Source organism: Lactuca saligna, chromosome 3 (assembly GCF_052625555.1).
Source record: "Lactuca saligna cultivar CGN05327 chromosome 3, ASM5262555v1, whole genome shotgun sequence".
In the NCBI taxonomy this organism is placed as follows: Eukaryota; Viridiplantae; Streptophyta; class Magnoliopsida; order Asterales; family Asteraceae; genus Lactuca; species Lactuca saligna.
The window spans coordinates 38,131,172-38,203,260 of record NC_136419.1 but is presented as its reverse complement, the minus strand read 5'-3'; the positions used below and the strand labels follow the sequence as shown (position 1 = coordinate 38,203,260).

At 39.9% G+C, this 72,089-nt stretch overlaps 3 protein-coding genes across 3 annotated transcripts; all 3 read left to right on the top strand.

Moving 5' to 3' along the window:
- The first annotated feature begins 33,969 nt into the window (after positions 1-33,969).
- LOC145033566 (tetraspanin-19-like) lies at positions 33,970-35,752 on the top strand. Its single transcript, XM_078982155.1, has 5 exons — positions 33,970-34,359; positions 34,507-34,606; positions 34,709-34,789; positions 34,872-34,976; positions 35,074-35,752. The coding sequence occupies exons 1-5, from the start codon at positions 34,208-34,210 to the stop codon at positions 35,242-35,244; spliced, it is 609 nt and encodes a 202-aa protein (XP_078838281.1). The 5' UTR covers positions 33,970-34,207; the 3' UTR covers positions 35,245-35,752.
- Positions 35,753-42,499: 6,747 nt separating this feature from the next.
- LOC145033565 (lanC-like protein GCL2) lies at positions 42,500-44,571 on the top strand. The gene is made up of 6 exons (XM_078982154.1): positions 42,500-42,909; positions 43,077-43,258; positions 43,326-43,437; positions 43,503-43,619; positions 43,698-44,012; positions 44,095-44,571. Exons 1-6 carry the CDS (start codon positions 42,721-42,723, stop codon positions 44,431-44,433), a joined length of 1,254 nt encoding a protein of 417 aa, XP_078838280.1. The 5' UTR covers positions 42,500-42,720; the 3' UTR covers positions 44,434-44,571.
- A 21,426-nt stretch (positions 44,572-65,997) lies between these two features.
- LOC145033563 (lanC-like protein GCL2) lies at positions 65,998-68,122 on the top strand. The gene is made up of 6 exons (XM_078982153.1): positions 65,998-66,399; positions 66,576-66,757; positions 66,850-66,961; positions 67,044-67,160; positions 67,261-67,575; positions 67,669-68,122. The coding sequence occupies exons 1-6, from the start codon at positions 66,211-66,213 to the stop codon at positions 68,005-68,007; spliced, it is 1,254 nt and encodes a 417-aa protein (XP_078838279.1). The 5' UTR covers positions 65,998-66,210; the 3' UTR covers positions 68,008-68,122.
- The last annotated feature ends 3,967 nt before the right edge of the window (positions 68,123-72,089 follow it).

Below are 72,089 nucleotides of genomic sequence, written 5' to 3'. Positions count from 1 at the left end.
AACGCAAACCCTCCGATATAGGGTCTATAACCCACGACTGTCATATCAAATGAGGCCACCCTGCCTACGATTCGCTCACATTTCTAGGCTCTTCCTTCATACCCTCACCATGAACCTCTCGGATACGCTCCGACAATAGGGAAATCACTATCATCCTCAGACATATGTCCCTGATCGGGGCCACGAATGCTTTCCGGATAAGTTCATTGGCCACAACGTTGGCCTTCCTCGGGTGGTTGAGGATCTCCCAATCGTAATTCTTCACCACTTCCAACCATCGATGTTGCCTCATATTTAGACTTGGCTGGTCCATCAAGTATCTCAAACTCTTCTGATCCATGTAAATTGTACAACTGACCCTATAAAGGTAGTGTCGCAAAATCTTGAGACCGAAAACGACTGCTCCCAACTCCAGGCTATGCGTCGGGTAATTCGCCTCATGAGGCTTCAACTGCCTTGAGGCATAAGTGATAACATGCCCCTTTTGCATGAACACTGCGCCCAAACCCGAGATAGACCCAATGCATTATACTACAAAATCTTCGACGCCCTATGTTAGGGCTAAGATCGGTGCCTCGTTCAACCTCTGGCTAAACGTCTTGAGTACTACCTGCTGGTCAGGCCCCCAGTGAAATACAACAGCCTTCTTCGTCAGTCGGGTCAGGGGTACCGCTATCTTGTAGAAATCCTGAATGAATCTCCGATAATCGCCTACTAAACCGAGGAAACTCCGAATATCGGATGGAGACTTCGGAACCTCCCTCTCATCACAGCCTCCACCTTATCTGGGTCGACCAAAATATCATTTTGGTTGAGAAGGCACCCCAGAAACTGCACCTCGTGCAACCAGAACTTGCACTTGGAGAACTTGGCATACAAGCTCTCCCTCATCATAGTACCCAACACCGCTCTCAAATTCTCCTCGTGCTGCTCCTGCACCTTGTAATAAACCAATGCGTCATCAATAAAAAATATCACAGAGTGATCCATCTTCGGTCTGCATACACGTTTCATGAGATCCATGAATGTGGCCGGAGTATTGGTGAGCCCAAATGGCATCACCACGAACTCATAATAGCAATAGAGTCTAAAACGTTGTCTTCTGTACAACCTCATCTCTGACTCTCATCTGATGGTAGATAGACCGTAAATAAATCTTGAAAAACGAAGATACTCCCTAAAGTTGGTCAAAGAGATCGTCAATCCTCAGGAGTGGGTAACGGTTCTTCAACATTACCTTATTCAGCTCCCAATAATCTATGCACATCCGATGCGACCTGCACTGCTTTCTCACATGTAGGATCGACGATCCCCAAGGTAAACTGCTTGTCCTAATAAATCCCTTATCTAACAACTCTTGCAGCTACGTAGATAACTCCTGCATCTCAGGAGGAGACAACTGATATGATGCATTGGATATCGGAGCCACAACTGGAACTAGGTCAATCCTAAACTCCAACTGTCTCTCCGGAGGTATCCCAGGCAACTCCTCCGAGAACACATTCGGGTACTCTCGCATGAATGGTACATCACTCACGATCGCCTTACCCTTCTCCCAGGTATCCATAACATAGGCAACATAACCTGCACAAATCTGTTGAAGGTAGCGCCTAGGCCTCGCTACTGAACACAAAGTTGGCCCACGCTGCGGCCTCTCGCCCGGAATCACCAACTCTCCCCCTTGGGGTCCTGACATAACCCAACTACTTCTCACAGTCGATCACCACCCCATTATGGCTCAACCAATCCATGCCTATAATGACCTTTTCCTTAGGCAAAGGACTGGGAACTAAATCCACACGGTAATGCTCGTCATACATCCTCTGGACACAATCTCTGTAAACCTCTGATGACTGGACGGATCGGTCATCCGCAATCTTGACCTCTAAAGGACAATCCAACATGCATGAAGACTCAACAAACATCTTTTTGAGTGCAACAGATATGAATGATCGGATAGCCCTGAGTTAAATAACACCTGAACTGGGATGTCATTCACATCGAACGATCCTAAACAAACCACATAGAGTATAAATATCAAACCGACATGTAATAAAAGTTAGAGAGAATAAACATACCCATCACCACATCCGGTGTGACAAACGCCTCCTCGACGGTCAGCTAGAAGGGTTGGATCCTCACCACTAGAATATCTGTCTTTCCTTGTCATCCATCCGTAATCCGCAGGGTCACTGGAGCCGGCACCACCACTGGCGCTGTTGATACCAATCTCGGGTAGTTGGCCTTTTTATGGCCCTTTTAATTACAATGGAAGAAAATTAGGTCTGATGTTTGGAGGGTAGGGTAGGGGCAGTACAATCCCAAACAAAGTGCCCAAGCTTGTCACACTTATAGCACCCCGATCCACCTAAATTACATACTCCCTGATGCGCCTTGCCACATTTCCCATAGCACTTCCAGCCCTATTGGACCTTAGACCTAGAGTTGAATCCCTTGGGTTTCTTCCCAGAAACCCCCATCGTCTGCAATTCTTCGCCTTCCTCTTCCTGATGTGTTTTATATCAATCTCCCTCTCCATCGCCCTCGCTATCATGTCATCCAAAGTCAGGCATGCCAAGTAGCTGACCTATTTTCGAATGTCATCTCTCAACATGTTATGATCCTAGTTTTCTTCATCTCCTCATTACCCACATACCGAGGCACTAGTAAGGCCCTCTCCCTAAATTTGGCGGTAATCTCCGCCACTGACTCGGTAGTTTTTCTCATATCCAAGAACTCCCTGGCTAGCTATTGGATCATCATAACTAGCACAAGCTCTGATCCAAATATGGTAATAAAATCCAACCAGGCAATAGTCTGAAGGCCTAGAGCTCCCAAAGAATCACTGACTGCCTCCCATTAGTCTCTAGCATGCTCTCTCAGACAACCAGCCGCAAACCTGACATTCGACCCCTCATGGAAGAAGTTCTTCACCTGTGGAGACTCAATATCTGCGATCCATCGTCTCGCCACAATGGGGTCCTTCACCGCGCTGAATTTTGGCGCTCCGCATCCCTTGAAATCCTTGAAGGAGAGCATGCGAGTCCGTGAATGGCCAGCTGTCGTGTCACTACTGAATACCCTAAGGTGATCCTCAATTAGCTCGATAATACCCTCCTTAATCGACCCAAAAATCAATGGGGTTGACTCAAGGATGCCTCTTGTAATCTCAGATGCAATGAACTCGCGCAATCTGTCATGAACTAGCTTAGAACCTATACCTAAACCTGACCCAGACCCTGAACCTCGTGCTCCGTGACGTGTCACCACCATTCTGAATAAAAAAACACACAATCCTCAGGGTCATACACAATATCAAGAGACCTCATACTAACCACAAGTTCCCTAGTTTAATCTAAACTTTACTTGATTCGAGTACAGATCCTCTAATTTCAGTAGTACGGGCTTACACTACCTTCAAAATCTATCCATACTTTCGTCAAGAATTACCTTGTCTCCACCAAGTGCCCTTCACTACTACTGATATCCATGCATATCTCATCCTAGGTTTATCCTTGGGTAATCTCCGATCCACTCTCCGCCATCATATGTATAAGAATCCCTTGCTATACCTCCCTAATGAGCTCGCGAATACCATAACATATTACCAAGACCAGATAATTCTTCGAATGAGAGGTCCATCCCTACAATAGTTGGACTCAGTCAAGAGCTGCGAAATACGGCTAGACCTAACCTTCTGAAATTATTTAGTCCTTATAATATATAATTTAACGTATTCATTTACTTGTTAATTAAAGATAACTAGGACTCCTAAAAGAATAAAGAAAGCAGCGTTCGGGCATTAAGTAACCTAAACAAAGCAAATCCCAATCAGGCTATCATATCACAAACTTGTCGGTACTATCATTCAATCAATAAGCACATATAGTAGGCACATAAGGCATCTACCTAGATACTTAGTTGTAATCTGGCATTTAGTTCTCATACACATATAGTAGGCATACAAGGCATCCTTCCTAAATCCTTTGCACTTATCTAGCATGCAAATCTCATAATAATATCATATATCATAGCAAACATGTATCGGTATCCTTGGGAAAAATTACTTAAGCTCAGTTGATTGCACGCATCACACTCCTCGTTATTTCTTAGAACTCTTAATTTTAAAGTTAAGAAAAATTATTTTCATTGTAAAAAATTCTCAAACCCTCGATTTGAGTTCAGACACCCCCCCCCCAAAGTGTACAGGAATAACTCAAATCAAGGCTCTGATACCAACTTGTAACATCCCAAAATTTACGACAAAAAAATTCCATTTTTAGTATAACAATTATAAAACCATTTGTCTAAAAATAGCCATAATATCAACTCATATTAAAACCAGAGCATCTATAGTCAAAAAAACATATCATGATAAACAACATCAGAATGTAAATCCCAAGATCTCATTCGTGGAAAATGTAGTGTGATGCGTTGCGATGATGCCGGCTCCTTTCCCCTCGAAGAGGTAGTACCTGAAAACAAAAACTGAAAACCATAAGCACAAAGCTTAGCGAGTTCCCCCATCATACCACATACAATACAATACATATAGCACCTAGCATATCTGGGAGCTGGCCTACCCATTCGATCTCATTCAACCGGTCACCGCCTAGCATATATGGGTGTTGGTCTACCCCTTCGGTCTCTTTCAACCGGTAACTGCCTACCATAACTGGGTGCTAGTCTACCCTTTCAGCCTCTTTCAACTGGTAACGGGGACTATTTCACCCCTACCACTACAATAGATCATCCCAGCACATAAACATATAAGTCGCATACTATCTAGCATATCTGGTTGCTGGCTTACCCCTTAGGTCTCTTTCAACCGGTAATGGGGATTATTTCACCCCTCCTACCACTATTACATAATATCATAGCATAATAGCACATAAAGCATCACAGATAGTGGCATACCAGGCAATTATCACAAATACAATCATCTTAACTAAAATCAACTACTAGTGAGCCGGCATTAGTGCCTTCAACCCACTTCTACTGGAAGGTAACTCACCTCAAATGATGTGAAGTAGCTGAACTATCCTCGGATCTGAAATCAATCCCCACTTAAACTCCACCACATAAAATATTTCCTTTAATTACCCTTTTCATGCTCAAAACCCCTTAAGGGTCAAGTTTGGTCAAAGTCAAAGTCAAGGTCAACAGCTTGGTCAAAGTCAACAATCTGGTCAAAGTCAACATTATAGGTTGACTCAACTCGCTGAGTTGACCCATCAACTCATCGAGATCCATAAATCAGAAAAATCTAAAATCGTGATTCGACTCGTTGAGTTCTTTCATGAACTCATCGAGTTCCACCTATCCACAGAATCGGGACTTTCCTACTCAGCTCGTCGAGTATGTCCTTGTACTCATCGTGTCTTTCCTTTTATAGAGTCGTGACACTTCAACCAAACTCATTGAGTTCATGTATGAACTCATCGATTTCTTCATTCTGTTAAGCTATCTTAATATATTAAGCTCCTATTCTTCAGATATAAGCTCCATGCTTCATGTACATGTAGAAAATGTCCTTTTAAGGGTAAAGTTTCCACCTTTACTCGTTAATACTCTTCCTTAATGGATTTAGCTCAAACACTAAATCTTTAAGACCTAGATGTTTATCCAAAACCCATTAATACTTCAAGCTAAGGCATACAACTGAGATCTAGACCTAGACACTACTTAAGCACGTAAAGTCTTTGCCTTTCTCTCCATGCATGGCCTTTTGGGGCTTAAATGGCCAAAATGACATCCTAGAGCTTGCATGGGGCTTCAATGGCCATAAAGTTTGTACCTATATGCCATGAAAGCCCATTAAGGCCATGGATCTTGAAGTATACTCACTTAGGATGTCCATTTCCCAATGGCCATGTTAATTAGACCAAAACTCAATAAAAGTGACAATGAAGAGATCTAAGTAAACATTAAGAAAATTTGAGACTTGCTTACCAGAAAATGATGCAAATGGAATGAAGTATCTTGATCGCTTCCTCTTGTGCCCTCAAGCTTCTCCTTCTTCCACAAGCTTGAAAACATAAGTTTTCTTCTAAAAAAGACTCACAGACTCATACAAGGTATTAGGGTTTCGAGCTATAGTGTTTTAGGACTTGGCGACGATAGATGAGGCCAACCTATGAAACCTAAGTTGTTTAAATAGGGTGTAAAACCCTGAAAATTAGGGTTTCATTATGCATGTCCTACTCGTCGGGTTGAGGCTTCTCAACTCGTCGAGGAGGATTCACCACCTGTGTCCAAATCCATATCTACTCGACGATTTTAGGGCCTCCAACTCGTCGAGTTTCTATACAAAAATGATTAAAATAAGAATTAAATACATACCAGGAACCGGGTGTTACATATTTCTCCAAGTTTATTGTTCCCCTCACCATGTTGCCTAGGAAGGATGTTGCCTTTAGTTGGGGGCCTGAGCAGTAGGCATCATTTGAGACTCTACGTTAGAGGTTGTGTGAGGGCCCAGTGTTTTCCCTCCCGGAGGGAGTTGAGGATTTCATAGTCTATTGTGATGCATCCATTGCAAGTATGGGTACCATATTGATGCAGAGAGGGTATATGATAGCCTACGCTTCGAGGCAGCTGAAGCCTCACAAGATGAGGTACCGCACTCATGATTTGGAGTTAGGGGCAGTGGTTTTTTCCCTCAAGATTTGGCGTCACTATCTCTATGGTGTTCGGTGTACCATCTACACATACCATAAGAGTCTGAGATACCTTATGGATTAGCCTAATTTGAATATGAGAGAAGGGAGGTGGTTGGATGTAGTGAAGTAATACGATTGTGAGATCTTGTACCATCCAGTCAAGGCCAATGTGGTGGCCGATGCCTTAAGCCAAAGCACAGCGAGTACCCAGATGCAAGATGTATGTATGACGATGACGGTGATGACTCTAGTTTTGGAGATCGTTAAGGAAGCACTGTCTGATGCCATAAAAGAAGAAAACCATAAGAGTGAGAGGGTGATCAGTCAGGTTTTGGCATTCAATATGGACAGTAGAGGGATTTTGACTCTCCATTGGTGGGTATGTGTGCCATATACGGGTTGGGCCCGACGAATTTTGATGGAAGAGGCCAAAAAGTTGAGATTTTCTATCCAACCGGGGGCCACCAAGATGTAGCTTGATCTGAAGCGTAATTGTTGGTAGCCATGTATGAAGAAAGATGTGGCATGGTTTGTGGAGATATTTTTGACATGCCAACAGTTCAAAGGGGAGGACCAGTACCCTCATGGCAAGTTACAGCCTCTGGAGGTTCCCATATGGAAATCGGAACATATTACTATGGATTTCACTACTAAGTTGCTGAGGACTGCGAGGGGTGTTGACACTATCTGTGTGATAGTGTATCGTTTGACAAAGAGTGCTCACTTCTTAGCTATAAGTGGTAACTCTACTATAGAGAAGTTGGCCTAGATTTATGTTTGTAAGGTGGTGGCTCAGCATGGGGTACCGAGATCTATTGTGTCTGACGAGGATGTATGTTTTACTTCCAGATTCTGGAAAAGGTTCCATGAGGAGTTCAATACCCGGCAACATTATAGCATCACGTACCATCTGCAGATGGACGGGCAGAGCCAACAGACGATATAGACACTCGAGGATATGTTGCGCACGTGCGTTATTGATTTTTTTGGGACTTACGACTCCTATCTTCCTTTGGTTTAGTTCTCTTACAATAACAACCATCATGCTAGTATCAGTATGCCCCCGTTCGAGCTCCTTTATGGTCGGAGGTACCAAACTCCTATTTGTTAGGGCGAAGTGGGGCAGAGGGTTATTAGGGGCACAGAAGTTGTGCTCAAGAAGACAGAGCTTATACATCAAGTTCGGCAAAGGATTTTGACTGCGTAGAGTCGTCGAAAGAGTTATGTTGATCAGAGTCTCTCTGAGTTAAAGTTTCAGGTGGGGGATTTTATACTCCGACAGGTGTCACCCTAGAAGGGTGTTATCCGCTTCAGCAAGCGGGGAAAGTTGGGCCCTAGATTCATTGGTCCTTTTCGAGTGTTGGCCCGTGTGGCCAAGGTGGCTTACTGATTGGAGCTACCAAAGGAGTTAAGTCAAATCTATGATACCTTCCATGTATCCCAGCTATGGAAATGTATAGTCGATAAGGCGGTTGTGGTTCCCTTGGAGAAAATTCAGCTCGATGATTATCTAAATTATATGGAGAAGCCTGTGTCCATCTTGGATCGTAAAGTGAAAACCATGAGGAACAAGGTAGTGAACATGGTTAAAGTTCAGTGGCAGCACTGTAGAGGGTCTGCGTAAACATGGGAATCAGATTCCAAGATGCCTGAGTGGTATCTGGTGCAGTTTCCGAAGGATGACTTCGAGGGCGATGTCTGATTCTAGTGGGGGAGAGTTGTAACATCCCGAGATGAGGTACAATTATCATTCTTGAATCTTTCCTTTTTATGTCAAAATCAGTCCCTAAATATGATAAGCTGGCAAGTCAGCACGCGGGGCGTACGCATGAGTACGCGCAACATACTCATGTACCATGAAAATTGTCGAGGTTACCAAAGGGTACGCTAGGCGTACTAGGCTCGGGTGCAAAACACTAATATTTTCTTTTGTCCCTATATAAAGAGCATTATGGACTGATTTCTAGCCACCCTTATCAGCCACCAACCCACTCTAAAACCCTAATTTCATGTATGTCTCTTGAGTGTGTGTTATTGCAAGATTTTGAGTCCTTCTTGACTCTTGTAGAAGAAGAAGGTTATAGAAGAAGAAGCAGGTGTCATCTAACTTTGAGATCCAAAAACTGCCCACCTTTGTGCATCATTTTCAGGTATAAAGCTTATAGTTTGGCTAGTGTTCTTATGAATCTATTTAGGGTAAGATATATGAGTTTAAGTCCCCAAGTTTGGACCTTTTGAGTATTGAGACTCTCCAGAGAGTTTAAGCTATCCTTTCATGTATCTTAAGGCACCTATGTTGATAAAAATGCTTGCTTTATCTTTCTTTTTACCTCATGCATGTGTAAAGTACTTTACAATGGGTGAAATGGTGTTTTAACCTCTCCTAGCCATGCAACGACTTAAAGCCCATGACTTTATGGATTAAGAGGTCTTAAATTAGTCAGATTTATATATGGAATGGTTATCTTATCGGATTAAGACCCCAATAGTTAGAAAATAGAAGTATGTGGAGTACACTGTGCGTACTCATAGCTATGCACAAAATAGTCTAGAGGATCCCCATTGAATGCTTAGTCTGATGGTAAGCTCAACTTTAGGGGTTATATGTCGAACATACTCACTGAGTGTTGACTTTCTACTGACTTTTGCTGACTTTGAATTTTGGTCAAAGTTTACGGTTTTAGACCTTGGGAGGAGCAACATGGTCTATTTTGCCCATAGAAGAATTAATTGTGGACCATGGACTCATGAGTGGTTTGGACCTTAATTTTAATTAAGGTTAATTATTTTTTATCTAGGCGGAGTCTAGATCCGTCAGTTCGAGTGCTAGGTTTTCGTGTCCTCGCTTACTCTTACCTGTGTGGTAGAATAGTTGTAATATTATTACCAGCTGGTTCTAGCTGTTATGTTATGCTATGCTATGCTATGTTATGTTATGTTATGTTATGTTATGTTATGTTATGTTATGTTATGTTATGTTATGTTATGTGCTTATATGATTTTTTTTTGTAATTGGGGATGCTGTTAGCCAACTGTAGGTTCTGGATAACCTTTCATGCATGCTTTTAGCTCACCGAGACTACTGATAGTCTCAGGGTTGCTGATAACCCATGGTTGTTTATTTTATTTTGTGTTCAATGTGGTATCTTGGGGAACTCACTAAGCTTTGTGCTTACAATTATTGATTTGTATATGGCAGGTACTTCGCAGGACCACAGGAAGGCAAAGGTTTGATTGTACACACGCACTGGGAATTTAGTACTAGGACATGGTCTTTTGTACTCTAATAACTATGAAACTTGCTTTTTGAATGATTTGTAACTGATCTGGTTGTAAAACTCTGTGTTTGAAGGTTTTAAAATTTGAAAAAAAAAAATCGGTGTCAAATTTGAGGTGCTACACCTTTAGTATATGTCTAAATTAATTATAATAAGACTTGCACAAGGTGTTTAGTTCCCAATATTTTGGACATTATTTAGGCCTCATTTTGGGGTAGATTGTAAGATTAGAGAGGAGTGTAGTAGTCCTCCTCTTTCTTTGATGACTAGAAATGGTGGTTCCAGATCAAAAAACTGGCAAGTATGTTTGGGTCATCGACCAGAGTAGATGACAACACTTGAGTATTCTAGGAGGTCTAGTGAATTATGTTGCTAGTGTGGAGTTATAACCCACAAATGTAGATAAGATATTTATTAATAAATCTAAACATTGGTTGCCTTTATATGAATTACACAGGCCATGGAATCTCCTAGTTGTGTACTAAACTAGATATTCAAAAGGTTTACTAGGTAGCGTGATTTCTCTAGATAGTTGTTGACTTAGGATTCGTGAGAATCAGTTGGTCTTTCTAGAATGTCTTTTAGGATATTTATGTCAGATTTTATATACCTACATTATCTTTCAATGATTGTTTTGTAGTAATGATATTATGATTTATTATCATTACCTTATTATGGGCTTGATAACCCTATGCATCTCACCAGGTTTCCCTAACCTAGCCTGTAATGCCCCGATTCTTGAATACCAATTTATGGTCATAAATTCTCGTGAATTCAAGATCTACTCGACGAGTTGGTTGTCTGACTCGTCGAGTAGAAGCGAGTTTGGGCCACGTGTTTAAGTGACCAACTCGCCGAGTTGGAAGAGTGACTCGAGGACTTGGAGTTGGAGGGTGAAACCCTAATTTCCGGGGTTTTGCACCCTATTTAAGGGATCATTAGCCTCCCTTAGTTCCTTTGCAGCCTCTTGGGAGTCCAGAAAACCTAATTCGTAAGAGTGTGCTTCATTTGTGTCTTTTAAAGCTATGGAAGGTGTATACTTGTAAGAAGAACTTGAAGAGCAAGTGACTAGGAGCAAAGGACTTGTGGGGATCTAACATCTACCTCAGATGAAATCTCTTGAAAGGTATCAAGTCATTACCTTGACCTCATTTCATTCTAGATCTCATTGGTTAAAGTTTTGGTCTTTTCTAGCATATTGTGAAGCTATTGTGGGTGTGAGCTCAGATCTGAAGTTGTAACTTGAGATCTCAACTCTCCTTGGTCTCTAAATCCATAAAGCTATCAGCTTTGGCAAATATAAACCCCTCCATAACTGTAAAACCCCATTTCAAGCTTGGTTTTGGCATTTTAATTCATTAGATCCTTGCATGCACGTGAAGTTTGCAACTTTACGTGATAAGGATGCCTTGGGAAGTTAGATCTGTAGTATGGAGCCTTAGTATGGCATAAAAAGCATCTGTATGGATGAGGGACTGAAGGGACTCGACGAGTCGCACGGTAGACTAGGCGAGTCACATGAAGATGATCATGAACTCGACGAGTTGGATGAATAACTCGGCGAGTCGGATGAACATTGCTTTGGGTTGACGAGTGGCATGGTGACTCGGAGAGTTGGCAAGTTATGAAAGGAACTCGACGAGTAGCTGAGGGTACTCGACGAGTTGAGGTCAACATGGACTGTTGACTTTGATAGTTGACTTTGACCTTGACCAAGGGTTGACCGTTTTGACTTTTGAGGATAATTGGTATGTAGATATTTATGAATTGGGTTATTGATGGTTATAGGTGTTGGAGTTTGGGGCTGTGTTTCACGAGCGTGATCTCGTGGTTCAATCCGACATTGCAAGGTGAGTTATTCTCATTATACTAAGGGGTCTAAGGCACCAAGGCCGGCCCATTGGATTTGATATTCGAGTAGTTATTGATATGTTGGGTTGAGTTAGTGATGTATGCCAATTGATATGCTAATTGGGTAGATCTGTGGGATTACATGTGATACTGTATGATTATATGTTTGTGCATTAGTTATGTTATATGTGGACATGTTATGTGGGGTGGGTTGACGTTGTACTACTCCGTGCGGTAGCCAACAAACCCTATAGTATTCTAGATATGAGCTGAGGGCTGAGCAAGGCATGCCAAACTCATATTGAGGAATCGGGAGCATTCTAGATACGGGATGAGGGCCGGGTAGGGCATGTCGGACACGTATTGTGGGCTCGTTGGCGATCTAGATGTGTGTTGTGGGCCCAAAAGGCAATCCAGACTCACACTGTGAGCCCAGGGAGTAATCCAGTCTGTAAAGTTGTGGACCCATTGCATGTTATTCTGTTCAGTTTGTTATGTTATGATATTGCTGATATTGTTGTGGACAGTATGTAGATCGTTATTTAGGGGTAACTCACTAGGATTTTAGGCTTACAGTTTCAATTTATTGTTTCAGGTTCAGCGGATGTCCGTGGGTAGGTGAAGGCGTGACCGTACACTTCCTCGATTGACTTTTATGATTTCTGGGAACTCTAATCTATAAACTATTTTGAAAAAACATTGTAATAATTGAATGGTTCCAAATGATTTAAAAAGTTTTAAATTGGCTGGAATTTTATGGGTGTTACATGACCCACTCATTTTATGTGCGTCACATGTAATGGAAGTAAGGTTGCTGAAGCTTAGTTAGCTTTCCGAGGGAAATAATAGATGTGCATGTTATAATATTTTAGGACCTTGTATATATTTATGGTGTAATGTATGTTTCAATAAGAACGATGACATCCACGGAATTTAATATAACGAAATAACTTTAGTTATCTCAATATGTTTTAATTAATTAGGAATTTCTACATCTCAATTTAATAAAGGTTAAATAAAAAAGTTTTAATTGGTTCTAAAAATCGGGTGATTTCACATCTTATGCGAATGTTCTCACATTTACTGATGCGACCTTGCTCCGGTGCTCTGGCATGGTGCTTGGAAGTATATGCAGGGTCACAAGAGGAAATCGCCGTCAGCTGCTTCCCGATAGGAGACTCTAGGAAGAACGCTCTGATGGTCAAGTTACATGGTGTTTAGGGTATATCTGAAAGGAATATCTTGGTGAAGAGTGCTTACCTTTAGGGGCTCCTGATAGCGCCCTTTTATACCTAGCGACCCTACTCATCCGTACGGGACAAGAACGCTTTTAGGGGACAAGGTTAGAGGCGCTGATTGGAGGATTGTGTGCCTCTTTCTATCAGATTACTGCCATTGGCTCCGGCGGTAATGCTTTGATCCTTTTCCTTTTCACTTAACCGTACCCTTTGGCTCGGCCAGGGCGCCAGGTTTTTCGGCCGAGCGTGACTCTTTCATGCCGGCTTAGGCACGTCATTAAGTCCCCCAGTCCAGTAGTCGTAGCGTTGTACTACTAGATACGGCGTCTTGGCCTCATAGCCTTGCACGTGTTGTTTCCCCGTTCGCTCGTCTTTCCAGTTTTAATGGTGACGTGACCGCTCATAATGGCCAGTAGTTTCGTCATCTTGTCAGCCATTTCTAACATCCCGCACCTTCCGTTTTCTTATAAAGGTGTTCATCATAGCTTCTTATCTACGTTTCCTTTCCTTTCTATTTTTCTTCTTCAACTCCATTTTCTTTTCTCTCTTTCCATGGCGAGTCCCCCAGGCCTTGTGCCTTCTGCTTCTGAGTACACATATCTTGAGACCACTTATGGACTCACTTCTCTTGATGGTGTGGAGTTTCCTTCACCAGGTTCGTCGATCCTCTCCCCTCCTCCGAGAAAACTTGGGATCTACCAAAAATACCCTAGATGCCGGCCTCCCTTTCCCTTTAACTGATTTCCAGGAGGAGGTGCTTCAATGAGACTGTTGCAGTGTTCAAATGCTAATGCCAAATGCTATGAACAAGGTTTTTGCTTTTGAGATGATCTGTTGGGCTAATGGGTAACTTCCTGACTACTTTGTCTTTAAGTACTTCTTCCACTTTTGTTGTACCAATGATAAATACACGTTTTTCGTTTGACGGGGGGTGGGGGGGGGATACTTTGGTGCCTAACGGTTGGACGCCCAAAAACTGGGAAGACAAATGGTTTTGGGTTAATCTGGTTTTGGTGGGTAGTGGTCGCTACCGTGCTTATGCTTTTGATGATACTATCCCCAAACTTTTTCCCCATAACCAGGGCGTGACCGATCTTCTTAAGAATATCCAGGTGTCTCCCGAAGATTACTCGGAAGCCCTTCTCTCCGGTGTGGGGATGAGCCCGTCTTGGAGGCATCGTGGCAAAATGGTTGTTTTCTTCATCGTTGTTGATGGTATGTGTCTGTGTTTTTCTTTTGTTTATCAATGCTAAGGATTTATTGTCTGGCGGTCCCCCTTCTGAGTTTTCTTTGATGTCTTGACATTTCCAGGTCATGAGTCTCCTTTGTTTATAAATGAAGTGCTCCGGAAGCGCTATAAGGGTAAACTAGAGCATCGGGAAGTGGATCTGGTTGAATGCCTACCTCCTCCCCGCCGCTTGGATCAGCTTGCTCTGATTGCTTCTATGCCTATTCCTCCATCGATGAATGAGAACCTGTCATCTGCTGAAGTGGACCCCCTTGTGGTTCGTCACTTTTCTTCCATCATGCCTTTGGGTGGTGCTCACCATACTTCGTCTGAGGGTGATGAGGATAGCAAGGATAATGTGATCGATGATGTTTGGCGGTTGTAATCCAAGCGGAAATCCATTCTTGCCATGGAGGAGTCGGTTGTCAGTGCAGCTAGTGCTGCCAAGCGAGTTCAGACTAGGCGTAACTTTTCGCGCCTTCTGAGTTTGATTACTTCATCACCGGCAGCTGTTGTCGTAATCCCTGATGATGACTTTCCATAATCTGAAGGGATTGGTGGGGTGCCTAAGCAGCCTGTTGTTCATTCTCAGGTTATTCAACCTTCCTCTGTTAATCCTTCTCCTTCGAAGGACCTTCATGATCCATACACAACTCTTGTTTCTCCTTTCAAGGACCTGGGTGAGGAGCCTTCAAGGCCTTCTCCCTTTATCCCTTCCTAGAATCTTCACAATGGATCCCGTCCTTCCGTTCGTGCTAATGCTCTGGAGTTTTTCTGAAACGCCTTTCCTCCGGCTGCCGTTGCTGATATGGAGACTATGGGTAGTCCTGCCCTTTTCCATAACATGACTTGCGATGCTGCGTAGTCAATGTTTTATCTTGCTGCAGGAGCATGATGTATTTAGATGTTCAGCGAGATAGAGGCGGCCCATGCCAGTTGTGGAGCTCGTGCTGCTGATTTGGAGTGTCGTATTTCAGAACTTAACAATGATCTTCAGCGTTCGGAGCAAAAGTAGCAGCTTCTTGCCTCCGAAAAAGCTGCCATAGAAGATGTTAGGTCGGGCTTGGAGGCGAAGGTTGATTCTCTTTCTCAGGTGAACTAGGGTTTAATGATTCATGTTGAGATCCTTGAACATGATGTAGCTGATCATGATTGGGTGATTGCTGATTTGATGTCGGATGTGAGCGTTAGTAGCGTGATCTTAATTGTTAGCTAAAAGTGGGGCTCGTGCGGGTCGTGGATAAGCTGATTGAGCATCCGGAGTTCACAGGGCGGTGAGTCTTATTCGCCATGCCGCTTTTATTGCCGGAGCAGAATCTGTGCATAAAGCCCTGGCTGATGTTGGTCATCAAGGTGTTGTGGATGCCCCCGCCTATGGCCCTGTTGTTAGCGTGAATGAGGCTCTGTTGGCGTTTTCTAGTATGGATCATGCTTCACTTTTGGGATTGGGTGAATTGAACATGTACGGGATTTGTGACTTTACTCTTTTTCTGGTTCTGATGGTACTCCTGAAGATGTGGTGGGTGGCAATGAGGAGGCTGATCATGATAACAAGAGGATTGTTGGCAACGAGGGTGTTGTCGATGAAAGTGATGGTGGAGGTGGTCATTTGGGCACCATCGGTTGTTCGCTGGTGAGGGTAATAAAGAAGTCGTAACTGTTGTTCACGAGTTAAACCGTGTTGAGGGTGTAGTTTTTCAGGGAGTTGAAGGCATAAGAGGTGCTGTTAGGCTTGGTGGCGGTGATGGAAACGATGATGATGATGATGATGATGATGATGATGTGATTGGCGATACGTAGATTCTATGTGCTACCCCTATGGGGTGTGAAAACTTGTTTGTATCTGCGGTTATTTCTTTTTCGTTTTTTTGTGTTGATGTTTTATGCCCTGGACATTCTGTGTATGGTTGTTTCTACTTTGTTGGTGATGTTACTCTTGCATCGTTTTTGATGGTTTATGCTTATGCTTTTGTTTGTGTGTTCATTTTCTTATGTATGACTGGTTGCAAGATTGATTAATGTCGCAGGGCCACGCTATAAGCGGTCGACCTTATGTTGAGCATAAGGGTTATGACCCATCATGTTTTCGTACCATGACAAGATTGGCTATCTAGGTTGGGAAGATTGCTTCTCTCAAAATCCCCGCCTTTGTTAGTTTAGCTACCTCCGCGTTGATCTCCCTATTACGATCTCCCCCTTGAACCCTCTTTTTCTGCTTGACTTCCTTTGTGCCTGGTTTAATCATGAGCTTGTGTTCTATGATTTTCCGGTCTACGCTAACCATGTCTGTGTGCACCCATGCAAACACGTGTCTCTACCGTCTAAGGAGGTCCACAAACGCCCGTTTGGTGTGCCCTGGGAGGTTGTGGCCGATGCTAATTGTAACACGCTGAGATTCGGGTACATTTATTCCACCCTTATTCTTTGTCAATTGGTCATGGTTGGTCCTTGAGTGGAAGAAGCCTGGCAAGTGAGCACGCTGGGCGTACCAAAGGCGTACACTGCGCGTACTCATGCGCTTATTTTTTCCACGGAGTCGCTAAGGTACGTTGGGCGTACCCATAGTTACATCGGGCGTACCCGGCCCAGATGCAAAACCCTAATAAGACTTGTGCACTATTTAAAGGATGCTAAGGCTCATTTCTCAGCCTCCATATCAGTGAGTAAACCCTAAGTGAGAGAGCCTTCCGTGGTTCTTAGTGAGTGTGTGTGTTCTTGGAGCTAATAGTGCCTTGGTGTGTTAGTGAAGAAGGAAGAAAGAAGCTTGTGGAGATTAAAAGCTTGAAGTGCAAGTTTGGATATGAGATCTACAGAGAAAGGAGTTGCATTTAGAGGTATAAAGTTCAAAACTTTCCTCTTCTTTTCGGTTGTTGTTGCATGTGCCATTTCTAAGGTGGAGACTTTATGAGTGTAAGGTGCTCCATGGTCCAAGATCTGTCCCTTTTCAGTAGTATTTGTGGTCTAGATCCATAAAGTTCCCATCTTGGTCGTTGATAGGAGGTCATGCTTGAGTGCTATGCTTTCTAGGGTTAGAGAATGGAATGTTTTGGGTGCTAGTGACTTATTCAGCCATGCAAAGGCTTAAAGTCATTGACTTTATGGTTTAAGAGGCTTAGAAATGGTCAAATCTAAAATTTGGACATAGGTCTTAACTGTTTAAGACCTCAAGAACTGAAGGACTGAAATTGGGTATTACGCCGGGCGTAATTCCAGTACGTGCAGCGTAGGGGGTGGCACACCTCGATTCTCTAAAGGTATCAGTTACGCCCAACGTACATGTTTGGTACGCGCAGCGTAACCCGAAGGGTTGACTTTTGTTGACTTTTATGGTTTGGTCAACTTTAGGGTATTTGAGCCATGTGAGAGATCAAATGGTCGTTTACCCTCATGAGAGTATTAAGAGAAGGGATGGTCTAGCCTTGGGAAATGTGTTGATGTCGAGTGTTTATTTCATATGATTAGGCGGAGGCTATATCTTCTCCCACGGAGTCCGAGATTTCCGAGATTTACTAGTCAACTGAGCTACATGAGGTGAGTCTTCTCACTATACGTTACCTAGAGTGGTATTTATGTGGAACGGAGGGTCTTATGTGCTATGTATGAGATTATGTGAATCTATGTGCTATGTGATATTTGTATGTTATATGATTGTATAGACCGGACCGGAAGGTCCAACCATACAGACCAGACCAAAGGGTCCAACAATTCAGATCGGGCCGGAGGGCCCAACGAGCTACAGGACTGGAGGGTCCCGCTGAGACACATCGACCGGAGGGTCGTACAGTAGCCTCGATTGGCGTATGTGTTGTATGTGGTATTTTGGGGAACCCACTAAGCATTATGCTTACAGTTGTTGTGTTTTGTGTCTCAGGTACTAGCGAGGACCATGGAAAGGCGCTGGCGTGACCCGTACACATTAGAGAAAGGATTTGATTTTTGAGATCTTGGGATATGTTATGTTATTATAACTATTTTTCAATACTTTTGAGAATATTTTGACATAAACTTGGTTGTTGAAAAATGAAAATTTTGTTTTGAAAATCTCATCGTTACAAGTTGGTATCAGAGCCTTGGTTTAAGGGATTCGGATGCACCTTCGGGCGTATTTGAACTCAAACTGAGGATTTGAGAGATTTTTTTAAAATAAAACAAGTTTTTAAAAGAGTAAAAGGATTAAAATGAGAAGAGCAGAGCAGTGTGTAGGGTCAGCCAGCGCCCGAACGGTGAATCCCCAAAATACCCTTACATTATGTGTTATATGATATATTATGTTATGCATGCTAAAGTGGGATAGGTATTCATATTAGGACTAGAGTCGCCTAATATGTGATGCCTTACCCTAAGAGATTACTGCTGCTATGAGATGCCTTGAGAGTGAGTAGGTAGCAGTTAGGAGCTCATGAGAGGTCTATCGGAGGGTAGCCAATGCATAGCGAGAGTAGAGTACTTGCGATCCGGGATCCAAGGAGGAGGACTTGGGGTGAATGCTGATGCGATGTGGTCAGTAATATACGGCCTGTACTACTGAAGACACCAGATCAGTGAGCAGTCTAAGTAAGAATCCTTTGGATATTAGAGGACGAGTAGGGTTGCATTATCGAGTGCGAGTATGCTCAATCGAGTCTCTGATATTTTTTATGTTGTATTTCAAAGGCAACATGGTTGGGACACGACACACACCTGGGAGCATTGGTGTCAGCGACGAGGAGATTCGTTGATTGATTCATGAGGAGGAGGCTGCTGCCATCCGGGCTGAGATTCCAGAGATGTTCGGGGACATCAGGACCACATTGATTGAGACCTTTAACGAGCGGTATGCAGCGGTGACTGAGGTTTCGGCTGTTCCAGCTACTACTGTTGTTGCTGCTGCCAGACCTCAGGGAGGTGACTCGTTGTTGTTTCGGGAGTTCAGCAACACAAAGCCACCAGAGTTCGATGGGACGCAGGACCCGATTGCTGCGATGAGATGGATCTCTGACATCGAGGGATGTTTCTATACGTGTTCTTGTCCAAAACACTTGAGGGTACGGTTCACTCTGAACCAGCTCCGCTTGGGAGTGAAGGATTGGTGGAAGTTCATGACGGCGAGCTTCACTCTGGCAGAGATTTTTAAGGTGACCTGGGAGAGGTTCACCGCCATGTTCAGAGACGAGTATGTTCCCCTAGTGGAGAGGGAACAGTTAATTCAGGAGTTCTTGAACCTCAAGCAGGGTACTGATTCTTTTACAATTGTTACCAGGAAGTTTCATGAGAGGGCGATGTTTTGCCCAGAGCAGGTGTCTAATGAGCAGGCTCGTATGAGCCCGTATCTAAGTGTTCTGAGGAGAGATATTTGGGAGTTCGTGGTGAAATCGACTTACCGTACATTTTCTGAGCTCCAGGTAAATATCCGGAAGAGGGAGATTGAGTTGGAGACTCAGGCCAAGGAGGAGGCCGAGTCACAGAGGATGGATCGGCGGCCGGCTCAGTCTTAGTCGACAGCCAAGCGGGCCAAACCCACTGATTCGAGATCTAGGACCGCGAAGGGTCGCACTTGTGGGAAGTGCGGCAAGAGTCACGAGGGATCGTACCGGGTAGGAGTATGCTACAAGTGCGGGAAGGAGGGGCATATCACGAGGGATTGCCCTAAGGGATTTTCGGTTTGCTTCTATTGCAACCAGACCGGCCATCGGAAGGCCGAGTGCCCTCAGCTACTTCAGGGATCAGCGCAGGGATCTGCGCCTGCTGCTAGAGCTACAGAGATTCGGCCAGCAAAGGCCGAGGCACCGAAGGCTCGTGGGAGAGCCTTCTAGTTGACAGCGGAGGAGGTCCGCGCAGCACCCGACGTTGTAGCCAGTATGTATGCTTCTCTCTATTTATTTGAGTATGATATATTATGCTTATATTATGTTATGTGTAGGTACCTTTCTTGTGAATTCTGTACTTGCCTTAGTGGTATTTGACTCGGGAGCGAGTCGATCTTTTGTGTCGTTAGCTTTTAGTCGTCATATCAGTATTTTTTGATAGGCTTTGAGTCGACCTCTGTGAGTTTCTATAGCTAACGAGCGAGCAGTGTACGCCATGGAGGTGATGCAAGGATGTAGACTTGAGATCTTCGATGTAGGGTTCCCGATCGATCTAGTTTCGGTTGCGATGGGGGACGTATGTGTCATAGTGGGCATGGATTGGTTGAGCCAATTTGGAGCTATTATAGACTACGAGCATCATCTGGTGACGATTCCAGACCTTAGTGGGGGAGTACTTACGGTGTACAGTGAGGGTACCCGTCCTGAGTCAGCATTTTATTCGGCTGCTAGGGTGAGGCAGAGTTTACAGCAGGGCTGTAAGGGATTTGTGGCCTATGTGATGGACACGAGAGTGGCCACTGAGAGGCCAAGTTCGATTGATGAGGTCCCAACTGTGCGGGAGTTCCCTGATGTTTTCCCCAAGGATTTGTCAGGTGTGCCTCCCAAGAGGTAGGTGGAGTTTCGTATCGACTTGGTACCAGGAGCGACACCTATTTCCAAGGTACCCAATCGCCTTGCGCCGCCCGAGATGCAGGAGTTATCCTCGCAGCTTCAAGAGCTGCTGGGAAAGGGGTTTATCAGACCGAGTAGCTCACCATTAGGAGCACCGATGCTTTTAGTCAAGAAGAAGGATGGTTCACACCGGATGTGCATCGATTACCGGGGGTTGAACAAGTTCACGCTCAAGAACCGTTATTCGTTACCGAGGATTGACGATCTGTTCATCAGTTGCAAGGGGTGTCTTGGTTGTCCAAGATAGACTTGAGTTTGGGATATTACTAGATGAGGGTTCGGGATGAGGACATCCAGAAGACAGTGTTCAGAACTCGTTACGGGCATTACGAGTTCGTGGTGATACCATTCGAGCTCACCAATGCACGAGCAGCGTTCATGGATCTCATGAACCGGGTGTGCATGTCGATGTTGGATCGTTCGGTGATTGTTTTCATCGATGATATTTTGGTATATTCGAAATCTAGAGAGCAGTATGAGGAGGGGAAATCCTCGAAGTTCTGAGATTGGAGAGGCTTTACGCCAAATTCTCCAAGTGTGATTTTTGGTTACGGGAGATCCAGTTCCTAGGGCATCTCGTTAACCAGCAGTGGATATTGGTCGAACCGGCCAAGATTGAGGCTGTGATGAGTTGGGAGGTGCCGAGGTCACCTACTGAGATGAGGAGTTTCTTAGGGTTGGCAGGCTATTATCAAAGATTTATCAGGGATTTCTCCAAGATCGTCGTGTCACTCACCAAGTTGACCCGGAAGGGTGTTGCTTTTTTTTTGGGGTCCGGAGCAATGGACCTCGTTCAAGACACTTCGCCAGAGATTATGCGAAGCCCTGGTGTTGGCTCTTCCGGAAAGGATGGAGGATTTTGTGGTATAGTGTGATGCATCGATATCTGGGTTGGGAGCGGTGCTTATGCAGAGGGGGCATGTGATAGCATATGCATCAAGAAATCTAAAGCCTCATGAGTCGAGGTATCCCACTCACGATCTGGAATTGGGGGCAGTAGTGTTCGCCCTCAAGATCTGGCGTCACTATTTGTATAGGGTTAGGTGTATAATATACACGGACCACAAGAGCTTGAAGTATTTGATGGATCAACCCAATCTGAATATGCGCCAGAGGAGATGGTTGGACGTGGTAAAGGATTACGATTGTGAGATCTGGTACCACCCGGGCAAGGCTAATGTTGTAGCCGATGCCTTGAGCCGTAGGGCGGAGGGAGCCCCGATACGAGATGTTTGCATGAGATTGACGGTGATGACTCCGGTGTAGGACACCATTCGTGGGGCCCAGGCGGAGGCCGTAAGACCGAAGAACCGAAAAAGGGAGCGAGTGATCGGACAAGTATCAGAGTTCGTTACTGATAGTCGAGGACTTATGACCTTCCAGGGTCGGGTTTAGGTACCGTTTGCATGCGGAATGCGTACCATCTTGATGGAGGAGGCGCACAAATTGAAGTTCTCGATCCATCCCGGGGCCACTAAGATGTATTTGGACCTGAAAAAGGACTATTGGTGGCCCTGTATGAAGAGGGATGTTGCATGGTTCGTAGAAAGTTGCTTGACCTGTCGCAAGGTTAAAGCCGAGAACCAGCATCCGCATGGTAAGTTGCAGCCATTAGAGATTCCCGAGTGGAAGTGGGAACAGATTACCATGGATTTTATCACCAAATTGTCGAGGACTGCTAGGGGTGTCGATGCAATTTGGGTGATTATGGATAGGTTGACGAAGAGCGCTCACTTCCTTGCCATTAGTGAGAGCTTTTCCGCGGAGAGGCTGGCAGAGTTGTACGTTAAGGAGGTGGTATCGCGGCATGGAGTACCGATCTCGATCATCTCAGATCGAGATGTGCGTTTCACTTCCAGATTCTAGAAGAAATTTTATGAGGAATTGAGTACGATGCTGCATTTTAGTACCGCATACCACCCACACACTGACGGACAGAGCGAGCGGACGATTCAGACGCTCCGGGACATGCTTCGGGCATGTGTCCTGGAATTCGGTGGGAGTTGGGACTCGTATTTGCCCTTGGCTGAGTTTTCCTATAACAACAGCCATCACTCGAGCATTGGTATGCTACCCTTTGATCTGTTGTATGGAAGGAGGTGTCGAACCCCCATTTGTTGGGGTGAGGTAGGGCAATGTGTGATGGGTAGTACAGAGATAGTGCTTCAGATAACAAAACAGATACAGCAGGTCAGACAGATGTTATTGACCGCTCAGAGTCATCAGAATAGCTACGTGGATAGGCGTCGATTCGAGCTTGAGTTCCAGGTCAGTGATTTTGTGCTCCTGAAGGTATCCATGGAAAGGAGTGATTTCATTCAGGAATAGGGGCAAGTTGGGGCCCCGGTATATTGGTCCGTTTAGAGTGATCGCAAGGGTGGGTAGGGTAGCATATCGCTTGGAGCTACCTGCGGAGTTGAATCAGATTCATAATACTTTCCACGTGTCGTAACTGAGGAAGTGTATAGCCGATGTGTCGGCAGTGGTTCCACTGGGGGACATCCAAGTGGACGCGAGTATGAATTATGTCGAGAGACCAGTTGCAATAGTGGATCGGAAGATCAAGGTTCTGAGGAACAAGGAGGTGCCTATGGTTCAGGTTTAGTGGCAACATCCGAGGGGGTCCGAGATGACTTGGGAGTCAGAGTCGGAGATGTGATGGCAACATCCAGAGTTGTTCACGGAATGAGACTTTGGGGGCGAAGTCTGGTTCTAGTGGGGGAGAATTGTAACACCCCGAGATTCAGGTACATTTATTCCACCCTTATTCTTTGTCAATTGGTCATGATTGGTCCTTGAGTGGAAGAAGCCTTGCAAGTGAGTACGTTGGGCGTACCAAAGGGGTACGCTGCGCGTACTCATGCGCTTATTTTGGACGCGGAGTCGCTAAGGTACACTGGGCGTACCCATGGTTACGTCGGGCATACCCGACCCAGATGCAAAAACCTAATAAGACTTACACATTATTTATAGGATGCTAAGACTCATTTCTTAGCCTCCATATCAGTGAGTAAACCCTAAGTGAGAGAGCCTTCCATCGTTCTTAGTGAGTGTGTGTGTTCTTGGAGCTAATAGTGCCTTGGTGTGTTAGTGAAGAAGGAAGAAAGAAGCTTCTGGAGACTAAAATCTTGAAGTGCAAGTTTGGATCTGAGATCTACAGAGAAAGGAGCTGCATTTAGAGGTATAAATTTCAAAACTTTCCTCTTCTTTTTGGTTGTATTTTCTTGTGCCATTTCTAGGGTTGAAAACCCTAAAGGTGGAGACTTTATGAGTGTAAGGTGCTCCATGGTCTGAGATCTGTCCCTTTTCATTAGTATTTGTGGTCTAGATCCATAAAGTTGCCATCTTGGTCGTTGATAGGAGGTCATGCTTGAGTGCTATGCTTTCTAAGGTTAGAGAATGGAATGTTTTGGGTGCTAGTGACTTATTCAGCCATGCAAAGGCTTAAAGTCATCAACTTTATGCTTTAAGAGGCTTAGAAATGGTCAGATCTAAAATTTGGATGTAGGTCTTAACTGTTTAAGATCTCAAGAGCTGAAGGACTGAAACTGGGTATTACACAAGGCGTAAGTCCAGTACGCGCAGCGTAGGGGGTGGCGCTCCCCGATTCTCTAAAGGTATCGGTTACGCCCAACGTACATGTTTGGTACGCGCAGTGTAAGCCAAAGGGTTGACTTTTGTTGATTTTAGGGTTTGGTAAACTTTAGGGTATTTGAGCCATGTGAGGGGTAAAATGGTCTTTTACCCTCATGAGAGTATTAAGAGAAGGGATGGTCTAGCCTTGGGAAATGTGTTGATGCCAAGTGTTTATTTCATATGATTAGGCGGAGGCTAGATCTTATCCCACGGAGTCCGAGATTTCCGATATTTACAAGTCACCGAGCTACGCGAGGTGAGTCTTCTCACTAACGTTACCTAGAGTGGTATTTATGTGGGCCGGAGGGTCTTATGTGCTATGTATGAGATTATGTGAATCTATCTGCTATGTGATATTTGTATGTTATATGAATGTATAGACTGGACCGGAAGGTCCAACCATATAGACCGGACCAGAGGGTCCAACAATTCAGACCGGGCCGAAGGGCTCAACGAGCTACGGGACTGGAGGGCCCCCCTGAGACACATCGACCTGAGGGTCGTATAGTAGCCTCGAGTGGCGTATGTGTTATATGTGGTATTTTGGGGAACTCACTAAGCTTTATGCTTACAATTTTGTGTTTTGTGTCTCAGGTACTAGTGAGGACCGTGGAAAGGCACCGGCGTGACCCGTACACATTAGAGAAAGGATTTGATTTTTTAGATCATGGGATATGTTATGTTTTTATAACTATTGTTGAATACTTTTGAGAATATTTTTACATAAACTTGGTTGTTGAAAAATGAAAATTTTGTTTTGAAAATCTCATCGTTACACTAATCGTCTGATCGAGGTATTCATCGTTGATCACTTCATTCTCATCTGCCGGTCCGCTCCCTACTTTTTTGGTTTCACTTCTCATTTCTGTAACGCCCACAGATTCGGGCTAGTCAATTTAGAGGAAATAGGGGTCGAAAATGACTTTTTGACAAAAGATCTTAACCAAATTGTAGAATATGTCACAAGGTTTCCGTACATATAAAGAACTCCGAAATCCGAGTTATAACGAAGAAGTTATGGCCCGTCGAAGTTTTACGGCAAAATCGACACGGCACCGAGAAGCGTAAATAGTGAATTTACGATAGAGCGAGATTTATCCTTAGCAATCTAAACAAAAGTCGTAGAATATGTTAAACTAAGATCATCGATAAAAAGAACACCCAAATCTGACTTCGTATGAGGAAGTTATGATTTTTCTAAGATTCGGCTTAGCAGTGCACGACCCGAAACTCGAATTTTAGTTCGAGCGGTTTTTGGCTTACGTGACCTAAATGAGAGTTCAAGATCTCATTAATAGGAACTCAACGGTAAAAAGACAGACGAAAACGGAGTCGGTATGAAGGAGTTACGAATTCTTCGCGGTCATTTAACAGTCTAAACGCCTCGTACTGTTAAATTTAAGATCGGTCAAGAATTAGCTGACGGAGTCAAAATGAAAGCTGTAGATATTATTTTTACCTACGCGTGGATATAAAGAACGTCAAAAACGGAGGTCGTATGTGAAAGTTACGGATTTTAGAAGTCGGAAGTGTGCTGTGCGAAAATGGGTGATGTGGCACAATCTTGGCCATTGCTTTCTCCCCAAGTCTTGCCACTAGATGGTGACATGTGGCACCAAGTTCAGCCATTTTCACCCTATAAATACCACCTCTCACACCCTCATTTTCTTCACACCTTTCCCATTCTTTCTTCTCTTTACTCTCTCTCTCTCTCTAGAACCTCTCTCTAGCCCCGAAATCCCCCGAAAAGCCTAGGGAACCTCCCTAGCACGAGGCGGAAGCCCCGGAGTGCTCGACGGATCTGAGAAGAAGAGCTTTTCGGCTCAGAAACACTGCTCCAAGCAAAGTCTGATTTTCTATAAAATCCGCTGTAAGTGAGCTACGCCTACGCTATTTTTAATATAGTTTTTATTTAATTATATTAACGTTATTAAGAACATATAATAAATACTTGGGCTATTATTATGGGTTATATAAGTATTTTTTTAACGCATATATAATAGTAATAATAGCTAGACTATTAATTAGTCTCGGCGAATAATAGACTAAAATCTATTGGTGATAATAGTAGGTTTCGTCGAAGGAAATTATTTTAAAGTAACGAAGCGTTGTCCGAGTACCGAGTCACCACCTTCTCAGGTGAGTGCATGGTCCCTTTCATCTTACACATAGATATGAAGTATTTATTATATAATTTACGTGTTGTGAGTGCATGGTCTCTTTCATCTTACACATAGATATGAAGTATTTTAATATAAATTACGTGTTATGTGTGCATATTGTCTGAATACTTGTTGTCTATGCTGGTGAAAGATTTTTATACATGTTTTAAATGATGTAAACTGTATAAAGTATTTTATATCTACAAAATATGTTGGGTAAAACATGGGTAGATGAATGATGATGGATAAAAGCTAAAATAGAGGAACATTACTAGTACAAACCTAGTGCCCTATAGGTATACATTGGCAGCAGTGGACCTAGTACCCTATAGATGAGCACTGGCAGCTGCGCCACAACCCGTAGATGATTTAGATCTACGGTAAACATCCTAGCAGCTGCGCTCTAAGGATAGTATCGGCAGTTGCGCCTAATAGGGAGCCTTATGACCATGACAGTAGTGTTTAAAGGTCAATACCGGCAGAAGCGCCTCATAGAAAATGTCCTAATTCTGGCAGCTGAGCCTAAGTGACAATATTAGCAGCTGCGCTTGACCAATGTGTCATTGGCAACAATGGACTTCATGTTGTTTCCTTAGGATGATCCTTAGGAATGAATGAATGAGAAATAGTTGATTCTTAGGGTAGATCCTTAAGAATAAAGAAGATAATGGGGATGGGTAATTGGGTTGATTGTTTGATTGTTTAAACATAATATTTATATTATTGTGGGTTGAAAACCCTATGTACTCACCAGGTTTCCCAACCTGACCCACTCAGTTTATTTATATCACAGGTGTTGATATGAAGTGACATTACACTGAGAAATTTAAAGAGATGTAGATCACTAGTGTAAATAATTGTAAGTTCTGTTTATGCTTATGTTTCGGTATTAACGATGACGTCCCAAACGTTTTAAAATGAAATAAATACGTTTCTTCGAAAATGTTTTAATAACGTATTTACCATGTTTTTCTGGGAACAAATTCCGCAACATTTTTATAAAATGAAGTACTCTGATTTTTATAAAGCATAAACAAAATCGGTCTTTTCTGGCTGTGAAAATGGGGATGTCACAGTTGGTATCAGAGCATTAGTTTAAGCGAACTAGGAATATGGATTTATTTCTAGACTTAAACTTAGAATGCTAAGCGATGATTCTGAGGTGTGAGCACTAGATTATTTTAGGAATTGTGCCTAAAATGCTTTTATGTGCTAAATACTTGTGCCTGATATAGTGTTAGTTGTTCGGATCTATGGTATGTTGCCGACCGGATCTGGAAACCTTATGTGTTTAGGATTCTAAGCGTTTAACTATGATATTAGAACTAGCATATAAACGTTTCGGAGTGATAAGGATGATTTAACCGTCAATCCTAAGTAAAGATCTAGATTCACCTTATTCGGTGTATAGATCAAGATGGCAAGAACCCGTAGCGGAAACGTGAATGCAAATGGGAACCGAAACCAAACCCCAGTGATTAAGCATATACCGGTTATGGTAGCCGCTGCTGAGCCAATAACGATGGCCGGAGTGCAAGCGATGATCCAGGAAATGTTGGATCGTCAAATGGAGGAAACCAGACGTTTGATCCAGCAAAATCGAGAGGAAGCGACTATTCAGATCGAACGTCCCGAGTTGAATGAAGGGCAGACTGAGGAGGAGAACTACAGTGGGACTGTTGGTCAAGTCAACCCACCAATAGTTCGACAAAACCACCACGACGACGAAGTCGAGAGGAATGGATGCAAGTACAAGGATTTTCTGACTTGCAAGCCATCGACTTTCACTGGAAAGGAGGATCCGATCGGGGTCATGGATTGGATCTCGGAGATGGAATTAGCTTTCATGACGTGCGGTTGCAAGGGAAAACAACAGACCACATTTGCAGTGCATCAATTTCGATGAGGCGCTGTACGTTGGTGGAATACCTTGGGGAAGACTCTGAGCCCCAATGAGCCCCTGCAACTGACATGGGTAGAATTTCTGGTGCAATTCAAACGTAGGTACTGCTCAGCCCAAAATCTGCTCGAGCTAGAAAACCAATTCCTTACCTTGAAGAAAGGAAGCATGTCTATTGATGAATACACCAACAACTTTACAGAGAAGATGGAGTTCGCATTACGTCTTGTTCCGGATGAGCTGACGAAAGTTGACAAGTATGCAAAAGGACTTCCATGGGAGTACATAGTGTCAGTGCATCAGGCACCTACTCTGGTGCAATTCAAACGTAGGTACTGCCCAGCCCAAGATGCGGTTATGTTCTGTTGAATGTCGGATGACTACACAATCGACCAAAACCGTTTTCCTCCACTGCTTATCGTGACTAGTCAGCGTAAGGGGAGGTGGATGGATCCTAATGGACATAGACTATTTCCCGTGAATCCGACCAATATTCCCGCTGTAGGTCTCAAGACATCCTTCGACTTAACTAGGAGTAGACGGAAGCAGTGTTCGTAGATGATGTCCGTTGAGCTTCCTGTGTCGATGTACACTCTGTGTATAACCACGTCCTTGATGGAGGCTTGGATTACGAGTGGGTTATCACCTATCCAACCTTTTGGCCTGGGATACTGTGCCGAGAATGTGAGCACTTGTGTCCACAGGGTTCTCTGGGCGGGTAGGTCCTTCATGTCTGCCCCTCTTGCCGCATACCATGAATATTTCCTTGGGCTGAGTGCCCTCTTTTGGAGCTCATTTGGCATTTCCTAAGTCGAATTTGGCATGCAGGCTACGTGCTATCTCCACAAGCTCCCCCATAAGTTTTTTCTCCTCCATCTCTTTCTTGAGGACTGCAGAATTAGTGGTATCGTGCATTTTGCTCTTATGGTATTCGCAGTATCGTCGTTTTGGTGCCTTTTCTTGTTGCTTGTCTGCAACCATGTATACCTCTGGTCATCGACTTCGTCTGTCATCTTGGATGAATGGCCTGAAGCATTCCATCGGTCTCTTTCCTCATCTAGAATATTTTCTTCCTCCCGGCATTTCTACGTGGATTGGTTTATAGCGCTTGACTGTCATGGCGCTCAGACACGCTTGTTTCGCCGCCTCGCCTTCCTCTTGTCTTAGATACCTCTCCACCCTTTCCTTAAATTCGGCTCTTGTCTGTGGTTTTTTCCCATGAGTTTTTGTGACAAAGGACCCTGCAGGAGTCCCCATGTGAAAGCTTCTGTTATAAGGCCTTCATCATGACCTGGCACATCTAACGTGGCATCTATAACCCGCGTGAAATATTCTCTTACCGTCTCCCCCCTCCTTTTGCTTACACCTAATGATGGAGTGGGAGTCACCTTTGTACTTACGCGATTGTATGAAGTTTGTAAGGAAGATATATTTTAATTGGCCAAAATTGTAGATGCTACCCGGTCGTAATGTCTTGAACCACGTGTCCGAATTTCCATCTATGGTGGTTGGGAAGTATATGCACCAGAAACGCACGTCTAACTTTAACGACATCATTGTCCATTCATGCGTATCAATGTTGCTATCCTGATCGGTTGTACCGTTGTAGGTTTTCAAGTTCGGGAGTTTTCATTTGTTTGGGATTTCGTAATCTAGCAGCTCCTTGGTAAATGGAGATGTGACACTCCACGATAGGCAATCCTTATTAGGTATGGCTAGTGGGCCTTATGCATCGTACTAGTGCAGCGTGCTATACGACGACGCTCCCAGATGACCGTAGAATGCCTGATACCCCGGGTTCGAACCATGGAAGGCTTGTTGCTGGAACGGCAACTGTAACGAGTATCCTAGATGAATGAGCGGAGATTGGGTTGGGAGTTGTGTTGTTATAGGTTGTTGCCGACTCGTATTGGTGGTTACCAGAGGTTCGCCCCAAGTGCCTGTCGTAGTGTAGGAAACCAATGATGGTGTTGTCATGGCTTATGCGAGTGGTGGGAGTGTCGACTGTGTGCTTGTTGGTATCTGGCTTTGTGGCAACACATGAAATTTCGGTTGGGTGTTCGGTGTTTGGTTGATTGCCATCGCTGCTGGAAAAAAGGGAAGTTGGTGTTGTACCATCGGGGTAAAGAATGGTGACATTTGGTTTATTGAGAATTGTGTCGTCGTTGGCGGAAATGTCAACGACATTGGAAAAGGTGTGGCCGACGGTATTGTCCCCAAGGTTGGCCACGGTTGTTGAGGTGGTGGTTCAGCGGTTCACTTCCGATGGTGCGGGAAGCGGTTGGGCTAACTATTCGCTTGTTGGTGACACCTTGGTTAGCACAGAGCTTCCCTCCCCGGTGGCTTCTTTGGTGGTTATTATAGGTGGTGGCATGTCGTCTAATGGTGTCATGGAACGTATGGGGCTGTTCTGAATTCGTTCGATGCCGTTGCCGCCGCCAGATGCCATGGATTCTATTGAACGGTGGTTTTGGTTTCGATCTTCGTCGCACAAAACGGATGGCACCAAATGAGGAAATCGCCATCAACCGCTTCCCGGGAGGAGACTCCCGGAAGAACGCTCCAACGGTCAAGTTAGATGGTGTTTAGGGTATATCTGAAAGGAATAGCTTGGTGATGAGTGCTTACCTTTAGGGGCTCCTGATAGCGCCTTTTTATACCTAGCGACCCTGCTCGTCCATACATGCCAAGATCGCTTTTAGGGAACAAGTTCAGAGGCGCTGATTGGAGGATTGTGCACCTCTTTCTGTTAGAGTACTGCCTTTGGCTCCGACGGTAATGCTCTGATCCTTTACCTTGTCGCTTGACCGTACCCTTTGTCTTGATGCGGTAGCGTCCCTGGCGGACGCGGGCCTTTCACTGGGATGCCTTGCTCTTAGGGGTGTTGGCGGGCGCTGATCCCGCTTCCCTTTAGCTCGGCCAGGGCGCCAGGTTTCTCGGCCGGACGTGACCCTTCTGTGTCGGCTTAGACATGTCATCATATACCAATCTAAGTGAAAATGTAGGCCATTGTCCATTTGTTGTTTGTTTTAGTTTAAAAACTAATTAACTACTTGTTATTGTTAATTCTGATGCTTTTGTTATATTTTTCTGAATTTTATTATGATGATTTCTTATGCTTTATAGTTTAGAAATTAGATTAACCAAATTTATATCATGTTTTGTGTCCTTATGTATAGGACAAAAACATAAAAATATTATTGTTCTTCAAGGAAACTAGTAAAAAAACAAATGAAAAAAAAGGAAGATTGTCATTGCCTTTAACCTTAGGGTGGAGGGAAGATTGTTATAGCCCTAACCTTTGGGAGGAAAGACTGAATTCAGTATAACGGCATGAAGGTATATGTGTCGATGTGATGTCACTAAGATGGCAAGGTGGTATCAAGTATAGTTTTAATATATTTAAAAGAAAATTATTAAAGTATCAAAGGGCTTTTAGTTCAGCGGTAACGATATCAGGTGTTGTCTCCCTCTTTGAGGTTGAGGGTTCAAGTTTCGTCTGAGACATATGTGAATTTAGGAGTAATTTATTAATATATTGTATTTGTTATTCAAAAAAGAATATGATAAAAAAAAAAAAAAAAAAAAAAATCGAATTAACTACAAGATTTCCAAAAACTATATTTTATAATGACAACATTTTATTTAAGTTCTTTTTAGATTATTTTATAATAATAATAATAATAATAATATAAAGTTATAAATTAAATTGCTTTACATTACAAACTGTGATTAATAATTTAAATAATAATCATGATAAAACTAAAACATCATCAAAAAATTAAAACATTAAAAAATCATAACCATAATAAAATAAAATAGTTGAAATATATAATTGGTTCTATACACACGTAAAACGTAAGTAGATACCATTAAATAATTTGATTTCAATAAATGTTATTTTTCTATTGTTCAAATTATTTATAATTTCACATCAGCTAGATATAATATTTATTATTTTATAACTTAAGATAAATAACATAAACATTATCAATAATAAATGATTATCAAAAGTTTAACTATATGATCTTATTTTGCATAACGCATTGATATTCACTTAACATTTTTATAATTTTTTTTTCCCTCCTTTGACGAATAATTTGGATCCCATCCGAACTAAGATGTATAGATAAATATAAATTGTATTACAAATAAATAGTTGTAGTAAATCGGGTGTTTGTGTACTTTTCTTTGAGGTACTTTTCTTTCATAACCTCATTGAAAAACTTTTCTTTGAGGTGTTTCATCAAGAACATGAAGTGCATTGTTCTCCTTTATTTTCTGATTTATTTATTCGGAATTATCACCATTGCAAGCATATGATTCTAATTTTCTTTCACTGACATACAATTCAATAAATAGATGAAGATGGAGAGAGAGAGAGAGAGAGAGAGAGAGAGAGAGAGAGAGAGAGAGAGAGAGAGAGAGAGAGAGAGAGAGAGAGAGAGAGAGAGAGAGAGAGCTTTTATATATTAAATAATTATATTTAATTTTTTTTTTAAATAATTAAGGAAAACATCATAAATAATTGGTAGTGAAATAACCAAAATGTTATTCATTAATTGCAACTATGTGCCTAGATAATAAGATACACCTTGTCTAATAAAGGTACAAAAAGAAGCTTAAGTCGGGTTGATTGGATTAAAATTCTAATCCAATTATTTCTTCGACACATTTTTTATCCAATTTTTTGTTAGGTTTCTCAATAAAATTGAACCGCTAATCATGGGGTTAAAATTTTCACCTTGTCTTGATAGTTGACACAAAGCTAAGGCATATCAGATATATGTCCACAAAACTATCCTAATTACAAAGCTAAAGCACCCAATGACCCACCTACATTATATACATGCACCAACAATAAATGCGAATCACATGTTTTATATGTATATAAACGTATTAAACATGTAAAATAATAATAACCTTATCAAAAGTAAACACGAGACTCACCTCGAAAGTATTTTCTCTTACTAACATGAAATCTCAATGGGTTTCTAAATAGATGTAGTCATCATTTAATAATATTAAATGGGTAAACACCTATTATGGATGTAGGTTAAGATAATGACATTTCATTTAAACTTATTGATTTATTGGTTTTTTTCAAAATCAATAAGTCAAAAAAAAAAAAAAAAAATAATAATAATAATAATAATAATAATAATAATTTATCCTTAATCCTTCAAAAAAGTTTTCAATAAGTTAAGAATTATTATGTTTCGAAACCTGTTTTTAACTTTGGGTTGTAAAAAATAAATTTATCTTAAAATATACATAAATTAAGAAAAATATTTAAAAAAAAAATAACTTACACCATAAAATCTAATGCACACTTAATAGAAAAGTCATTTTCTCACCACATAAATCGTTTTTCTCTCAAAGTACTTGAATGTGAACTGTAGACCTTTGGTGTCTAAGACTAACATGATAACCACTACACCACAGTAACTTGGTTTTTTTTTTTTTTAATATTACATTAAATAATTAGAATTTTTTAAAACAGATTAAGACATTAATGCCTTTTCTCGTGAAAGCTAGGAAGAATATGTAGCTCTTGTCTGGTGGTTATCGTAGATCACCTCCTCTTCCCTCCACAATTCTTAGCCTGAATCCTAACCCTAATTCTGATCTTAGGGTTTGGGATTTCAGTTTTACCGTTGCTCATAACTACACGAGGTCGAATTTCTAGAAGAAATTTCTTGTTACGATTTGAGCGATAGATTCATTCTAGAAAATGACGACGCTTGTGAGGATTTGCATGCAATTGTTGCTGAAACTTGTTAATTCTGTCATGGGAATGTATGGAATCGCCACGATTTTCTACGCAGTATGGATGATTAAGATTCGGCATCATCAAGTAGACGACTCCTACCCCCTTGCTCCTTGGTATTACACTTTTCACATTCGCCATCTCTATTCTGTAAATTTGTATATGACATAAACTTAGGAGTGAATTTGATGAAGCATAATGTTAATCCGGGAGCTAAAGTTCGTTATCCGGTTTTGAATGAGGTTGTTCTTAATAAAATGCAGGTTCATGTATGCCATCCTTGGATTTGGTGCAATTCTGTGTGCGATAACATTATGGGGTCATATTGCTGCAGAAATGGCAAATATTTGGTGTCTCTATTGTGTATCCTCTCATATTATACTTGATCTAGACCCATTTTCTACCTTTTTTTTGGTCTGATTATGTAGGAACTTTGAAATCCTTGTTATCCTTACATGAATGAAGTACCTTATCTTCATCTTCTTGATTTTAATCCTGGAAGGTACAATCACCATGGATGTAATCTTGAATCCGAACTGGGAAAAGGTACGTTATATGATTTTCTCACTTTTTGCTAATCTTTCACTTGTTAGCTTCTGTTTTTGATGAATCGTTTCAATCAAATCAGGACTTCCCAAAAGACCCAAGTGGAAATCTTATTGAGTTGAGGGATTTTATCAAGGCAAACATTCATTTTTGCAAATGGATTGGATTGTCTATTCTCTCTATTGAGGTTAACATACTAAATATGTCATTATATATGATCTTGATAGATATAATTTGATCATTTATCTTCAATTCGACTGAAGCTTTTCCTACTTAAATCCCAGGGATTGTGTATGTTTTTAGCAATCATTCTCATAGCTCTTGGGCCACATCGAAAAGGCTATGAGAGTGACAATGAGTGTACTCAAGAAGGGGTTCCATTCTTGAAACATTATTCAAAGCATGTGAATATGAGGCCTTTACAAAGCAGCATTATCGGGAGCTTTGAGGCATGAGTAAATTTGAACAAAAAGAAACTTGACTCGGTAAAAGCCTGAATTGAAGAAATATACAGACTTTTATACCTTTTTGTGAAAAGGAACAGAAGAAACTTGGAGTAAACCCGTGATTGCATCCAACAATGAGAAGATGTTGAGACATCTTTTACTGATGTCTTTGTTATTATTCGTTGATTCTTTTTCTACATAGAATGATGGGAATGGAGTTGCATATGATTGATTTGTATGATATTTGTGAATAGCCTCTTTCTAATATGGTTGTAATATGTTTTTGAAGTCTGTAAATATAACTTGCTCAAGGCTTGTTTTCATCTAAGTATCGATGTGCGCCATTGATTTAGAAAAAAAAATTATAATAATAATAACAAAAACGAAAAGGGTGGAATTGCGATTTTGAAAGAATTCAGAGCTTGTGTGTTTTGTATTAGTGGAGTTGAATCATCCAATCCCCAACAAAGGATTTATGTAACGTTACTTTCTTGTAAAGTATTATTGTTGTTATTAATCACATGTATAATATAATTAAAATCATTAAAATCGTTACATAGGAGCTAATTAACTGCATTTGTTGTTCTTACTTGTTTTGGACTTGTTTTGGTTGCTTGGATTGAACGTGGTTGTTTTTATTTTAAATGCATGTATTGACCGATTTTGCGCCTACGTTGTAAGTTTTATTTCGCCTTAATACTTTTGGTATGAATGTCAAAAAATCCCGTGGGATCCCGATCCCGTGGAGCTCCCGTCCCGTATGGGGGCATTTGTTGAAAAAATCGGGGGCAGGAGCAAGGTTAACTCCCGTTTTAATTTTGGGGGCGGGGGCGGGAGTTGGTAGTCCCGTCCTGAAACCTCCGTGGAGATCTCGTTAATAAATTATATAAATTGACATATATTAAATATATAAATATAATAAATAATAAAATGATTTTTACAAACAAAAATTCAATAAAAACATGTTTTTAAGTTGTTTGTAACATGTAAAATGATGTTATAAATATCTATTTGTTACTCAAAAAATAGTTTCTTTTAGCCCAAACAAGAACTTCTTTTAGCCCAAATAAGGTAGTCCAAAATCAATCCGGGGCGGGGGCGGGGAGCAGATGGTGAATTCGGGGGTGGGGGCGGGGGCGGGGGCACAGGAAAATTTTGAGGACGGGGGTGGGGATGCAATTCTGATCTTATTTGCCTGGTTGACATCCCTAACTTTTGGTTCAATTTAATATTTTCTATTTGGGTTTATCTCTAGATTTTCACGAAAATTAATTAATGAAGGCTCATGAACTAATTATAGGATAAGGCTCAAGCAAACACATTGCTTTTATTAATTATTATATCAATTGTGTGTGTTTGTTTTTTTTTTAATGTATATTATGAAAGCCAATGAACTGTATCTTTTGAAAATGAATGAACTTTCTTTTATAACTATGTTATAAAAGTAAATTAACTCTTTTATAAAGTATGTTATGAAAATAAATAAACTAACTCTTTTATTCAGTAAACTATATTATGAAAATATGAATGAAATTGTTAAGGAAATTATGAAATGTTTCAACTATGGAAAGTTTTATGTTATTATAAACATTATGCATAACATTCCTGATGTGTGATTAAAATGATGAAAAGAAAATAGATCTCCTCATACATACACTTAATGTCAAATGTATTTAGTTGTCATAATGATATTCAAGTCAACATGATGTACCAAAGAAAAAGATAGGGACCTAAAATACTCTATGCGGATAGTACCTTGGGTATCACCCACTTTTAGGGCTAGAATTTGTCTTTGTTGGTATATATAAATAAATTAATTAGTTAATTAAATAAAGCAAAAATAATTAGATTAAAATACAAATAAAATAAAAATATTAAAAATAAATGAAATACTTAATTAATTATTATTTTAAAATGTTTAATAGGATTGGAAGAAGGTTAAGTAGAAAAATTTGAGTTTGATGAGGAGCTAAACTTGACATATTAGAAAATATACCATGTTAACTATGCTAAACCCAAATTACCCTTTTATGGGACTATTTAGCAAAAATCAATTGTTATTTAAGGGATAATAATTATGTTATTTTATATTATTTCAATTTCATTTCCAATCAACCAAATAGAATATGAAATTAAATATAAATTTCATTTCATGCCAAGTAAACAAATATGAAATTGGATTACAATTATTGATATATTTCAATTCATTCATAAACATTATGTGAAACAAAAGCCACTTTAAGATAATTATTTCATCAAGTTCTTAGTCAATAAGTTTCTAAATTAATGTTATAAATCTCTTATAAATATTATTTATATTGTTAATCCACTAATTGATTCGAATATAGTATTATAGTCTATGTGTAGAACACTAATCTAGTGATGTAATCTCCTTCATATGATGAATTTGAGCTCATGCTGATTTAATGAAGTTTTTCAAACCCTTACTTCATGAAACCATCACCACATCTTGTGGATTTTGAATCTAATAAATGAATTACATTAATGATATGAGTTGGCTGTGAAATTTTGATTTAATGTCTAAAACATAGCTTTAAAACATTCAATTTGATCAAAAGTGAGCTTTAATGGAGCTTTTGGAATTGCTGATTTATTTCTTTAATGGATAAATTAGGATTATCATTCCCTGAGTACTTTCCTCTTTAGAAGATAATGAATGCTTGCGGACTAAAATTAGGTTAATTAACCTTGATTTTTGGTGAATAGTTTCACATAGCTCATTTTGTAAAAATGTACATGCCATTTCATATGCATGTACATTTACTATGTGTACTGGAGAAATATAAGTGTACAACTATGCATGACTTTATATGGTTGTATGTTTTCATGAGAACAGGAACTTTGGATTGCTTTATACAGCTGCACAAAATAGGTATACCATTGCATACTTGGAGTGTACAATTATACAATTGAAATGTACAGTTGTACGAATAATGTTCAACATAGATATTTAGGAATATATTAGGTAAAGTTTCTATATATCATATATTTGATCATTATCACATATAGGTTAACAATTAACACTATAAGGTGTTAATAGATCATGTAAGGAAGATCTTTGAAGTGAGTTACTCTCAATAGTACATAAACCTAAACTTAATTTGAGTTAAGATTTATTATATATGTATCTTTTATGTGAAATGTTTGTATTAAGTATTATATGTATACAAAATTGCAAAAATGGTCCCTGTGGTATGTATTTTTTTCGAGTTTTAGTTCAAATCTTGACTTTTTTGGTTTCGTGGTCATTTTAAGCTAGTTTTATTACGTTTTTTTTTGTCTTTATTGTAATACCCTTGGATTATTTATTTTTCAATTTTCTTTCATTTCTTTTTAAATCTAATACTAATATATTTATTTTAATAATTAGTAAATTAAGAAGGGCGCACCTTCTCTCTCTATGTGTGTGTGTGTGTATGTGTTTGATTTAGAAGCAACTCTTCTTAAATCTTTAAGACTTTGTATCATGAAGCTCTTGAAACTTGAAGGGTCTGATTGGTTGTTTCAGCAGAACAGTGGTCTTGACGAAGACCTTGTTGACCACGTAGCCGATACGGAGTGGTTCCTTTATAAAATCGATAGTAGGGAGATGAACTGGGTGGCTTACGGAGTCAATGCAAGGATGAAAATCGATTTGGTGACCTCGATTCCCAATTGTGGGGAAGGTTGTGTCTGGATGGTTGATTTGATAACAAGCTTTGGCGTGTTGTGCACACATAGGGTTCTTGAGCTTATGGAAAGCCGGCTGGAGCTTTGGGGGAAATACACTTACGTTCTTAATCGGCGTCAGGTAACATTTTATTTTATCCTAATGATCAGATTTTGCGTTGGATCAGATTTTTGAGTTTATTATCGTGTGATTGCGTTAGGGTATACTGGAGTTGGCGTTCTTTAAACCACAGACAACGATAAACCCATGTTTTCGTCTGCAATTTCCGACTTCCTATCAGCAGCGATACCATAGGGACCATATTTGGTTGATGTTTGTTCTATGTGTTTCAATCAACAGCCTTTACTTCAATCTATGCATTGGTTTCTTTATTTTACCCAGTTTGGTCACTTAATTTCAGATTATAGAGGTTGATGCCCCTTAAATTAGGTGGGTATCGTTTGGGTACCAGATGGTTTTTCATTTCTTTCATCTAGGTTGCATCGAGAGTGTAGGTGAACGTTGCTCCGACAGTCGAGTGAGATTAGGATGGTTGTTCCCGGTGGCAATAAGGTGGCGACCTTGCTTCCCTGTTTCTCTTTTGTCGGTTACGAATGAGAAGGAGAGTGGGGAGGGAAAGGAGGTGGTTTAGTGGTCGGAGTTTGCTCCGACAATCGAGTGGGTTGGGATGGTTGTTTCCGGTGGGAGAAGGTGGTGACAGGGGGTGCTGTAGCTTCTTTCTGCTTATTTTCTGGCACAACAATGGAAGGTGGCGGAGCTGTGGGATTTACGGTGGCATCCTCTAGATCACCATAGGTGGCGGTCTCCATTCTTTGGCTTTGTTTTTCCGGCAAGGCTAGGAAGAGATGAGGGGCCGGTATTTTAAGAGATGGGAGAGAGAGAGAGAGAGAGATAGAGAGAGAAAGATAAATGAGCCCACTTTTATATTTAATAATAATAACAATCTTACAAAATAAAAAAATATGAAAACTAAATTCATTAAGGGTATAATAGTCATTTTAGTTTGGACAGAGACCAAAACTGCAAGCAAACTAGTTCAAAAGAACTATCAATCTAAAAAACTCGTGGTTTGGACCAAAACCCCAAAAAAAATACATAGCACAATGACCATTTTTGCAATTTTGTCTTATATTATGATGTATTAATGCATGAAAACATATTTTAGAGGGTTTCAAAGAGTTTTAAATAGTTAGAGTATATTTAATTGTTGTAAAGAGTTTTAAAGATTAAAAAAGTAAACGTACAAGTTTTAAAGAGTAAGAATATTTTAAAATGTTAAGACCACATCATTTGAGACCGTTATTCGTAAAATACTTCAAAAGAGAGTATTGGTTTTCTAAAATACTCCGAAGATCTCGAACTTTATGATTATTTTAAATGGCCACACGAGAGGTGGTGTTATGCCTCCCTTCATGACTCATGAGGTAGATATCTTATGCACACGATGGCGTGATATGTCCGTGTGGACACGGGTGTCGTCTTCATGACAAGACCTTATGTATAAAATTGAAATGTGTACACAACTGATAATAAAAAATGACTACATGAAGAATGAGTTGGTATGACTCGATAAAGGGGTACATAAATGGTAACAAAAAATGACTATTACATAATATTAATGACCAGCAATGTTTCTATTTATATATATATATATATATATATATATATATATATATATATATATATATATATATATATAAACAAACAACAGTATGTTTAAAAAACAATGAATTATATAATTAGTAGGCTCCATACTATATATTTTTATGTAAATATTAGACTTGTAGACATGTTGTAACGGGTCGAAAGAGTTTGGTATTAATATTGTCATGTGTTGTGTCAACCGGTTTACTTAATTTGATTGTTTTTTTAATCTAAACTTGTTATTCCATGACAGGTTAGTGGGCTTTGCCTTCAGATTTGATGGAATGGGTAAACAATGGAGGGAAATGGGAGTGGTGAAGGCAGGACCAGTCCATTGATTTTTAATATTCGGGGCGAGATGCTAAACTAATGTCTTTGTTTATTTAAAAAAATAACATAAATGAAATAAATTTTACATCCAAACCAAACCAATGTTATACAAACAAAAGCATACATAAAATTCATCTAAAACAATGTCTTCTTACATTTTTTGAAGCAAAAACATCTATTATCTGGAAATTTAATGAAGCTTAGTGTAATCCAGGATCAACAACACTGCAAGTCTACAATTTTGGATGAGTTGGATCGAAAATTTCACTTTTCCACACTCCAGGAAGCTATATAAAAAAACTGAAATTTAAAAAAATTTAAACAATACTCACTATCAGATTTTTGAAACATAAAGCATTCAAGTATGTTATGCAAGAAATTTGAAATGCTAGAAAAAACTTACTAGATTAGGACCTAGGAGTAGACAAATTTATTCAATCACTGTATCCACCTTTGAATCTTCACTTTAAGTCTTTAGCACAACAAAATTAGAGCAATAGATAAACTAGTAGGGAAGATTCAGAATTTCAAACATTCAGTAGAAGACGATTCAGGAAAGAAAGAAAGAAGAATATAGGAGAAGCGATCAATTTATCGAGAGAGAGGGCAACAGAAACGTTGAACTGCTGAGTGTTGAAGCAGTGAATCAGATGAGATAGTAGGACAGTAGGCGATCGATGCAGACTAAATCTTGATTTTAAATTATAATCATCCATGTCAATCTCCATTCTCCAGAAGGGACGCCTCGTGTTCTTCCACTTCAATAATTAGAAGTTTAGATCGAAGAATCGGAATTGTTGTACCGTTGTTGACTTGTAGTTGCCGATATTAGGTCTCCAAAAATCTAAATCTGTTGCCCTTAAGTCTTGAACGGATGGTTTACTTAACAGGCCCAAATATAAGTTAATACCTATAAGAGCCAATGAAAAATTGCTGCCCCATAAGAAATTGTTGCCCTGGGCCGTGGCCGAGCTTGCCCTGGAGGGCTTGGGCCGACACTGGGTGAAGGGAAAGGTGAAACCCATGGTGCTTCGGTGCTAATCGGATGCAAAAAAACTTGACCCAAATTGTTAGATCTTATATATGTGTCATGTGGTGACAATAAATGACTTGAAAAAATTAGACCCTAACTAACTGTTATAATTCTTACTGCACATACTATTTTTATTATTTATGTATAGTATAGGGATCCCTATGTAAGTTTGGGTATTATATAATGTTAGAGCAATAAAAACACCTACAAGGATTTTCTACCATCCAATATTAATTTTACCCATTTAATTTTCGTGTCCAGCATGTCAACACATTTATTTAAATACGTTCGAAATCTCTTATCCAAATTCATTTATTTTGTATTGTGTAGGATTATCACCTCTAACAAATATGGATAAATCAATTCAGTTAAAAAAAGTTGTTCAGTTAATAATTTATTAAGAAGCTAATATAGAAAAATAAATCAGATCATCTACACGTGCCAGATACCACAGTATTAGAGGGCATAATTGTAATTTACACCGGAAGCGGTTTTATGCAATTTACGTTCAGTTAGTTAAGTTTGTTAGCTTTGTAAATCCGTTAGTGAGCAACTTTCTCTTCTCCGGTGTATATAACGTAACCATTTCTTTGATTTCAGGGAATCCATTTTCACTTCTCCTATCGTAATATTCGCAATTTTCATGTCAGCTACAAGTTCTTCGCCATAGATATATCTTCTTCTTCATACTCTCTCTCTCTCTCTCTCTCTCTCTCTCTCTCTCTCTCTCTCTCTCTCTCCCTCTCTCTCTCAGTGTGTGCCGTAGTAAGCCATCGTCGTCGGAGAAATGACAGACTGGTACTTTAAGAATTTCATGCGAGACTTAGAAGAAGAAACGCCAACAGTAGATGGAGATGATGAACGAGGCGAGGTTATTGCAAAAGAGTCTCAAGATTTTATCCTGAACCTACTTCATTTGCGTGCCTCCACTCTCCGTAGCAAATTCAGAAAATCCGCCCTATATCAGAAAGGATCTGTACCATCTCTCTCTCTCTCTCTCTCTCTCTCTCTCTCTCTCTCTCTCTCTCTCTCATGGTTATAGATACTGAATCTTTTGGGGGAATGGAACTGGGTGTTAGTTTCTTGGTTTTCTGCATTAATTTGTGTGAATGCCTACCATTTGTTTGTGGAAATGTTTAACAGGTTGTGGCGGGAACATGGCGGGGCCGACAAACAAGAATATACGTCGACTCTACTCTTTATGCTGATACTCCGGGGACTGCTTTCTTGCTCTTGAAAAGTTTTCTAGTGACTCGCAACAAGGATGATCTCAACACCTCTGCTAACATCATCAAAGCTTGTGTCTGTGCTGCTGAATACTATAGGTACCCTCTATATACATCTATATACATAAATCCATATTTAGCATGTTCTCCAAATCGAAAATGACAGGGATATAACCTTTGTACGTGGAACTGCTGGAGTTTGTGCACTTGGTGCTGTTGTGTCAAAGTACCAAGGAAATACACAGATGATTGAACAATATTTGACCCGATTCAAAGAGGTAATATATAGTAGTAACATTAATTAATTGTACGTAATTAATTAATTTATATAACAATGGAACAGAATGAAGTAAAGGACTATAGGCGAGATGGAATATTACACGGGAGAGCTGGACACTTATGGGCATGTCTGTTCTTGAATAAGCACTTAGGTGATGGAGTCATTCCTTCATCCTACACTGTAAGATTCATTTCATAATTCATATGGATTAATTAATTTATAAATAAATTAAAGAACCATTTTATTATGTTAAAACAGAATGGATTAGTGAATAAGATGATTGAAAATGGAAGAAGTTTGGGCGCTGGAACAAGATGCCCTTTGATGTATACATATTTTGGCACTAAACATTTGGGTGCTGCTCATGGTTTAGCTGGGATTTTGCATGTCTTGATGCACTTTGATTTGACTCCTGATGTACAAGAGGATGTGAAAAAGAGCCTTAAGTACTTGATTAATACTAGATTCCCTAGTGGGAACTATCCCTCTAAAGAAGATGATAGACGGGATATTTTTGTCCAATGGTGTCAAGGAGCATCTGGAATGGCTCTCACCCTTGTCAAAGCTGCTGAGGTAATTGAATAACTAATTAAATTAATATTCTAGTTGTAATAATTAATTTGTAGTAATAACTTGAAAGATGTAAATTGGTTAGGTTTTTGGAGATAAGGAGTTTGTGGATGCAGCAATGGAGGTTGGAGAAGTTGTGTGGAAACGTGGGTTGTTGAAAAGTGTTGGACTTTGTCATGGGATTAGTGGGAATGTTTATGTTTTTTTGGCACTTTATAGGTTGACAAAAAATGAGGAGATGTTGAAAAGGGCGAAATTGTTTGCTTGTTTTTTACTTGGTAGAGGAGTGAAGCTTATGAGGAAAAAGAAGATGGATACAGGTGAGCATCCGCTTTCGTTGTTTGAAGGAGTTGGAGGCATGGCGTATCTTTTCTTTGATATGATGAATCCTGATGAAGCTAGATTCCCTGGTTATGAACTTTGAAAATGTGTAAAAGTGTTGGAGAATTGTATAGAAGAGATGAACATGAGCGTTTGTAAGTGATTGTACATGATCTTTTGAATGGATATGGGAATAACTACTAGTTATTGCTAGTTACATATAATATTCCTTGTTAGTTAATAGTTGTTGGTCAAATTTATTTGAAATATTTGAACTATTCAAAATAATATTAAAGTGTTTTTAAATCAAGATGAAAAACAAACAGGCACAAACCCGCAGTTAAACTTTTCTAAAAATGGTGTTTATTTAACCGATTTGCTCTCTTTTATCATTTACTAGACTAGAGAAGCGATATCTAGGCAATGGGCACTTGATTATACCCCAATATTTAATTTATCACATCCATCTTAATTATCTTTGGTATCGTATCAAGGTTGAAGACAAACGTTACATAACAAAACGAAACCATGATTAATAATTTAAATATCTTTTACTATCCAACAAAAACTCCAAAACTCAAGTCTAAGAAACTAATAAACCATATAAAAAGTTAAAAACATTCATTGGAGAATTTGGAACCTATGTCAATTTCTATGTTTGTAATTTCTCTGTTTCTCGTTTGATTGTTTTTAATATATTTGTTGTTTTCCAAAAAAAAAAAAAAAAAAAACAAAAAAAAACTAATAAACTTTATTTTATGTTTTATTATACTATTGTAATGAATTAAAAGCAAATTAATTATTGATTACCATTTTACGAAGTTAACTCTTTTTCTTATCTCGTTAAAACGAAATGCTCGAGTCGTTTGGTCAGTAGTGGTCTATAGGTAAAACCGGTTGCGTTCCCAATTCCAATTCCAGCGTAAACTGCATAATGGGCTTCAGATGAATCAAACCATCTACACATCCTTCGCCATTTTCATGTCATCAACAAGTCCTTTGCCACTGAAACTTTTGTTAGATTTTTTAGATGTAATAGCACTTTGGAATTTTGAGAATCATGAAACACTTTCAAATTGAAGTGTTTCAGTAGTACTCTTAAAATCAACAGTTGGATAAGACTTGAAATGAGAAACTAAAACAGATGAGAGGATTGTTATGAATTTCATAAATATCAGAAAATTGACCAAAAATTGGTTAAATACATCTCTTGTCTGAAAATTGTCACAAGACAACTCGATCAAGGGTTCTGCTCCTTGGACCCCTCTCCCAGGGGCGCTGCCCCAAGACCCCCATTCATTCAGGGGTTTCACCCTTAAATGACAATCTACTTCTTATATTGAACAAAGTCAAACAAGCATGCACTCTATAGCTTCCTTATGTGCTTAATGTTTATGAAGATTATATTTGGTCATCAAATTAATCCATTACACTTAAATACATATTGGTAATACAAATTAGCAATAAACCTCTCCCATTTAAATGTAATCTTGATTAACCTAAAAGCAAAACACAACAACAAATTGATATACGGGAATTTGTGAGGTTTACGAGGTGAAAACCCCTGAATGAGTTGGTGGAGAAGGCATGTGAGTGGGAGATGGAGTTGGACTTCCGCACGAAGCGGAAGCCTGAGCAGGCCCAGGCAACAGTAGGTCAGGCTAAAAAGCTAAAGACCTCGGATTCATCTATTTGGGGCCAGTAGGGCTGGGGCGGTATGCCAAGTGTGGGAGGTCACATGGGGGAGCTTGTAGGAAACATGGAACGACGTGTTATACCTGTGTTCAGTCGGGCCACGTGAGCAGGGACTGCCCTAAGAAGGGCTTGATATGTTTTCACTACAACCAGACCGGCCACAAGCGGGCCGATTTTCTGAAGTTGCAGGGAGGGGGAGGAGCAGTGGTGGCGCATGCGCTCGCCACACTGAGGATTACCGATGGCCGCCCTGCCAGGGCGGATGTTGCGGTAGTGAAGAGTCGCGCATTCCAATTGACCACCAAGGAGGCTCGGGCAGCACCAGACGTTGTGGCTGGTACGTATCTATTATTCTCTGATCATTATGATTTATGCGACTTATGTGTATTCTATGATTGTATAGGGACCTTTTTGGTCAATGGTATGCTTGCTTATGTCTTGTTTGATTCGGGTGCTACCCAATCATTTGTGTCACTTGCACTTAGCAAGAAGTTCATGGACGTGCTAAGGATATTGGATTCCCCGCTTGAGGTAGAGATTGCAGACGACCGCATCGTTAGCGTTGCGAGGCTGTATCATGGTTATGTCCTGAATGTATTAGGTGAAAGGTTCCGTGTTGATCTAGTTTTGATATCGTTGCGATGGCCAAAAGTGATTGCCAGGATGGACTGGTTAGGGGCCAACGGGGCCATGATTTATTACGAGTGCCAGTTGGTCAGGGTTCGAACCCCAAGTGGGGGAGAACTGTTATTCATGGCGAGAGGGCCTCGTAGGGACCGACCCTCTTTTCGGCTGTGAAGGCTAGGAGGTTTTTACAGCAGGGTTGCATGGGGTTTCTGGCTTACATCTCGAATACGAGGGTAGAGACCACAACGGATGCGGGCAGTGTGCCAGTTGTCCAGGATTTTCGGGATGTTTTCCCCGAAGAGTAACTAGGAGTGCCTCCGGAGAGGCAGGTGGAGTTTCGCATTGACTTGGTGTCGGGTGCCGCTCCAGTTGCAAAGGCGTCATATCGGTTGGCACCCCCAGAGATGCATGAGTTATCCATGCAGCTTCAAGAACTGCTAGACCGAGGGTTCGTCCGTCCGAGCAGATCCCCATGGGCGGCACCAATTCTTTTCATGAAAAAGAAGGATGGATCGCATAGAATGTGCATCGATTATAGGGATCTGAACAAACTAACGGTGAAGAATCGTTATCCATTTTCGAAGATTAATGATTTGTTCGATCAACTTCAGGGTGCGTCTTGGTTTTCCAAGATTGATCTTCGGTCTGGGTATCATCAGATAAGGATTCGGGATGAGTATATACTAAAGACAACTTTCAAAACTCGATATGGGCACTATGGCTTTGTGGTAATGTCGTTCGGGCTCACCAACGTCATAGCAGCATTCATAGACCTCATGAACAGAGTGTGTAGGCCGATGTTGGATCGGTTAGTGATTGTTTTTATCAATGATATGCTGGTCTACTCTAAGACCATGGAGCAGCACGAGCAGCATTTGAGGGAGGTATTAAAGACCCTGAGGGCGGAGAAACTTTATGCGAAGTTCTCCAAGTGTGATTTTTGGCTGCGGGAAGTACAGTTTTTGGGGCATGTCATCAATCAGGAGGGTATTTCGGTTGGCCCAGCCAAGGTTGAGGCTGTAATGCGGTGGGAAGTACCGAAGAACGCATCAAAGATTCGTAGCTTCTTTGGCTTAGCGGGCTACTATCAAAGATTTATTCAAGATTTCTCCAAGATTGTTGTGTCATTGACCCGCTTGACCAAGAAAATATGACTTTTCGGTGGGGTGCAAATCAGCAGATGGCTTTTGAGACCCTGAGGAGGAGGTTATGCAAGGCTTCGATTCTAGTACTACCTGAGGAGTTGGATGATTTGGTGGTGTACTGCAATGTGTCAAACTCAGGGTTACGTGTGGTACTGATACAGAGGGAGCATGTGATAGCTTATGCCTCGAGACAGTTGAAGCCCTATGAGGCAAATTACCCTACTCATGACAAATTACCCAGGAAAATTACCCTACTCATGACCTGGAATTGGGGGTAGTGGTGTTTGCACTCAAGATTTGGAGGCACTATTTATATGGAGTGCGATTCACTATATATACCGATCATAACAGTTTGAAGTATCTGATGGATTAGCAGAACCTCAACATGCGACAGAGGAGGTGGTTAGGTGTGCTGAAGGATTATGATTGCGAGATTCTGTATAACTTAGGGAAGGCCAACATGGTGGCCGATCCAACATATTTTGAATCATCAATTGTACCCCAACCATTGTTATTGGCTCTGGTGTTGCTGCTATTATACGTACTCGCTCATTCGCTGGTGGTTGATTCCTATTCTTATCAGCATTTCCAACTCCGCTTCTTGTTCTCACCATTTTTGATCTGTACACCGAATAAGGTGAAATTAGATCCTCTTTCACGATAAGATTTCAATTCATCCTTATTACTCCAAATGATTCCATGCTAGTTCTAATATCGTGTAGATACACTTAGAATCCTAAACACATACACCTTCAGATCCGGTTGGCAACAAACCGTAGATCTGAACAAATAATATCATATATGGAAAAATATAACATTTAGCACATAAAAGCATTTTAGGCAACTTCCTAAAATATACTAGTGCTTGTGTCTAAAATACAACATACACTCAACTTAAATTTCCACTTAGCATTCTAAGTTTATGTCTAGAAATCCTACAAATTCCTAGTTCGCTTAAACTAATGCTCTGATACCAACTGTGACATCCCCAAAATCTCGGCCAGAAAAGACCGGTTTCATTTATGTTTTTTAAATATTTTCCAAGTAAATCCTTTTGATTTTAAAAGAGATGCGGAATTTGTTCCCAAAAACAAAACATGATAAAATAGATTTTTAACAAAACATTTCGTAAAGAAATATAATTTCATTTCATAATCAAAAATCGGGATGTCATGTTCCGATACAGAACATAAAGCATAAAAGATAACATTACAAGTCATTCAACAAATATACATATACAGACTTGTAAACAAAACAACTTGATGATTCATCCATCTTATGCCCTTGCGCCACTTCCTGTAATAGAAATAAACTGAGTGGGTCAGGCTTGGGGGCCTGGTGAGCATATAGGGTTTTCAACCCACAATAAATTATTATATTTAATTTCAACAATCAATAATAACCCGATTACCCATTCCCGTTATCCTCACTTTACGTCCCTAAAAACAACATCTATTATAAGGAGCCTAATCTAGGATTTTCATCGGGTCGGACATTACTGCAGAGGGGCTTCCTCAACAATAAGTGTCCTAAAGGCAACCATGTGGGGGATAGAGTACACCGGTGAACACATCGTTCAAAACACCTATAGGTTATGAGCCTGCTAGCGTTCCACAGGACTGTCTAGAAGAGTCTGTGGTCGTCATCCATACTGTGCTGAATGACTAGAATAACACCAACAACGAGGCCTCTCATCAGTTTATTTCATTGCACACCACTGTCTACCCATGTTCTACCCAACATATTAGTAGATAAAAATATGCATGTTTTATACATAATTTTTAAAAGAAAAACTGTATAGGATGCTCTTTCAATACTCCATCCAAATAGCATGTAATACGTAAACACATAACAAGAAATTTCAAGGAGAGTCATATAAGTCTATGTGTTAGAAGGTAATAATAATACCCTCACACAACCCGTATTCTTAAATACATTTAAGGATTACTTGTATAATATCGTGTATTGAAAGGGACTATACACTCACTCGATCATAAGATGATCGGACAACACTACTACTTGCAGAAGTAGTATTCTTCGGTAGATCTGGAAGATCTTCACAAAAACTAGACTCCTCGCGGGCAGGGCTTCGGCTTGGAAATCTCACTTCTCGGGATCCTCGGGGCTTCGGAACTTGCTTCAGGGCTCGAGAATGATACCAGGGATTCGGGATATGATTGGCACGCATGAAAAACAATGCAAAACTTAGAGAGAGAAAGGAAGAAAAATCGCAAGGAAAATGGCTTATCTTGAGTTCTATTTATAGGCTGCTGGGTCTGGGATTATGCTGGGCGTACTCAGTACGTTGGGCGTAATTTGGTTACGTTGGGCGTACTTCGACGTCACTGTATGCGTCATTTGGTGGCACTCGAGTATTGGTCAGACAACTTGCACTCCTCTGAGTACGCTGGGCGTACTCAAATTACGCTCGGCGTAATTTGGCTCGTCAAACTTCTAAATTGCGTAACTTTCGCATACAAGCTCCGTTTTCGATGTTCTTTATATCCACGCATAGGTCAGACCATACTCTAAAACTTTCATTTAGACTCTATCGTCTAATTTTGACTTTATTTTTATTATTTATTTTTAGTAGGCTGGGACAGAAAAACTTCGTTAGAAATTCATAACTTCTTCGTCTGACATCCGTTTTCGTCTGTCTTTTCACCAATGCACTACTATCAATGAGATCTTCGATTCTCGTTTAGAAAGTTTCGGCTAAAACTCGCTCAATCTTAATTCGAACTTTTGGGCTGTCTACTGCTAAGCTGGAACTTCGAAAAATCATAGCTTCCTCATATGAAGTCAGATTTAGGCATTCTTTTTATGCACGCTCTCGGTTCAACATTATCTACGTCTTTCGTTTTGATCACTAAGGCTAAATATCACTCCTTCGTAAATTCACTATTTACGTCACGCTGTACCACACTGATTTTGTCGCGAAACTTCGACGGGTCATAACTTCTTCGTTATAACTCAGATTTCGGCATTCATTATATCTCCGGAATCCTTGTTTCAACCACTACATCTTAATGCAAAGATATGGGGCATATCTCACACTTTAATTTTGACGCTTATTTTATTCCTAATTCATTAAAATATAATAACTAAGAAAATAAACACATAATTCACATAATTCACAAATAATCCATTCTGATTATTTCAAATTGGGTTATAAAGGTTAACCTAGACTATTACATTGCTAAAAATGGCAAGCCCAGAAACACAGGCGTTACAATTTTCCCCACTTAGGATGATTCCGTCCTCGGAATCACACATCAACAAACAAATACGGACAACGACTCATCATGTCACTCTCCGTTTCCCAGGTGAGATTTGACCCATTTGCGTGTTTCCAACAGACAATCACTAACTCAACAATCTTACGTCGCAACTTCTTAATCTTTCGGTCAACGATTGCCTCTGGTTCTTCAATCAATCTTTTGTTCTCATCGATTCTCAATTCAGAAATTGGCATTATATCGGGAACTTTTCCCATGAATTTCCTCAAATAACACACATGAAAAGTGTTATGAATTCCATTCAGTTCTTCTGGTAGTTCGAGCTTATAAGCTTGGTTCCCAATTTTATGAAGAACTTTAAATGGTCCAATAAACCTTGGACTTAATTTTACCCTTTTACCAAATCTTATAAGTCCCTTCCATGGCGAGACTTTAAGCAAAACCGAATCTCCAACTTCAAAAGTCATCGGTCTTCGCTTTTTGTCAGCATAGCTCATTTGACGATCCTGAGCTGCTAACATTCTCTCCCTAATTATTTTCAGCTTTTCAGCAGTTTGATGGACTATCTCTGGTCCCATAAACTGCTTTTCCCCAACCTCAAGCCAACAAGACGGCGTACAACACTTATGTCCGTACAAAGCTTGATAAGGTGCCATCTTAATGCTCGAGTGGAAACTATTATTGTAGGAAAATTCTACCAATGGTAAATGTTCATCCCAGTTAACTTGGAATTCTAAGGTACATGCTCTTAACATATATTCAAGTGTTTGTATCGTTCGTTCGCTCTGACCATCAGTCTGTGGATGGTAAGTTGTACTTAAACACAACTTGGTACCCATTTCCTCTTGTAGACTTTTCCAAAACCTTGAGGTGAAACAGCTATCGCGATCCGACACAATCGTTAGCGGAACACCGTGAAGCCTCACAATTTCCTTTACGTAAGAATTCACAAGCTTCTCCATAGACCATTTCTCGTTGGCTGGGATGAAATGCGCACTCTTAGTGAATCGATCAACGACCACCCAAATCATGTCATGACCATTCTTTTTCCTGGGCAGTTTAGTGACAAAATCCATCGTGATGTCCTCCCAATTGCCCATAGGCACATGCAAAGGTTCTAAACTCCTGTATGGTTTCTGATGTTGTGCCTTGACTCTTGCACAGGTCACACACTCCGCCACATACTTCGCAATGTCGAGCTTCATCGTCGGCCACCAGTAATAGGGTTTCAGGTCCCTATACATCTTTGTGCTACCAGGATGAATGGAGTACATGGTTTTGTAAGCTTCTTCCATCAGAAGATCTCTTATTCCTCCTGTCTTAGGTACCCAAACCCGATCTTGGAATACCTTCAGTCCATGACCGTTTGTATTGAATACCAACGTTTTACCCAAACGTTCCTCTTTCTGGTCATTCTTTTCAGAAGCTTCCCTTTGAGCTTTCGTTATACTTTCCAAAATAGTCGAGACAACTACTATTCTCAACGCTCTTGGCCTTCTCTTTTCAAGATTGACTTTCCGACTGAGAGCATCAACAACAACATTTGCTTTACCGAGATGGTAAAGTATCTCACAGTCATAATCTTTAAGTAATTCTAGCTAGCGTTGTTGACTCATATTCAATTCCTTCTGACTAAAGAGATATTGGAGACTCTTATGATTAGTGAAAAGTTTGCACTTCATGCCATAGAGGTAATGCCTCCATATTTTCAGAGCGAAAACTACAGCTGCCAACTCCAAATCATGAGTCGGGTAGTTCTTTTCATGCTCTTTTAGCTGTCGGGATGCATACACGATCACCTTATCTCTTTGGGTCAAAACTCAACCCAATCCAACCCCAGACGCATCGCTATAAACAGCGAAGTCTTCAACTCCATCGGGTAAAGATAGAATCGGTGCCTCACATAGTTTCTTCTTTAGCAACTCGAAAGCTTCTTTGTGCTTATCATTCCAAGTATAAGCGGCTCCTTTATGGGTCAAAGTTGTTAATGGACTAGCGATTGAAGAAAATCCCTAGATAAACCTTCGGTAATATCCGGCTAATCCCAAAAAGCTTCGAACCTCCGTGGGATTCTTCGGTTGCTCTCACTTTGTCACAACTTCAATCTTTTCCGGATCAACCATTATACCTTCTTGGTTGACCACGTGACCCAAGAATTGGACTTCTCTAATCCAAAAATCACATTTGGAGAACTTAGCATATAGCTTCTCCTCCTTCAATACTTCCAACACTTCTCGCAAGTGTCTGCCATGCTCTTCTTGGCTTTTTGAATAAATCAGAATGTCATCTATGAACACTATCACAGATTTATCGAGGAACAGATTACACACTCTATTCATCAAATCCATGAATGTTGCTGGAGCATTAGTTAGTCCAAACGACATAACCAAGAACTTCTAGTGTCCATATCACGTTCTGAATGCAGTCTTCTCTATATCCTGCTCTTTGAAAAATAACTTGAACCTTGTATTTGATCGAACAGGTCATCAATCCTCGGTAACGGATATCTATTCTTTATTGTTGCCTTGTTTAACTCTCTATAATCGATGCACATTCTCATACTTCCATCTTTCTTCTTCACGAATAACACCGGAGCTCCCCAGGGTGAGGAACTAAGTCTTATGAAACCTTTGTGCAATAACTCCTGAAGTTGCATCATCAACTCCTTCATCTCCGTCGGTGCTAGTCGGTAAGGTGCTTTCGCTACTGGCATCGTTCCTGGTAACAAGTCGATATGAAATTCTACTTGCCGATCGGGCGGTAATCTAGGAAGATCTTCGGGAAATACTTCCGGATAATCACACATGACAGGAATGCTCTGCATCTCTTTTTTCTCCTTCTTAGCATCGATCACAAATGCCAAATATGATGTGCATCCTTTGGCCAAACACTTTCTGGCTTTCATTAGAGAAATTATCCCAGAACTTACTCTGTGCTTGTCCCCATACACCATAAATGACTCTTTCCTTGGCGGGTTTACTCTGACTATCTTCTTTTTGCACAATATCTCAGTGTCATTGGCGCTAAGCCAATCCATTCCCAACACGATGTCGAAACCGCTAAGTTCTATAGGGAATAATTCCTCGTGGAACTTATTCCCATTCAATTCAATTAAGATGTTTTTCATACGATGGATAACAGGTATAAACTTGCCACTAGCAACTTCGACTAATAAAGAATTATCTAGTCTATCGACAGGCAAAGCTAGTTTTCTACCAAATTTATGCGAAATAAAGGAGTAGTTGGCTCAAGAATCAAATAAAATTTGGGCAGGCAATTTGTTTACAAGAAAGGTATGTGAAGCGACATCAGCTTCATCTTTAGCAGCTTCCAGTGTCATCTGGAATGCTCTCGCCTTTGGCTTTGGCGGGATGTTGGGTTTTGCTGCCTCCTTCTTCTTCGGACAATCTCTTGAGATGTGCCCTTCCTCACCACAACCATAACAAACTTTCTTGGTGAGGGTGCATTCATTGGCATAATGCCCTAGCTTTCCACACTTAAAGCATGTGACCACTTCCCCGTCACATTTCCCATGATGCTTCTTCTTACACTTGTCGCACCATTTCGCCTCTACCTTTCCTTCACTTCCTCTCGAACCAGATTTTGAGAATTTACTTTTCTTACTGGACCCTAAAGATCCATCGATTTTCCTCTTTTCACCAACCTCTGACCTTTCCAGAACTTTCTCCCTGATCTGGATCTCAACATTTCTAGCAGCCCAGATGGCAGCTTTCAATGTGGTTGCTTGCTTAACCATTAGACCATAGTCCGCTGGTAGTCCGTGGGAAAACTTGTTGACCTTAGAGAGTTCTGTTGGTACCAAATATGGGATAAACTTCATCTTTTCTGTGAAACTAGCAGCGTATTTAGTAACGCTCAATTTCCCTTTCTTCAAATTCTAAAACTCATTACTGATTTCCAGAAGGTCCTGCTCGGAGCAGTATTGCAATTGTTGTTGTTCCACAAAGTTTTCCCAAGACATTTTTCTTGCTTTTCCCTTGGGAATAGATTCAGCTAACAACTTCCACCAACTCAACATGCCATATTTTAGTAGAGGGATTGCAAGAGCGGTCTTCTGCCTGTTGCTGCACTTGCAACTTTCAAACATAGTCTCCATTTCGAAGATCTAATTAATCACTTCTACTGGCGTCGAGCTTCCATATAGACATGGTGGTTTGGATGCCATGAAATCCTTGTACTTGCACCCACGACCATCATTACCTCCATTTAGGTTGTTCTGCCTATGTATTGGTGGGTCGGCTTGACTGATAACCCGACTGAAATTCCTCCTTCTGACGGTCCTCCATTTACTTCGGGCTCCTCCACGTGAATAGACAGTTCTTCACGATTCTGTTGAAGCAAACGCCTTGTTTCTTCCATTTGGCGATCCAACATAGGTTGAATCATCAATTGTACCCCAGCCATTGTTATTGGCTCTGGTGCTGCTGCTATTATACGTACTCGTTCATTCACTGGTGGTTGATTCCTATTCTCATCAGCATTTCCAACTCCGCTTCTTGTTCTCACCATTTTTTATCTATACACCGAATAAAGTGAAATTAGATCCTCTTTCACGATAAGATTTCAATTCATCCTTATTACTCCAAACGATTACATGCTACTTCTAATATTGTGTACATACACTTAGAATCCTAAACACATACACCTTCATATCCGGTTGGCAACAAACCGTAGATCTAAACAAATAATATCATATATGGCAACTTATAACATTTAGCACATAAAAGCATTTTAGGCAACTTCCTAAAATATACTAGTGCTTGTTTCTAAAATCCAACAGACACTCAACTTAAATTTCCACTTAGCATTCTAAGTTTAAGTCTAGAAATCCTACAAATTCCTAGTTCGCTTAAACTAATGCTCTGATACAAACTGTGACATCCCCAACATCTTGGCCAGAAAAGATTGGTTTCATTTATGCTATTTAAATATTTTCATAGTAAATCCTTTTGATTTTAGAAGAGATGCGGAATTTGTTCCCAAAAACAAAACATGATAAAATAGATTTTTATCAAAACATTTCATAAAGAAATATAATTTCATTTCATAATCAAAAATCGGGATGTCATGTTCCGATACAGATCATAAAGCATAAACGATAACATTACAAGTCATTCAACAAATATATACATATACAGACTTGTAAACAAAACAACTTGCAGAAGTAGTATTCTTCGGTAGATCTGGAAGATCTTCACAAAACCCAGGCTCCTCGTGGGCAGGGCTTCGACTCGGAAATCTCACTTCTCGGGATCCTCGGGGCTTCGTAACTTGCTTCGGGGCTCGGGAATGATACCGGGGCTTCGGGATATAATTGGCACGCAAAACGATGCAAAACTTAGAGAGAAAGGAAGAAAAATCGCAAGGAAAATGGATGATCTCGAGTTCTATTTATAGGTTGTTGGGTCTGGGATTACGCTGGGTGTAATTTCCAAGTACGGTGGGTGTAATTTGGTTACGCTGGACGTACTTCGACGTCACTTCATGCATCATTTGGTGGCACTCGAGTATTGGTCAGACAACTTGCACTCCTCTAAGTATGCTGGGCGTACTCAAATTACGCTTGGCGTAATTTGACTCGTCATACTTCTAAATTGCGTAACATTCGCATATGAGCTCCGTTTTCGACGTTCTTTATATCCACGCGTAGGTTAGACCATACTCTACAACTTTCATTTAGACTCTGTCGGCTAATTTTGACTTTATTTTTATTATTTATTTTTAGTAGGCCGGGGCAGAAAAACCTCGTTAGAAATTCATAACTTCTTCGTCTGACGTCCGTTTTCGTCTGTCTTTTTACCAATGCACTACCATCAATGAGATCTTCGATTCTTGTTTAGAAAGTTTCGGCTAAAACTCGCTCAATCTTAATTCTAACTTTTGGGTTGTCTACTGCTAAGCTGAAACTTTGAAAAATCATAGCTTCCTCATATGAAGTCAGATTTAGGCGTTCTTTTTATGCACGCTCTTGGTTCAACATTATCTACATCTTTCATGTTGATCACTAAGGCTAAATATCACTCCTTCGTAAATTCACTATTTACGTCACACTGTGCCACACCGGTTTTGTCGCGAATCTTCAACGGCTCATAACTTCTTCGTTATAACTCGGATTTCGGCATTCATTATATCTTCGGAATCCTTGTTTCAACCACTACATCTTAATGCAAAGATATCGGGCATATCTCACACTTTAATTTTGACGCTTATTTTATTCTTAATTCATTAAATTATAATAATTAAGAAAATAAACACATAATTCACAAATAATACATTCTTATTATTTCAAATTCGGTTACAAAGGTTAACCTTACATTGCTAAAAATGGCAAGCCCAGTATCACGGGCGTTACACCTAGGACGGCGAGCAGAGTGGACGCTATATGGGTGTCGTGGACAGGCTGACGAAAAGTGCCCAATTTATTCTGATTTCCAACAGTATATCTGTGGAGAAGTTGGCAGACATTTATGTACGTGGTGTGGTGGCTAGACACGGGGTGCCCGTGTCCGTAGTCTCCGACAGGGATGTCCGATTCACTTCCAGGTTTTGGAAGAAGTTTCACGAGGAACTGGGCACTCAGTTGCATTTTAGTACGACGTACCATCCTCGGACTGATGGTTAGAGTGAGAGGATGATCCAGACGCTGGAGGACATGCTTCGAGCTTGCAGGTTGGATTTTAAAGGGAGCTGGGATACGTACCTCCCACTGGCAGAGTTTTCGTACAATAACATTTATCATGCCAGTATCAACCGGGTTCCATTCGAGATTTTATATGGACGGAGGTGCAGGACCCCGGTGTGTTAGGACGAGTTTGGGCATTGGGTCATGGGGAGCACTAAGGTCGTGTTCAAAACCATCAGACTGATTCAGCAGGTGCATGACCGGTTGTTAGTCGCGCAGAGCCGTCTGAAAAGTTATGCTAACCGGCAGCATTTGGACCTCGAGTTTCAGGTAGGGGATTTTGTACAGCTAAAGGTGTTTCCCTAGAAAGGGATTATCAGGTTTTGGAAAAGGGGTAAGTTGGGGCCCCGGTTTATAGGCCCGTTCCTGATGATGGCTCGAGTGGGCAAAATGGCATATCGTTTAGAGCTTCCAGAGGATCTTAGTCAGATTCACAACACCTTCCGTGTGTCTCAGCTTTGGAAGTGTGTTGCTGACGAGTCTGCAGTTGTTTCCTTGGATGACATTCAGGTGGATGGGAGTCTGAATTAGGTCGAGAAGTCGGTCGCAATCTTAGATAGGAAGATGGAGGTTCTTCGCAACAAGGAAGTGAAGTTGGTAAAGGTACAATGGCAGCACCAGAAGGACTCCGAATGGACTTGGGACCCAGGGGAGGAGATGCAGGAGCATTATCCCAATCTGTTTACAGCTACAGACTTCGAGGACGAAAATCAAGGAGAGTTGTAACACCCTAAACCTGGTATGTCTTGAAACCCTCAAGAATTTATGTTTTAGGATAATTGGTTCTTTGAGTACGCTTAGCGTACTCTGCATGAATGATCGCGGAGGATCCTCACGTACTCTGGGTGTATGTGAGGGTACGCCGGGCGTACACATCAGAGGGTCAAAACCATAAATCCCGAACTTGTCCCTTATTTAATCATCTTTTAGCCTCTTGGACCAAACCCCATCAGCCTCTTGAGCCTCTTTTCGTCTACCTTCAGCTGTGATATTGTGTGTGAGAGTTTTAAGCTTAAGTAGAGGGTTCTTGGTGGCCATTTTAGAGTTCTTTCAAGAAGAGGAGGTGGTTATACAAGCTTGGAACAAGTTGGTGCTTCAAGATCCTGCATAACAGACATCTTGCAAAGCTTCTGGAGGTATAAAGCTTTAACCTTTCCATATTAATCACTAGATCTAGTTAGGCTTTCTAGTTTGGTCCCTTTTGTTGATTTTGGATCTTTTCTTGGGAGTTAAGCAACTCCAAAGAATGGAAATGATAGATCTGAGGTCCCTTAGTCCTGTTTCAACACAAAAATGGAGTCTTGGTGGAAGTATTGGCCTCATGCATGTGTTAAGGACATTGGAAAGGTATTAATAGGGGTGTTGGGTGTTTATGAAGCATGCAAAGGCATAAAGTTGCCAAGTTTATGCCTTAGGACGTATTAAACAACTCAGATCTGGCATTTAGACGTAAAGGAATCGTGTATCAAGCACTTAATGAAGAAAGTGCTTAATCTGGAGGAACGTTGGACGTACTCAGTGTACGATGTGCGTAGTCCTTAAGACCCTAGTATGTTGCGTGTACCAGAGCGGTACACCCAGCGTACGCGCTACAGATTGGGTCGAATTTGTTTTGGGCTTTTGAGCTTTTGGACCTCATTTTGGTTATTAAATTGGTTGCATTCTGTGAGTTATGGGATATTTCATATGTTATGGGCCATGGATATTTTGGTTGGGCCTTATTGGGCCAAGAGGCCCATTAATAATTTTTGGACTTGGATTTTGGGCCCATTAACAAGGGAAGGATAATTGGGCCCTCATGGTTAGGTTTGGAGTCTGGGTTTTTCCTTTGACTAATCTAAGGTCCGAACATTGATTAACATTATTATTCATCATGAGAGATTCGGACTGTTAAAAGAGCAGCTTTGGTATTCAAAAGACAGAGGTGTGTCTCATCATCATTCCAATGGGTCGAAGGCACCAAGGCCGGCCCATTAACTGTTATCTATATATCAAATTTGGACTATTTGATATGTAATGTGCTAGTTGTTTCTATGTATTGTGTATGGAAGACCTCAGGGGGTTCCCGAGGCACTTAGGTGTAAGACCTTGGAGGGTTTCCTTGGCATCCTAGGTCAAAGACCTTGGGGGGTTCCCGAGGCCCTTAGGTGTAAGACCTTGGAGGGTTTCCTTTGCATCCTAAGTCAAAGACCTTGGGGGGTTCCCGAGGCATTGGGATAAGACCATGTGGGGGTTCCCATGGCACCCGGAGTAAGACCCTGGAGGGTTTCCAGGGCTTCCTTACGTGTTGTTTGCATGGATTACGTGTTTTGTATAGCTATTAGCTAGCATGATATGTTGTAAGTGTTTGTGTGTGGGTATGCTCTGGGGAACTCACTAAGCTTTCAAGCTTACCGTTTGTGTATTTGTTTCAGGTACATCTGAGCCTAAGGGAAAGGGCAAGGCGTGATGACACGACGTGCACTCTATCTCTCTTTTTCACTAATATGTTTTGGGACACTTTGATGATTTAAACAAATTTGTAATGAATGTGGACTTGAAAACAATTATGTCGGAATTTCATGGTTTATGCTAGCTTGTTTACTAATTAAAAATGAAATTTTTCTTTGTAAAATTTTGGTCGTTACAATGTATGTCTAATACATAGGGTTGTAAACGAACTGAACGTTCGGCGAACCGTTCGTGAACTGTTCGGCGGGAAGTTCGTTTATGTTCATTTATTTAATAAATGAACGAACATGAAGAAAAATTATCGTTCGTTTAGTTAAATGAACAAACATGAACAATGGTCTCGTTCGTTCATTTATGTTCGTGAACGTTCGTTTATGATGTTCATTTACGTTCGTTTATGTTCGTTCGTTTAAGTTTATTTATATTCATCTATATTCAATTATTTTTTATTATATTGCTATATTATATGTTCGTTTATGTTCATATATGTTCAATTGTGTTTTTTTTATATCTTTGTTCATTTATGTTTGTTCGTTTATGTTCGTTTAGCATGTTCAGGAACATAAATGAACAAACATGAACAAAGTAATTTGTTAAACGAACGAACATGAACAAGAAAATCTCGTTCGTTTATCCGTTCATGTTCGTTTGTTGTTCGGCTAACTTAAACGAACGAACATGAATAAGACCTTGTTCGTGTTCGTTTGGTTCGTTTACAGCCCTACTAATACATGCCTAGATCTCATTTCGGACCAAAATAGAAGAAAAGATCATCCATCTTTCATGCAAGGTTCCAAAACTCAACCATTCACTAGATTTGAACTTCATGACACTCTAAAGACCCTTTTAACCCATAAAGTTGCCAAGTTTGTGGTTTCCATTCATTCAAACTTGCTCAACCAAGGAGAAAAGTGGGCAAAACTTAGATTTAGCCACAAACAGCAATAAAGCTGAATGCTTTGACACTTACAAGGGTCTAGGAACAATGTAAAGCGATGATGATGATGATTCCTTGCAAGCCTCTTCAAAATATCACCTTCTTCTTCTTCTTCTTCAAACCAAGAATTGCTCCAAAATGGCCAAGAATCAAGCAAGGGATGGAGGCTAGGGTTTTCTGAGGTGAAAGAGGGTTTAGAGGCTAATAATGCACCTTATAATGGGTTTAAAGGGACTTACAACCGAAGGAGACCCTAAAAGATCATGGGCTTGGGCTGCAACATTTCTCACACTGTGAGCCTCTTTGCCTCATGTAGTGAGACCAATCCCGAACAAAACATTTCATATTAGCCCAACTTACGTCGTGACCACTTAAAGGTCATGTTATAAGGCTTCATTTCTTCAATAATTTAACCTTTTGACTCATTGAAACCCTAAATCGACTCATCTTGGAAAATGGGTGTTACATAATCTCCTTAATATGATGAATTTTAGCTAATGCAGCTTTAATGGAATTTTTCAAACCCTAGCATCATGAAACCATCACCAAATCTTGTGGATTTTGAATCTAATTAATGGATTATATTAATTATATGATATGGATGTGAAATTTTGATTTAATGTCTAAAACATAGCTTTAAAACTTTCAATTTGATCAAAAGTGAGCTTTAATGGAGTTATTGGAATTGATGATTTATTTAATTAATGGATAAATTAGGATTCTTCATGCCATGAATCAGTTCCTCCTTAGAAGATATTGAATGCTTATGTATTATAATTAGGTTAATAAACCTTGATTTTTTTGTAAATAGTTCATAGCTCATTTTGTAAAAATGTACATGCAATTTCATATACATGTACACTTACTATGTGTAAGGGAGAAAGATATGTGCACAACTATGCGTAACTTTATATTGGTGTATGTTTTCTTAAGAACAAGAAATTTGGCTTGCTTTTTACAACTCCAAAAAACAAGTATACCATTATACACTTAGTGCGTACAATTATACAATTGAAATGTATAGTTGTACGAATAATGTTCAACATAAATGCTTAGGAATACATTATGTAAAGATTCTATATGTCATATATTTGATCATTATCACTTATAGGTTAACAATTAACATTATAAGATGTTAATATATCATGCAAGGAAGATCTTTGAAGTGAGTTTCTCTCAATAATACATATCCCTAAACTTAATTTGTGAGTTATGACTTCTTATATATGCCTCTTTTATGTAAAATGTGTGTATGAAGTATTATATGTATGATGTATTAATGCGTGAAAACACATTTTAAAGAGTTTCAAAGAGTTCTAAAGAGTTAGAGTATGTTTAATTGTTTTAAAGATTAAAAAGTAAAAGTACAATTTTTTAAAGAGTAAGAATACTTTAAAATGTTAAAGACCACATCATTTAGGACTGTTATTCGTAAAAAATTTCAAAGAAACTATTGGTTTTGTAAAATACTCGGAAGATCTCAGACTTTATGATTATCTTAAATGGCCACACGAGAGGTGTTATGCCTCCGATCGTGAGGTAGATGTTTTATGCATACGATGACATGATATGTCCATGTAGACATGTGGTGTTGCCTTTATGACAAGACCTTATGTATAAAATTGAAATGTGTATGCAACTGATAATAGAAAATGACTACGTGAAGAATGAGTTGGTATGACCCGATATAAGGGTACATAACTGGTAACCAAAAAAATGGCTATTACATAATATTAATGGCTAAGAATATTTTATATATATATATATATATATATATATATCGTAACATTTCAAAAATTCAATAAATTTAAAAAATTTCAAAACAACCATTTTGTCTAATGGAAGTGTTACAAAACCATTGTTTCAAAACATTATTTAAAATCAAAGTCTTCCAAGATCCAATTAGTTGTAAAACCAAGGATGTGTACGGTCACACCTTCTTCTTGCCACGGTCTACTAAAGTACCTAAAACCATAAACCAAAATTGTAAAGCACAAAGCTTAGTGAGTTCCCCTAAAATACCAACACAAAACAAATAACATAAATACAATAACAGCATCGAATGGGCCCATAGCAAACAAATTGGATTACCCATAAGTCCACAGCATAAGTATGGCTTGCTCTTGGCCCACTACTTATGTCTGGCTTGCTCCCCATGGCAAACAAATTGAATTCCATTCCTAGCCCTTAGCTCGTATATGGAATGCTCATGAGCCCTTAGTATGAATCTGACATGCCCTCCCCAGTCCTTATCTCATATCTGGATTGTTGGATTTTTTAGCAACCGCACGGAGCAGTACAACCTCAACCTAACCCACACAATATGTCGACATATAACAAACAATAACATAGAAATATAATCAAACAATATCATAGGTAGTCCTACAGATCTACCAAACTAGAATATCAAAACTATCATGCATAACTATTCGATACTCGTCGTATCAATGAATAATAGGTTATCAAACCAATGGGACGCCCTTGATGCCTTCACCCGTAAGTATAGTAAGGAAAACTCACCTCGCAGACTTAACATAACTAATGAGGACCGACTCCGAATCTTAGCTCCAACCAACACATATCCATCAAATAGAAACCAACCTTTAGATACCACTTAAAATACCTCAAATACCCCCTTAGGTCAAAACTTAGTCAAAATCAACAGTCAACGTCAATATCCATGTTCACTCAATACACCGTGTTGACTTAAAAACATGTCGTGTTTCGCCTGCATCCAAACAGTCAGGAAAACCTCAACCAACACATTGTGCTGACTTGCAAACACATCGTGTTCACTCGAGTTCTAACAACTTAATACATTCAGCTGGCTTTTCGACTCCAAGAGCTCCAAAGCTCAGATCTAGGCCAAAATGTGATTAGGAAGGATAAAGTTTCCAACTATATCCATTAGGGACTACCAAAAAGGTCCAAAACCCAAACCATAAAGCTTGATAATGTAAGGTCTTAACCAATATGTACTTAATCCTTAAAGTATGAAGTCTATCCTTTCTAGAAATGCTTCTAACACCTAAACCATCCAAAAGGTTAGTGGTTCTTTAGACATACATGTCAAATGCATGTCCTTAACCCATATTAGGTCAAAATGAGGATTTATGACCTAATCTCCATACATGGCATCAAGACTTGATTATACACCAGATCCAAGACACTACTAGGTCACCTTGACCTGGAGATTCATAAAGTTGAAAACTTTATGAGATCTAACCATTCCAACATTCAAGAACAAGAAGCAAAAGGGATAAAACCGAAGATCTAACAACTTTAAATGATAAAAAAATCAAGTCTTGGATACTTACAAAGGTCCAAAAGAGTGCCAAACTGAAGAATGAGGGCTTGCTTGTTGGATCTTTGCTTCCTTCTTCCAGCTTCTTACTTCTTTAATTTCAAAAACACCAAACTAGCTAAAAATGATTAGGGTTTCTTTTAGGACTGATGGGGATGAGGGTGAACAAACCCTAGCCCCCATGATCATTTAAATAGGGAGCAAATCCCAGAAGATTAGGGTTTTATTCCATCCGTCAACATATCGTGTTCCAAGAGGCAACACATATTGTTGACTTAATGAAATCCGAGTTTCCTCATATTTGGACACGTCAGGTTGGTGCCTCCAACACGTTTTGTTAGATCCTCAAAAGGTGATTTATTCCCAGAATTGCTCCTCAAATTTTCGGGTGTTATATATATATATATATATATATATATATATATATATATATATATATATATATATATATATATATATATATATATATATATATATATATAACAAACAATGTTGTGTTTAAAAAACAATAAATGAAATGATTAGTAGGTTTCATACTATATATTTTTATATAAATATTAGACTTGTAGACATGTTGTATCGGGTTGAAAGTGTTTGGCATTACTCTTGTCTTGTGTCGTGTCAACTCGTTTACTTAGTTTGGTTGATTTTTTGTTTTTTACCTAAACTCATGTATTCCATGTCTGATTAGTAGGTTTTGCCTTTAGGTTGGGCGGGATGAGTAAACAATGGAGGGAAATGGGAGTGATGAAGGGAAATATGAAGCCCTTTGCTAGCTTCGAAAGAAAATGACCCTGAAGCGGACAGTTGTTTGTCCCCACAAAACAAATCATGATACAGACGAATCCAAAAAATAAAACTTTGATGCGAGAACACGAGCATGGTGCTTCGGTACCAATGGGATGCAAAAAACTTGACCCAAATTATTAGATCTTATATATGTGTCATGTCGTGAGTCGTGATACCAACCAGGCTGAAAAAATTAGTCGGTTGCTAAATGTTATATAATGCTTATGGTACATACTATTCTTATTATTTATGGATAATATATGGACTTTTATGTAACTTTGGGCATTATGTAATGCTAGAGCAATAAAAACTCCAATAAGGATTTTCTACCATCCGATACTAATTTTACCCATTTAATTTTATTGTCTAGACATGTCAACATGTTATTTAGAAAAGTTGAAATTTCTTATCCAAATTCATTTACTTTATATTGTGTTAGATTGCCACCTCTACAAATAAGGATAAATCAATTCAGTTAAAAAAGTTGTTTATTAAAAAATATTTAATTTATTAAGAAGCCAATATAGAAAAATAATAAATCGACCGACCATTGTGGAAGTTGTTTAAACAAAATTACTCGATATGTCACCAAGCGTCCAGTAGCAATCGGCTTCAAATGAATCAGATCATCATCTACACGTGCCAGATACAACAGCATTAGAGGGCATAACTGTAATTTACACAGGAAGCGGTTTTATGCAATTTACGTTCAGTTAGTTAGTTAAGTTTGTTAGCTTTGTAAATCCGTTAGTGAGCAACTTTCTCTTCTCCGGTGTATATAATGTAACCATTTCTTTGATTTCAGGGAATCCATTTTCACTTCTCCTATCGTAATATTCGCAATTTTCATGTCAGCTACAAGTTCTTCGCCATAGATATATCTTCTTCTTCATACACTCTCTCTCTCTCTCTCTCTCTCTCTCTCTCTCTCTCTCTCTCTCTCTCTCTCTCTCTCAGTGTGTGCCGCAGTAAGCCATCGTCGTCTGAGAAATGAGAGACCGGTACTTTAAGAATTTCATGCGAGACCTCGAAGAAGAAACGTCAACAGTAGATGGAGATAATGAACGAAGCGAGGTTATTGCAAAAGAGTCTCAAGATTTTATCTTGAACCTTCTTAAATTTCGTGCCTCCCCTCTCCGTAGCAAATTCAGACAATCCGCCCTATATCAGAAATACTCTGTACCATCTCTCTCTCTCTCTCTCTCTCTCTCTCTCTCTCTCTCTCTCTCTCTCTCTCTCTCTCTCTCTCTCTCATGGTTTTCGATACTGAATCTTTAGTGGGAACTGCATATTAATTTCTTGGTTTTCTGCATTTGTGTGCATGCCTACCATTTGTTTGTGGAAATGTTTAACAGGTTGTGAGGGGTACATGGCGGACCCAAGAAAGAAGAATACTCGTCAACTGTAATCTTTATGATGATACTCCGGGGACTGCTTTCTTGCTCTTGAAAAGTTTTCTAGTGACTCGCAAAATGGATGATCTCAACACCTCTGCTGACATCATCAAAGCTTGCTACTCTGCTTCTGAATACTATAGGTACCCTCTATATATATTGCTCCAGTTTCATTATCTTGATATATAAATTTGTATTTTAACATGCTCTCCAAATCAATATTAATGATATATAGGAGTATAACCTTTCTACGTGGAACTGCTGGAATTTGTGCTCTTGGTGCTGTTGTGTCAATGTACCAAGGAAATACACAGATGATTGAACGCTATATGACCCGATTCAAAAAGGTAATAATTAATATAGTAACATATATAGCTTTTCTTTCTTATGCATAATGCTACGTAATTAATTTATATAACAATGGAACAGATTGAAGTAAAGGACTATAGGCGAGATGGAATCTTACACGGGAGAGCTGGACACTTATGGGCATGTCTGTTCTTGAATAAGCACTTCCTTGATGGAGTCATTCCTTCATCCTACACTGTAAGATTCATTTCATAATTCCTATGGATTAATTGATTTCTCTTTTGAGTTTTACACATACAATAATACACTAAAGAACCAATTTATTATGTTAAAACAGAATAGATTAGTGAATAAGATGATTGAAAATGGAAGAAGTTTGGGCGCTGGAACAAGATGCCCTTTGATGTATACATATTTTGGCACTAAACATTATGGTGCTGCTGATGGTTTAGCTGGGATTTTGCATGTTTTGATGCATTTTGATTTGACTCCTGATGTACAAGAGGATGTGAAAAAGAGCCTTAAGTACTTGATTAATACTAGATTCCCTAGTGGGAACTATCCCTCTAAAGAAGATAATCAGGAGGATATTTTGGTCCAATGGTGTCAAGGAGCATCTGGAATGGCTCTCACCCTTGTCAAAGCTGCTGAGGTAATCGAATATGCTCAGTGATTTTTCACATAACCCATTAAGAAATTAATCTAGAAGTAATTTTTAGTAACTTGAAAGATGTAAATTGGTTAGGTTTTTGGAGATAAGGAGTTTGTGGATGCAGCAATGGAGGCTGGAGAAGTTGTGTGGAAACGTGGGTTATTGAAAAGAGTTGGACTTTGTCATGGGATTAGTGGGAATACTTATGTTTTTTTGGCACTTTATAGGTTGACAAAAAATGAGGAGATGTTGAAAAGGGCCAAGTTGTTTGCTTGTTTTTTACTTGGTAGAGGAGTGAAGCTTATGAGGAAAAAGAAGATGCATAAAGGTGATCATCCGTTTTCCTTGTTTGAAGGAGTTGGAGGCATGGCGTATCTTTTCTTTGATATGATGAATCCTGATGAAGCTAGATTCCCTGGTTATGAACTTTGAAAATGTGTAAAAGTGTTGGAGAATTGTAAAGAAGAGATGAATATGAGAGGGTTTGTAAGTAATTGTACATGATCTTTTGAATGAATATGGGAATAACTACTAGTTATTGCTAGTTACGTATAATAAGTTTGTTCAATTCTCACCATTTTACTATTATTGTTAGTTACATATAATATGAACTCATATATATAGACCATAGCACTCTATGTCTCTACGTTTAGCCAATTATTTGGAGATAAAAATGATGGCATTGTTGTCAATATTCGACCACCACTAGCTCAAACAAACTTCGATTGAATCAATGGAGGTGAGAATCATATTGGGTTGTTTACCGATAATTTATCATTCATGTAAATTTGGATGTTAAATAGGAGTGAAATGGGTAGGTTTTGTCACATCATTCATATATAACATCCATATAATTGGATTAATTTTCAAATAAGAGACGTAATCAACAATTGGGCTATCGTTGAACAGATAGCAGAATAGATTTCTGTCATTACTTTTTTCTTTCTTTTTTAAACAATAAATTTTAGTCAAAATAATATCAAAGTGTTTTTACATCAAGATGAAAAACAAACGGGCACAAACCCGTTGTCAAACTTTTCTAAAAATGTTGTTTATTTAACGGCTTTGCTCTCTTTTTTGGTTTACTAGAAAAGTGATACCTAGACAATGAGCACTTGATTATACCCCAATATTTAATTTATCACATCCATCTTAATTATGTTTGGTATCATGTTTGGTATCGTATCAAGGTTAAAGATATCACATCCATCTTAATTATGTTTGGTATCATATCAAGGTTGAAGATACGTTATATAACAAAACGAAACAATAATTAATAATTCAAATATCTTTTACTGGCCTACAAAAACTCCAAAACTCAAGTCTAAATATCATTACTATTGCAATGAATTAAAAACAAATTAATTATTGATTACCATTTTACCAAGTTAACTCTTTTTCTTATCTTGTTAAAACGAAATGTTCAAGTCGTCTAGTCCCTAGTGGTCTATCGGGTTAAACCGGTTACATTCCCAATTCCCATTCCTGCGTAAACTGCAAAATGGGCTTCAGATAAATCAAATCATCTGTAAGACCCTAGTTTTCAAGTAATTTCAAATCCATACATTGGGTTTAATTTATGTCACTTTTGGTCCTTGGAATTGAATGAAGTGGTCATGGGAAGCCCTAGTGGCAAAGAAGTAACTTATGGAGCATGAGTTGTACGTTGAGCGTACATGTGAGTACGCTAAGCATACTAGAGCGCGCCTAGTACACTGGGTGTATGCATATGTACGCAGGGCGTGCGTATGTTCAGGTGAAACCCTAACCTTTAGGGTTTGTGGGGTATATAAGTATTCTTATGTGTCATTTTGACTCACTCTTTAAGCCTCCAAGTCCCTTAACCGTTTTGAGTGAACCCTAACCCCCATAGTGAGCATCTTGAGCTTGTAGTGTGGTTTTGTATGCCAAAAGGAGAAGTTAATGCATCAAAGGGGTCAAGGAAGGAAGCAAGCTTGTAGATCTGGGATTATCATCTTCTTGGGATGCTTCAGAAGGTATAAAGCTTCTACCTTTATGCTTGGATTGTTTAGATCTTGCTTTGGTTGCTTTTTGGTGTTCTTTTTGTCCCAAAAGTCCCAAATTCGTGCATGCTTTGTTTTGGATGATTTGAGTTGTCCTTTCAGACCCTAGGAAGGGTTCTAAGCTATAAAAATGAGGTCCCTTGAGCTAGTTGGCTCCATGTTCTTTGTGGAAGGTCTTAATGGATTAAGACCACGTATTAAAGGATTTTTGGACATCTAAACTCTTAAAGTTTGAGGCTTTATAATTATGGAGTACATTTGGACCATGGATCTGAAGTTTGGGCTTAAGTGCTTAAGCCATTAAGCACTTATCATGATTTGGTCTCTACGAGGGTAAGCCCCACTATGCCTCACGTTCAGATTCAACCACCCCGATGGTGGTCAATGCGAGGCGAAGTACGCCAGTGTACTGAAGGAGTACGCCATGCATACGTCCTCTGTTTGGATTTCGAACTTGGGTTTCGGGTATTGGGCCGTCTGTTGGGCTTTGATACTTGGGCCCTAATGGGCTAACCGAATAAGTGTGTTTTGGGTTAATTAGAGGATCAGACCTTTGGATAAGGCCCAATAATGAGTTGGACCGAATTTTGAAATTTTGGCTAACTGTGGACCTTGAAGTAATTTTGGGCCTTTTGGATCAATATTTGGGTTTGGTTTGCATTGGGCTATGTTGGGTTGTCTGGGATTTTATAGTTGGGCTTTTGGCTTGCTAGATTTTCTTGAGTGAAGGCAATGAAAGTAATTAGGACCAATTTGGAAATTTAGGCCATAATTGGGCCTTAGGGGCTTATTTTGGATCTTGGGCTTTTGGTCTTTTAGTTTGGGCCTTAGTCTTGGGCCAAGTTTGAGGATGGGTAAAAAGGTCTTTTACCCTAAATTGTACTTATGGTGTGATTTAGGAACTAGTTATTGATGGGTTGTCATTTGTGGTATTTGATATTGCGGGCTCTAGCGGCTCTGTAGTCAGAGATCGTTCGAGGGAGCAGTTGTTGATGGAGTGTTGGCTTAGTATTTGCAGCTAGGGATCGTATATATGAATCAGAAGTGAGATGTGAGTTTTCTTTACTGTACTTGCAGGTCGAAGGCACCAATATCGGCCTAGTGGATTGATATCCTGTTATGCATGTTCTTGTGTTGTTATGATCTATTAGATTGGTATCCTGGTAGATAGGATGATGCTATGCTTAGTGATTTGTTAGATTTGTTTGACTGGTTGTGACAACCCGAATTTTTTTTTCTTTGAAAGATCAGTCAGTCAACTCAACTCCATGTTAGACTCATTTTGCTATCTTTTAGCGTGGTTTATGGTCTATTTGAGTGTTCTAAACCTAGTACAATCAAGGTAGGACCCTAGAAATGGGCTGAATCGAGTCATAGAAAGCAAATTCGGGCCAAACACTCCAACATGTGGAGTGTGCGGCCATACACCCATCTCAGCCACACACTCTTGCCTATATAAGCCATCCTTAGTCACTTTTGAACACTTTTCCCACTCCTTCAAAGCTGGAACATGTTTTTCTCTCAAGTACCATCCAAATCTTCATCTCGATCTTCATAAAAGTAAGTAATCCTTCCTTTGATTTGTTGATTCTTGAACTTAACCATCCTTCTTCCCTACTTTGATCCATGAAAAACACGTTTTTGGTGTTAGATCTTCAAGAACACCAAGAACACACACTAAACTTTTTGGAGTTTAACCATACTTCTAAGCCTCTAGATCATATAAACACTAATCATAGCTTGTTATATTCCAAGAACACTTGATGATCTACTAGAAAGACGCCATTTCTCATGATCTTCAAGAGTGTATGGCCACACACACCATGTGTACGGCCGCACACACCTTATGCAACCATACATGCCCCTTTTAAGTCCTAAAATGGAAATAAACTCCATATAAGGCTAGAACATGAAGTAAGAAACCTTCCTAGATGAGTCCTAAGGCCTTAAAATATGTTTTTGACACACTTCATACGGAGTGTGCAGTCGCACGCACACACACCAATATGGTGTATTTTGACCATACACTCCACTGTATAGCCATACACCCCTTATATACAATCATATATCGTTGTAGCACTTCAATATAAGTGTTTAATAGTCCCTAAGGTTGTCCCAAGGCAATAATTATTTGTTACAAAAACTAATTGTCTACATATACATGTCATTATATGGTTAATATGATTCGTTTGTGCTCAAGTCCGCAACTGACACTCAACCTCCTAAACCGATCCTACCATCGCATCACTCATCACAGGTGAGTTCATACCCCGCAATGAATCTTTTAACTGTTTCAAATACTTTAAGGGGGGATACAAGTTGAACACAATTATAACTGTGTAAAATTTTTGTTATATACATCTTTCAAAATACTGCTTATGTCCTTTATAAGTGATCAAAACATTTCAAAAACTCTTTTAAGTTATGTTGCTTTATAGTTTAACAAAACTCCGTTTTTAACATACAAGCATAACTTAGCAGATAAATGAG

Bases quoted from the DNA above. Each gene is read 5' to 3' on its own strand.
- LOC145033566 (XM_078982155.1), top strand. From the start codon at position 34,208: ATGACGACGCTTGTGAGGATTTGCATGCAATTGTTGCTGAAACTTGTT. The intron at 34,360-34,506 runs GTATTACACTTT...AATAAAATGCAG, and splicing joins TCCTACCCCCTTGCTCCTTG to GTTCATGTATGCCATCCTTG. The intron at 34,790-34,871 runs GTACGTTATATG...CAATCAAATCAG, and splicing joins TGAATCCGAACTGGGAAAAG to GACTTCCCAAAAGACCCAAG.
- LOC145033565 (XM_078982154.1), top strand. From the start codon at position 42,721: ATGACAGACTGGTACTTTAAGAATTTCATGCGAGACTTAGAAGAAGAA. The intron at 42,910-43,076 runs GTACCATCTCTC...AATGTTTAACAG, and splicing joins CCCTATATCAGAAAGGATCT to GTTGTGGCGGGAACATGGCG. The intron at 44,013-44,094 runs GTAATTGAATAA...TAAATTGGTTAG, and splicing joins CCCTTGTCAAAGCTGCTGAG to GTTTTTGGAGATAAGGAGTT.
- LOC145033563 (XM_078982153.1), top strand. From the start codon at position 66,211: ATGAGAGACCGGTACTTTAAGAATTTCATGCGAGACCTCGAAGAAGAA. The intron at 67,161-67,260 runs GTAAGATTCATT...ATGTTAAAACAG, and splicing joins TCATTCCTTCATCCTACACT to AATAGATTAGTGAATAAGAT. The intron at 67,576-67,668 runs GTAATCGAATAT...TAAATTGGTTAG, and splicing joins CCCTTGTCAAAGCTGCTGAG to GTTTTTGGAGATAAGGAGTT.